This window comes from Humulus lupulus, chromosome 2 (genome assembly GCF_963169125.1).
Source record: "Humulus lupulus chromosome 2, drHumLupu1.1, whole genome shotgun sequence".
NCBI lineage: Eukaryota > Viridiplantae > Streptophyta > Magnoliopsida > Rosales > Cannabaceae > Humulus > Humulus lupulus.
This window is the reverse complement of record NC_084794.1, coordinates 32,033,329-32,105,417: the sequence shown is the minus strand read 5'-3', so window position 1 is coordinate 32,105,417 and position 72,089 is coordinate 32,033,329. Positions and strand designations below refer to the sequence as shown.

The following is a 72,089-nucleotide window of genomic DNA, read 5'->3' as shown; positions in this document are numbered from 1 at the left end:
ATTAGACACTTGAGAAGTAAAGTTCATAGAGTGTATTTCGGTTTCGAGGTGTAGTTCGGTCATAGCAATTTCAAATGTATTCCTATTCTTAGTTCCTTTTCTGTATTGTTAGTTCTTACAGTTTTTCTCTACTCAATTCCTAACCCAATCTTCTCTATTCTTGGTTAGGCATCTAAATTCTTCGAAATTGAGATTTCTTGTTGGTAAGTATCTTCTCGATGGTTTAGTTCATTCCTCTTCATCTCTTTCTTTTAGAAAACTCACCTCTCTATTAATGGTTTTTAGGAGTGTTCCAAAATCCCGACTTTGTTCTCATCATCCCGGTTTTTGGTAAGGAAAATAGGATAGATCTTGTATGTTTGTATGATATGTTATGTTTATGTTATGACATGTTTATGCTATAATATGTATATGTATAATTTGTTTTGTAGTCCTTGGGAATATGACTTGTTTAGATAACAAGCCCCGAGATTATGTTTTTAGTCGCTTGGGCATATGACTTGCTTAGATAGCAAGCCCCAAGATTAGTTTATCATTTTCATGGTTTAGAGTTATGGTTTACCCTACCTCAGATATTAGACAGGGGACCTAGATGAGTTATCATATACTACCATGTGATCTAACCTACCTCAGATATTAGACAAGGGACCTAGATGGTTTATCGCATGCCATGTTAATGAGTTAATGACCATTAATATTGTAGTCCTATATGGTATATGTTTTATAGTGTATGCTTATGATATATGGTATATGTTTTATAGTTTATGTTTATGATGAAGTTTTATGCTTATGATATATGATGTATGTTTTTAGTAGGTTTTCCTTGCTGGGTATTAGGCTCATTCCTTTATTTTTAGTGTGATGTAGGAAAATGAATATGGAAGGCGGAAGGATTCTTGGTAGCTTGGCATATGTGTTGAGGATGGATGGAATGTGTGGACTGCGTGTCGATCGAGGATGAAGTTGTTTATTTTTAATCTTTTAAATCATGTTTTTTCCGCATTTAGTTTTGTAAATAATTTTCTTTAGTTTAAAATTATGTTATATGTTTTAAACAATGAGTACCCATGCCATATTTTCTACTATTATGTATTTGATACAATATTTCAAGATTTAATAAAGTTAGTTATATTATTTCTTATGTATCTTTCCCAAAATAGTAGTTATGTATAGTAGATCTAATGGTCCAAGGTCTTAGAAATAGTTGGGTCATTACAAAAGTAGGCCTAGAATTCGGCCCAAAGACTTAGGCCCACTGAATCTCCCTTCCCCCAACGCGCCACCTGTACGCATGCTTCAGCAAGCCCATCCGAAGCTCCAACGTGACCAGCTGAAGCTCCAACGTGACCATCTTAAGCTGCCCTCCACGGCTCCAGCAGCCCACTTCCCAGCAGGCCCAACGCAAAAGCTTCAGCAGCCCAGTCCAAATCTGAACGCCCAACACTCCAAACGAAGGCCCAACACCCCAGCAGCCATTTTCCTTCAGCTCCACCTGTCCACATGGCGCCTCCCCATTGGTTGGAAATGGGTCAAAACCCATTTTTGCCACCAGCCACCTTCAACCCATATTTTGTGGGTATTGGGCCTTGCAAAATTGACACTTTGAGCTTTAAAGCTCACCTTTTTTGGTGTTTTAGAAAAATGACATTTTGACCATACACCAAAATAACTAGGTTAATATTTATAATAAGATTTGATTTTTCAAAATCATATTTTATTATTAATATTTCAGATTTATTTTGTAAACCCCAAATTGTTGTTTAATTTCTTTTTAGTCATTTTCTCCCTCTATAAATAGGGACTCTTCTTTCACATTTTCTATGTAATTTTTAGGTAGCAAAACTCTACCAAATTTTAGTCTCATTTATCATATTTTCTCTCTAGAATTTCATGGGAATGTCTAGCATAGTAGGCTAACATTCTTAGGAAGGTTAGGATGATCCCATATGCACTATGACTTTATTTGGTATTTTTGATTCACCATGTGCTTAAAGTTTATATATTTGAGTGATTTATTTTATTTCATCTCTATTTTTGCATCTTGTTATCTATATATATGTTTACTAATAGTATATAGATTTTGTCAAGCACTTTCTATGTATTATCAAATTAGTGAAAATAATATAGATAATATCTTTATCATTTTCTCCATCTCATTCATACATATTTACTTTTGCTAAAATCTATATAAAATTAATCATGCTCTTTCTATGTATTTTATAAATAGTAAAAGTAATATTTGTGTTAGGTTTTATGTCCAATCTTTTATTGCATTATTGCCAATGGTATAATGTCATTTTTAGATTTCTCATAAGATTTATCTCATTTTTCCATGGTAAAGAATAATAATCACTTGAATACATTTTTGTAAAATATATGTGTGCATCAATGTTAAATCTTTCAAATGAATAGTTGGGATGTGAACTATCAATTTGTGTAATTTTGTGAATCAAAGATCCAAATAAATAAGTATGCATATTGGTGACTCTTGATCATTCCTACTTGTTACCTATTGTTACATCACACTTTAATCTATCTTTATTTCTAATATTTAAATCTAAAAAACAACAAAAATATCACTTGTTCTATTTTCCTCAAATTATTTATCTCTAAACTTTATTTATTGATTAACTTTATTTCTCTGTCTCCTTGTAGAATCAACCGCCCGATGTATACTACAACTACTGCTTAGTGGATGCACGTTTTAGGCGTTAAACAAATTTTGGCACCGTTGTTGGGGAGTTAATAGAAAAAAAAAGTTTTTCAATACATTTTGTAAAAGAGGTAAGTAATTCTATCATTTTCTTTTTGTGTATCTTTCTCTAGGATTTTTTTTTAGATTTATTTTATTTACTCTTTAAAAAAAAGTTTAAAAAAATCACTATCATTATTTTTTTTATTGTTTCTTTTTAGTTAGTTTTTCATTTTTTTTTTACATTGTTGTGCTATAAGAAAAAAAAACATAAAAAAATATTATCATCCTTTCTTTTATAGGATTTGTTAGTTTTATTCTTAGTTTATTTTGTTGTTATTTTTCTTTTGTTAGTTTTCTTTTTCTCTCTTTTTATTTATTATTGTTGTAAAATAAATTAAAAAAATAAAAATAAAAAGCTTGTTGTGTGAGTATTTAATTTTTTTTTTCTTGTTAATTTATTTTTGATAGCTTGTTTTATTTTATTTCTTTTTTTATTAAATTTTTTTTTTAAAATAAATTGGTTGTTTATCTTTTGCTAGTTTAGTTTTTTTTTTTAATTATTTGTATTTAGGATTTGTTATTTTGTTTTTCTATCTTACTTTCGTGTTTTTTTATGTGTTTGTAGGACTACTTTAACTTTCTTTTTTTTTACTTAGCTAGTCTTTCCTCATCTTTGAAAAAAAAAAGTTACTTTCTTAGAATTTATTAGTGTTTTTCTTTTCCTAAAATTTCTTTTTTTTTCAGTTTTGTGAGCATCTTATTCCTTTTGTTTAAATATTTTTTTTTTGTTATTTTCTATTGTTAAATTTGTATCTTTATTTATTTTTTAATTATTTATCTTTTATTTTTTGTTATTAGTTTTTTTATTTTTAGGTTTTAAATCTTAAAAAAAATCATAAAATACAAACAAAAAAATAATAATAAAAACAAAGCTTGTTTTGTCAACATAAGCAATTTTTGCTTAAAGGCCAATTTGAGTAACGTTCCATCCATGCTTACTTAGTAACCTCGGGGAGTTCTAGTAAGTATTGGTTGTAAGAGGATCGTTTTTATGAATTGTGACTCATCCACAATTATCAATGAACCTCGGAGAGTTTTAGATAAAGTGTGGGTCTTAAGTGGGACCGTTCTAAAAACCTCAAATCGACATGGAAACAAGTAAAACAATAGAAATAAAAAATAAAAAAATCACAAAAGCAAAATAAAAAAAATAAAAAAAGAGAAAATGAATGAAGAAGAAAAGAAACGTTTTGAGATGTATTTTCCAATGTATTATTCTTCATTCGAAAAAAATCATAATTCTAATGCTACTGAGGGTACTAGACGTTTTAGGAGTGCATACAAACTTAGTGTAAGAGAATACCGAGAACTTAAGGCCTTAGAAACTAAGTTTGACAGAGAGAGTTACGAGGTTCCCGAGGTAGATTATGATGACCGTTATTGTGACTTTGCAAGAGTCGACCATAGGAATCATAATTCTAGTTGGACCAACCCCTAGCTTTTTGTTGGAAGCTTGAGTACAATTACCATGCACTGCCTCACATGAATTTTGAGCAACATTTTCCTAACTTCCCACATGAACCTCTATATAATGTCTACACTAATACGAATTCTTTAAATGACACTTTACACACATTTATAGAGGAGCAAAGAGAGTTCAATTAATATTTTTTGGAAGATTTTAGGGAAACTAGTACTCAACTTTCAGAATTGACCAACACTATTATTTCACATAATTTAAGTCAATTCCCCTCCCCACCTGAGGCCATAACACCATCCCATACTCCCAGTTCTAAACCTGATGAGGATAATGTTATTACCATTTGGAGTGAAACTCTTTCCCATACCGAAATTCTTCCAACCACTCCAAAGAAAAATGAGAGTTATCATACTGATGTGATAGACTTAATCGTTGAGGAAATCATACACATTTTTGCAATGACACATTCACCCAATTTCCTCATCGATTTTGAACTCAAACATTTTCTTTATCCTGAAAATGTTACTAACACTTCTATTTTTGAGACGCAGGATAAAAGAAAATTCATTTTTGATACAGGATAGCACGCAAATATGCAGTTGGTAGACTTACCTGAGAGCGATGCTTTTATCTACCAAAGACTAATCGGGTTTTATCTTTCTTTTTAGTGTGCTTTATTTTAATTTGTGTCTTTATTTTATGTTACGAATTTTACTTTTTGGGGTTCTATTGGTTATCATATTCTTTTTTTCTCGCACAATGGGATTAGCGTTAGCATCGAGGACAATGTCTCATTTAAAGTTGGGGATAGTAGGCATATTCATGCTTTGACATATATTTTGATTACTATTTTGAAATTTTGAGTTAAATGTTTGCAAAACTTATGACAACATAATTTTTGTGAGATAGTTTTTGCTATTTTTACTATTAGGAAGTAATTTTTTAGAGTAATTTTATGCACAACCAAACATTGAAAAAAATTTACACATTCAATTGAGAAAAATCATAAAGTTTAAAGCTTTTAATTTTTTTTTTGTGAGTTGTGAGAATGAGAAAACAACTTTGAACACCTCTATTGATCATTTGAGTCGGTAAAATTAATTTTTGGGATTTTAAAACGTGACATTTATGTAGCGACCCAAATTTGTTAATAAGGCTTGGAGCCTTGATTAGTGTGCCTGGAGGGCAATAATTGTTATACTGTATTAATTTATGTGAATTTAATGAATATGTGATTAGAGTGCATGTTTAGGTAAAATAAATATGCATGTAGGCCCCGTTTGGTTGTTAGGGGCATACTTGTAATTTTAGCCCGTTGGGGGCATAAATGCGATATATGTGATATAAATGTGATATATTTGTGATGCACGTTCCTAGACGGTCCTAGGGAGATGATTAGCTAGAAAGTCACAACAAGGTTAATACCCGACTCGGGAGGAGCCTAGGGGTATTTTGGGAATCTTGAGTAACGGGTAATGACACTTTGGTAACTTGGGTAACTATAGGTAACCATTGAGGATAGTTACTTTAAGTGAGGAAATTGTATTTTTGTAAGAAGATAGGAAAGGTCTAGGTTGCCCTTGAGGATTAGCTAGGATAAGAGTTAGATGGGAGGGCAAATGGGTCTTTTGGCTTAGATATAGATAACTTTGGCTGCGGGAATTTTAGAATGATTTAGAAAACAAAGGAAGAAAAAAAAACATAACTTCTTAGCCCTCTCTCTCCCCCATGCGATTTTCTTCTCCTTCTTTTTGGTGAATGAGAACTTGCTAAGTTTTGAGGATTTTGGGCTAGCAACAGAAGGAATTTGGCTGTTGTGCTAAGGTCAGAGGTAAGGTGTTCATCTTTGCTTTGTTTGAGTTTCTAAGCTTGATTTTGAGAGATTGATGTTGAAAGATGAAAGTTGGTTTGTGGCTAGTTTGTGTGGGAATTCATTTTGGGAACAAGAGGAATTAGCTTGGAGTTGAAATTGGAGGAAGCTCAAGGAAGAATCTCTACTTGAGGTAAGGGCTTCATGCATCTCTGTTTGGTTGATTACTGGTGTGGTTTAAGAATTTTGAGGGATGGTTTAAGTTTTACAAGCTCTGGTTTAAGTTTTTTGAAGTTTTAAACTAAATTGTGAATTGTAGGTTTGATTGTGTGTTTAAGCTTGTTGTTGATGTTTTTGAGTTGTTAGATGGTTTATATGGGGTTTTGGATGGAATTTGAGACTTAGGTATGCATTGGTATTGATTTGGGAGTGTTTTGGCTCGGGAAAATGTTGGGGAAAAACCCATAAATCTGGGTTCGCAAAGGGGCGTCGCGACCCTGTTCTTCTGCACCGCGGCGCTAGGCTGCATCAATGGACGGGGGCCCTTCTGGGCGCCTCGGCCCTCATAGGGTGGTACCACGGCGCTAGGCCATTTCTGGGCAGGGGAGAATCGTGGATTTTAGGCTTTTGCCCAGGGAGCTCGGGGGACGCTTCCACCACTTTGTGTGGGGTTCTGGGAGGTCCCGAGGGCTCGGGTTTGGTTCCAGGAGATGCTTTTGAAATACTTAGTAATGGGGATGCTATTTGTGTGTTGTGACTAGGTTCTCGGAGAGGCTCAGATTAGAGGACCGTGCTCGAGGGTTCAGTGCTCAAGAAGCTCGGGACACAGGTAAGAAAATTGTTGTACCCATAGAGCAGGGCGAGGCCCCATAGTTGTGCTGCAGGGCACGGCCCTATATGATTATGTATTGGGTATAGCCCATTGAATATGTTAGTATATGTTTAAGTTATGCTGTGTATGCATATATGTGAATGATCGGCTAGAGCCGGGAACGGCGAAGGCCGGGAACGGCGAAGGCCGAGAACGGCAAGGGGCCGGGAGCAACGTTTAGCACGCGGAGTGCGAGTTGCCAGGGTAAGACCCTAAAGGATACCTGGGATATCCTTACGGTGTAGACCGCAACTTAGGTCCTGGTAAAGCGCTTGAGACGACATGGCCGTATGTGTCTAGTTTATGGACAAATTGGTTATATGCTAAATGGTTTATATGCGTATGTTATCTGTTTATGTGGAGTTTTCTTGCTGGGCTTCGGCTCACGGGGGCTCTGTGGTGCAGGTAAGGGCAAGGAGAAAGTCAACAGACCATGAGTATGGAGAGCGTGACGCGACGCGTACATGTCAGGTCTGCCTAGCTGCCACGGCCAGGGGTATTTTTGGAAGTTGTTTGTAAAGAAACCTATTTTGTCGTTTAGTCGACTTGGAATATATTTTGAGTTGTAAATATTTATACGCAGTGTTTTGGGATCCCAAATGTCAAACGTTAAGCGTTTTATAATTTTCTGTAAATGGAATTGTTTTCAAAGTTTATGTCTCTGTTTATGATTTTAATTACACATTTACCTTAAAACCTCGATTAGCGAGTTAAATGCACGTTTTAAACTCACTTAGTAACGGCTCTAAGGAGGTAGGGCATTACAATTTACTAGAGGGGTAATTTTTGTTTTAAAAAGCCTATGTTGTATTTAATTGTAATTTCCTTTTAAATTTCTTGTATTTTTATGTTGTCTCTTATAAAAAATATATATATAAAAAAAAGAAAAAGAAAAGAAGAAATATATTAATAAAAAAAAATTGTATGAAAAAAAAGAGAACAAGAGCAACATTTTTCATCTTCATCTTTTGTAGTTTTGTTGAAAAAAATTGTAATAAAAATTCAACACTACTACATTTGTTTTAAAAAAAAATAGAAAGAAATAAAAAGTTCGTGTATTGTTTATTTTTATCTAATTTTGGTTTGTTCTTTATTTTGACTCTTGATATCATTTTAAAAAATCCTGAAATTTTTTATGTCATTTAGATTCCAATTAATTGATTAACCTATTTTTTTTATCAATATTCGTTAACATTGTTTGTCCTAAAACGATAACATCCATTTTTGAGTGTTAATTGATAAATTTCAAACTCCAAGAATGTGAACCATCTCCCATAAAAATACTTTCAATACCTTTGTGAGGATTTGAAGTTGAGACTTTATTCTTTGGTTATTTTTCAATATTGTTTGTGTTGTAAATTTTGGAAAGAACGATATGATTTGGTGCACACACACAAAGCTCTTGAATTACAACTTTGACAGTTCTAAATAGCATTCTCAAAATTCTCACTAAACATTTTGTTAAATGATTTTGCATAATTTAGCTCACTAATTCATTTTGGTAATAATTTTCATCCACTTGAATTGCTAAAGACTAGCAATAAGCTAGTTGGGGGTTGTGATTAGAGGTGAAAAATGTACTTTTATTGATCTTAAATGTCAAAATAAATTAAGTTTTGATTATTATTTTCATTTAATTAATATGATATATTTTATGAATGAAAATATTTGATTATAATTTAATTTATTGTTATTTTGTAAGAATTAAAGTACATTTTGGCATAGAGAAAAGAAAGAAGAAATAAGATATAAATCTGAAAATAAATTGAAAAGTGGCATTCTTGAAGCCCAAAAATAGGCCTAGAATTCGGCCCAAAGACACAGGCCCACTGAATCTCCCTTCCCCCAGCGCGCCACCTGTCTGCATGCTTCAGCAAGCCCATCCGAAGCTCCAACGTGACCAGCTGAAGCTCCAACGTGACCATCTGAAGCTTCCCTCCACGGCTCCAGCGTCCCAACTTCCCAGCAGGCCCAACGCATGAGCTTCAGCAGCCCAGTCCAAATCCGAACGCCCAACACTCCAAACGAAGGCCCAGCAGCCATTTTCCTTCAGCTCCACCTGTCCACGTGGCACCTCCTCATTGGCTGGAAATGGATCGAAACCCATTTCTGCCACCAGCCACCTTCAACCCATATTTTGTGGGTATTGGGCCTTGCAAAATTGCCATTTTGAGCTTTAAAGCTCATCTTTTTTGGTGTTTTAGAAAAATGGCATTTTGATCATACACCAAAATAACTAGGTTAATATTTATAATAAGATTTGATTTTTCAAAATCATATTTTATTATTAATATTTCAGATTTATTTTGTAAACCCCAAATTGTTGTTTAATTTCTTTTTATTCATTTTCTCCCTCTATAGATAGGGATCCTTCTTTCACATTTTCTATATAATTTTTAGGTAGCAAAACTCTACCAAATTTTAGTCTCATTTCTCATATTTTCTCTCTAGAATTTCATGAGAATGTCTAGCATAATAGGCTAACCTTCTTAGGAAGGTTAGGATGATCCTATATGCACTATGACTTTGTTTGGTATTTTTGATTCATGATGTGCTTAAAGTTTATATATTTGAGTGATTTATTTTATTTCATCTCTATTTCTTCATCTTGTTATCTATATTTATGTTTACTAATAGTATATAGATTCTGTCCAGCTCTTTCTATGTATTATCAAATTAGTGAAAATAATATAGATAATATCTTTATCATTTTCTCCATCTCATTCATACATATTTACTTTTTCTAAAATCTATATAGAATTAATCATGCTCTTTCTATGTATTTTATAAATAGTAAAAGTAATTTTTGTGTTAGGTTTTATGTCCAATCTTTTATTGCATTATTGCTAATGATATAATGTCATTTTTAGATTTCTCATAAGATTTATCTCATCTTTCCATAGTAAAGAATAATAATCACTTGAATACATTTTTGTAAAATATATTTGTGCATCAATGTTAAATCTTCCAAATGAATAGTTGCGATGTGAACTATCCATTAATGTAATTTTTGTGAATCAAAGATCCAAATAAATAAGTATGCATATTGGTGACTCTTGATCCTTCCTGCTTGTTACCTGTTATCCAAAGAACAGGCGTGGATGACGTGGCAAACATTTTTAACACGTAGCTGACACCTGGCAGAGGTGTTGTTCGACTATCGACCAAGGAGATTCCCCTGGCATAACATTTGGGTTTTATATACGAACAGCTTGGTCGTATACTCCGTATATTTTGAGAAGGTCTTATGCATTTATAATCATATCCGAGATTATCTCCCATAATTCCTGAGTATCCGATTATTTAGGAAAGAAGATCTGTAACAAATTTATGTAATCCTCCTTGAGCCTATAAATAGAGGAGAAATAGCTCAAGGAAGGGACTTTTGGCTAATTTTGAGTTTATGCTTTACAAGAGAATTATAGCTATTATCTTTCGATTGTATTATTCATCCCTCTAAAGCTTGTGAAACTCGGAGAACCCTAGTTCTTTGATCACTCCTTTTAGAATCAATATCAATAATAGTTTAAGTGGACGTATGTCATTACCAATTCGTGGGGCTGAACCACTATAATTTGTTGTGTCGTTTACTATTCTTTCCATTAGATCTATTTCAATACCTTTTATCACATCAAGCATTTGACTCCATGTCAGTTGACCAAAACAAGGGTCAACATTCTGATGCTTTCATTGAGAGTTTGAGACGAAGTTGTTGAAGCACTAATGACAAAGACAACAAGGAAGACTGGGCAGGCGGCTGGCGCTGCACCATCTCAACCTCCTCCTCCGAATATGGCTGAGAATGAGCCACACTTGGAGTTTGATGAGGAGGAACTGGACTCCGAAACGCTGAGAAATACTCTAGGAGTATTGCAAGATGAATTGGCCAATCTGAGGGCCAGTCAAGAAAGTGCTGCAGAGACCATGGCGCGACAGAAGCAAGAAATAGAGCGTCAGCGCCAAGAACTGAGTGAAAGGCAGGCAGAGATGGACCATCGTCAGAGGGAGGCCATGGCAGCCCTTGAAGCAGCCCTCCAATTGGCTAGGAATCAGGTTGCACCTGCCTCGCAGCCTGATCAACCCTCAAATGGGCCACCTCAAAGAGGTCCCAATCCTAGCCCTCCAATCCAGCCAACAAGCCCCCAAAGGTCGGAGCACCCGCCAATGCCTCGGGATGATGTCCCACCTAGGGACCCTGAGACGCAGCCTCCATCCCAGGCTGGTCGAGGCAATCCCCCACTTCCAAGGCAGAATAGGGTTGGGCAGCATCCCCGCAACCCTAGACGCCAGGGGGGTGAAGAGTCGCACCCACTGAGCAAGGGACGATGTCCTTCTGGCAACAGAAGGAACTCAGAGACAGGCTCTGCGGTCAGGGGCCCCCACGGCATGATAATGCACGAGGACCTACCGACCAGCGCAGGCCTCCCCCTAATGCTCGGGAAGTTCCAGCCCGAGGAGGCAATCGAGGAGATAATCAGTCCCACCATAGCCAATCGAGGTTCAAAGATGGCCATGGCTACAATGAGGCCGACTCAGGTAGAGGGAATGCTGGTCGGAGGAACGAGGAGAGAGGTGGAGGCAGAAGCCCACCACCTAGAGAAGACCAACAAGCGAGACGTAATGCTGGGGGGCAGCCCAGACAAAACAATGTCTTTAGCCGGCTCGAAGCCAGCGAGCAACGGTGAAGAGATGATGACTTAAGGGATGTACTCAATGACCGCCGAAAACGGCACGACGAGTACATTCCCCTGGCACCAGAGGCCCCGACAATTTGATGGACTCAAAACGGGTATGTTTTAAATATTTATAAATCGCAAGCGCACGAATCGTTCATATAGAATAGTGATCGTGTAAGCAAGGATGTCGAACCCAAAGGAGTTGTCTAAAATCGAAAAGAAAACTATTTTAAACCAAAATTAATAAATTCCAACCTAGCTCCAAAGATTAATGAGAATTTGTAACAATAAAAATAAAAGAAAAGATAATAATAAAGAAATTAAAGACAATATATAAACATAAATTAATAGAAATCAAGATGGTAAAAGAAAGATTATTAAGATAATAGAATCCTCAAAATATAAGTTCAATAATATTTAAAAGTACATTAATTCCCAAGTTTTAGTGATAGTTAAAATAAATCAAACTATAATTTTCCAAATAGATTTATAATTTTAAGCACAAATTACTTCTAAAAAGATATGATTTTTCTTCACTTTTCAAAATTATAATTTCAAAACATTTAGTGTAAATCAATCTAATGAAATAACAAATAAATCAATGAACATTATTTATAAGACAAAGCATAATATTTTTGTTCTAAGCATGGATGTGTACAATTTAATGACACATCTTACACAAAGAATATTATGTTTTTGCACTAATGAAGAACAAAGTGTAAATATGTGCTAACAATCCAAAATACATGATATTTAAGATGAAAGAAGATATTTGAAGAAGAAAATTCCATAAACTTTGTTGCATAAAATGGGAAATCAACATACAAAATAAATACTATCTAGTTACATATTGTTTGATCATCACCTTAATAATCTTAAAAAGATTAGAAACTCATAACTAGAATAGCAAATACAAACTAAAAATTACAAACATAAATAGGAAAGTTTGGAGGATGAACCCCCAAATTTTTCCTCTAAAAATACATAGAAAATAACCAAAAAGAAGATGAAGATGAAGAGAATAGAGAGGTTTTGAAATGTGTAGAATTTTTGGTATGGTAACCTCCTCTTCCCCCAAAATATGCACCTAAACTCCCTTATTTATAGCCAAAAAATGGGCATTAAAATAATCAATTTAAAATAATTAAATTGATTAAATTAATTATAATGTGGCAAATAATGGTAAATTATAGGGTGTAATAATGATGTTTTGGGGTAAAATGTGTAGAAAGTAGGGTAAAAAGTGGTATTTTGAGACAAATGGACAAGGGTACATTGTTGGGCTCAAAATGGGGAAATGACAGCCATTTTGGTGGCTGGTGGCTGGTGGCTGTTTTGGCAGATGGGCCCAGGCGTGGCTGCAAGGAGCTGGCCCGAGTGGAGCAGTGGGCCTAGCTGTTGGTTCAGCCCAAGTGGAGGGCACGGCTGTTTGGAGCAGGGGGCAGCATTGGAGGCAACGTGGTGCTTTAGCTAAAGAGAGCAGCAGGTAGGCGTGAGGTGGCAGTGCATTGGCTGGGCGTGATTGCTTCGGAAGGTTGCTGCTTGTTGAGGTGCACGGCTTCAGGAGGAGCTGGGCCCAAAGGCTGGGCTGCTGGCAGTTTTTGTGGGCCTGGGCAGATGGAAAATGGCTGTCTTGATGTTGGGCCTTTGAGAAAATGCCACATTTTTACTCTCTTTTCCTTGAAATGCCATTTTTTTCCTTCATTATTCTTGCTTTTCAAGATAAAAAATACACCAAAATCCCTAATAAAAAATAAACATAAATTAAATCAAAATTAAATATTTTCAATTATCCAATAAATCATATTAATTCATTGAAAATATTCATTAAAATTTAATTTAATATAACATTTAGTTTCAATAAAACACACATTTTTTTTTACTTCTAACTAGACACAATAATTTAAATAATTAACTACAATATTTTACAACAAAATAACTATAAAAATACACAAAAAAAATATAAAATCAAAATAAACCCAATAAATTCAAAATTACTTTAAAACTTAATAAATCAATTAAAAACTCAAGAATTAAGCAACAATTAGCACATAAAAAGTGGTAAAATAACTCTATTTTGTAGAGTTATCTCAATTCCTGAAGTTGTTCAGGCCCAGATAGATGCCCTGAACCAAGCAGTGCAACAGCTGGTCGGGGGAAGAACGTCTCACATCGAGTACGACAGGAGAAGTGGCACTCCTTTCGTCCAGAGGATTGCTGTGGCAGAGACTCCCAGTAAGTTTAAAATGCCCACACTTCCAAACTTTGACGGGTATGGTGACCCGGTATCTCATGTCAACAAATTTGAAATACAAATGGACATTCAGAAGGTCCGAAGACGCTCGGTGCAGGATCTTTCCTGCAACACTTTCTGATGCCGCACATGAGTGGTTCTTTAAGTTCCCTCCTGTAAGTATTGTATCTTGGGAGATGTTCGTAAAGGAGTTTTACGGACAATTCTATGTGGGTCGTGTGCACCCAACTGAGGCAAACCAGCTGGTCGAGATACGCCAGCAAGAACGAGAACCACTGAAGGACTACGTCCAGCGTTTTATGCGAGTCGCGGGTGGAGCCAAAACAGTGGAAGACGAAGGCAAAATGATGGCCCTAACTGCAGGAGTTAGGCGTCGTACGCCTCTTTGGAGTAGCCTTAGGAAGCATGGGGTTAAAACTACCCAAGAATTTTTGGATCGAGCTGATCGATACATCAAGCTCGAGGATGCAATTACCAGTGAGGGAAAGACCCCAAATAAAGATAAGGGGACTGAAGACCCCGCCAAAGCCGCCAATGGGTGAAAGCCCAACGGCAACGGTAAAGGCAATGTGAATGGCAACGACAAGAATGGGGGGAAGAGGCCCCATAACGAACCCTCTACCTCCGAGAGTAAGCGTGCTAAGGGCAATCGTTATGAGCCAAGGTTCACCAACTACACTGACCTTGTCGAGTCTCGGGCAGAGGTGTATCAGGCCACAAGTTCCAGTGTGCCTTACAAAAGACCCGCTGCCATTCGGAAGGATATTTTGAAAAGGGATACCACAAAGTTCTGTCGTTTTCACAACGACTACGGACAAGATACGAATGAGTGTAACCAGCTGAAGGATGAAATCGAGTTCCTTATTAGACAAGAACACTTGAGGAGATATGTGTGGGCCTCGGGAGCTTCCCAATGAGAAGCTCCAGGTGGCAACGAGCATGCACCTACACGCCAACGCTCGCCACCTCTACAGCCTGACCCCGTGGCTGACACCTTACTCACCATCACCGGAGGCCCGCATCTTGCAAGAAACAGCGAAAAGGCAAGGGAACAATATGCTCGGACCCTACACATAGGACATCGAGATGATGACTGTGGAGGATCGGGCATCAAAGAAAGCTCGGACAGAGGACGGTGAAATAACCTTCTCTGATTGCGATGCCCAGCATGTCCGGTTCCCACATTCTGATCCGCTGGTCGTGGATGTTCAAATTTCCAACATGATGGTGAAAAGAGTGCTGGTCGATACAGGAAGTTCAGTTAACATCCTGTATAAATCTTCGCTAGAATGAATGAAGTTGTCCGTCAAGGACTTGGAGCCCTGCAACCAAACAATTTATGGTTTCTCTGGTGAAGGACTCGATCCAACAGGGTCAATCAGGCTTCCAGTAACAGCAGGTACAGCGCCCGCTACCAGGACATTACTCACTACTTTCATAGTAGTTGATTGTCCTTCGTCCTACAATGCTGTAATTAGAAGACCCATACTGGTTGACCTTTGGGCCGTCACCTCTATATGGCACCTGGCCATGAAATTCCTAACAGATGCAGGGGTAGGACGCGTATTGGGAAACCAGAGGGAAGCAAGGGATTGCTACAATGCCTCAATCACTAAGGCCAAGAAGGGTATGTTGAGGAGCGCTCCCCCAGAAAAGTTGCAGATGGCCATTGATGTACAAGCCCAATCAGGTGATGAAGTCACCAAATAGGGTGTTGCCCAAAGTGAGGATAGAGACTTAGATCCTCGCTTTGGGGATTTTGACGAAGATGGAGGACCTGTCGAGGACCTTGAGGAGGTCCAGCTTGACGAAGAGTTTTCGACTAGAGTTGTAAAGGTCGGCAAAAATTTAGAAGCAACAACCAAACATGCACTGGTGGAATTTTTGAGGAAGAACCAGGAAGTTTTTGCCTGGTCACATTAAGACATGGCTGAGATAGATCCTGCAGTAATCAGCCATGTCCTGAACGTCGACAAAAGCTTTCCACCCGTGCAGCAGAAAAGAAGGTTGCTCGATAAAGACAGATCGAAAGCCTTGAAAGAAGAAGTTTAAAAACTAAAGGAGAATGGGTTCATCAGGGTGGCGTTTTATCCATCGTGGGTCTCTTATCCAGTACTGGTTCCCAAGCTGAATGGCAAATGGCAAACCTGTGTGGATTTCACAGACCTTAATAAAGCCTGCCCTAAAGATTGCTTTCCACTCCTATTGATCGACCAGCTGGTTGATGCAACTGCAGGCCATGAGATCCTCTCTTTCATGGATGCATACTCAGGATACAATTAGATTAGTATGCATCCACCTGACGAGGATCACACTAGCTTTCGGACCGATACAGGTCTATACTGTTACAAAGTAATGCCCTTCGGATTGAAAAACGCTGGTCCGACTTACCAGCGACTAGTTAACCACATGTTTAAGGAGTTGATTGGAGTAAACATGGAGGTGTACGTTGATGACATGCTGGTAAAGTCAAAAAAGGCAGAAGGACATGTGAAGGATTTACAAGAGTGTTTCAACGTTCTGAATAAATATCAAATGAAGCTAAATCCTCTCAAGTGTTCCTTCGGAGTAGGATCAGGGAAGTTCTTGGGGTTCATCGTTAATTCGAGATGAATCGAGGCTAATCCTGAAAAGATCAAGGCCCTGATCGATATGAAATCGCCAGTAAAGATCAAAGATGTGCAAAGTTTGACTGGAAGAATTTTCGCGCTCAGTAGATTTATTTCAAAATCGACAGATAAGTGCGTCCCTTTCTTTAATCTACTTAGGGGCAACAAGAAGTTCGAGTGGACTGAAGACTGCAAACAGGCTTTCCAAGCCTTAAAAGCCCACATGGCGCAGCCTCCCGTCTTATAAAAGCCTATAGATGGGGAAACTTTGTTCATATACTTGGCGATCACCGAATACGCTGCTAGTGCGGTGTTAGTAAGGGAAGAAGAAGTCGTACAAAAGGCGGTGTATTATGTGAGCAAGAGGTTAATCGGGGTTGAATTGAGATATCCTCCCATTGAAAGATTAGCCTATTGCCTAATTTTGGCTTCAAGAAAGTTACGTCCTTATTTCCAAGCCCATCCAATCACAATCTTGACTGACCAGCCCCTTCGGCAAGTTTTGCAAAAGCCAGAGGTTGCTGGTCATTTGTTGAAATGGGCAGTCAAACTCGGGCAGTTCGATATAACATACTCACCGCGAGCAGCGATAAAAGGACAAGTCTTGGCTGATTTCATTGCTGAATTCACTGAACTCCCAGATGGCGAGCAAAGTGAAAAGCCTAGTGCGCCTGAGCCCCAAGTTGAAGCTCCTTCGTGGAAGCTATTCACAGACGGATCGTCCAACGAATCTCACGCAGGAGTAGGAGCGATATTGATAACGCTGGAAGGGCATCGATTTCACTGCGCAATTAGGTTTGATTTCACAGCTTCGAACAACAAAGCTGAGTATGAAGCCCTACTCGCTGGGTTAAGGTTGGCCAAAGACATGAGCATAAATGTGCTGGATATTTACAGTGATTTACAGTTGGTAGTGAATCAGGTCTTAGGGGAGTATCAAGCACGAGGTCTGAAAATGGTGGCCTATCTGAACAAAACCAAAGATCTGTTGGCGCAATTTGAAAAATATACCCTCCAGCAAATACCTCGATATCAGAATTCAAACGCAGATGACTTATCCAAACTCGCGAGTGCAAAGGATGCTGACATTTTAAATATAGTGCGAGTTGAACGGCTGCGCGAGCCAAGCTCACGAGCAGACGGAACCAATATGGAGGTCCGGTTAGCAGATACGTGGATGGCACCATACTTGGAGTATCTCACGAGCGGTATACTACCAGTAGATAGAAACAAAGCCAGGACCCTTCAGAGACAGGCTGCTAGGTATATACTAGTCGATGGTGTTATTTACCGAAGAGGATACTCAATGCCACTGCTCAGGTGTGCTACACCAGAAAAGGCTAAAGAATAGATGAAGGAAGTACATGAAGGCTTCTATGGAGACCACGCTGGGGGGCAGAGCTTATCAAAGAAGATTCTAAGGCAAGGTTATTTCTGGCCAACAATGAACGAAGACTCGATGGAGTTTGTGCGAAAATGCGATAAGTGTCAGAGATTTTCCAAAATCCCACGGGCACCTCCTAATGAGTTAAAGCAAATGCAAAGTCCATGGCCCTTCGCAGTATGAGGTATTGATTTGATCGGGTCCTTGCCGACAGGAAAAGGTGGGGTGAAATACGCAGTTGTGGCGGTCAACTACTTCACCAAATGGGCCGAGGCCGAGCCACTCGCAACCATAATGACAAAGAAAGTACTTGATTTTGTCATCAAGAACATTGTTTGCCGATATGGATTGCCAAGAAAGATTGTCTCGGACAATGACACCTAGTTTGATAGTGACATGTTCACAGACTTCTGCGAAAGGCATGGCATCATCAAGAGCTTTTCTTCAGTTGCTCATCCACAAGAAAATGGGCAAGTCGAAGCAGTAAATAAGACATTGAAGGATTCCCTGAAGAAAAGGCTCAAGGAAGCTAAAGGAGCATGGCCAGAACAGCTGCCTGAAGTACTCTGGTCGTATAGAACTTCTCACCGAACAGCAACAAGTCATACCCCATTTTCCTTGGCATATGGGTATGAAGCCATGTTGCCTGTCGAGTTAGATCCGCCCTCACATCACAGAATCACATACGACCAAGACCAAAATAGCCAACTGTTGATGGAGTCCCTAGAGCTGATCGAGGAAAAATGAGAAAAAGCCCAACTCCGAGTAGCTGCGTACCAGCAAAAAGTCACTTGGTATTTTAACTCCAAAGTAAAAGAAAGAAAGTTCAACGTCGGAGACTTAGTGCTTCGAAGAGTTTTCTTAAACACCTGCGACCCAGCTGCTGGAGTACTCGAACCAAACTGAGAAGGACCTTACCAGATTGAAGAAGTCCTTCATCCGGGCACCTATAAACTTGCACACTTAAATGGAGATCTCGTTCCACTTTATTGGAATGGAGAACACCTGTGCAAGTATTATCAGTAAACAGTCCTTCTTAAAGGACTGGCTTGTATTAATTTTTACTTTTTACAAGTTTTGAAAAGGGGTTAGTCATGTTATATGGCTAATCGCTTATAAGTGTAAGATCTTTCAAAGATCACTTGTAAAGACATGTTTAGTCCATTTAAATACGAGAATTATAAGGGACTATGCGCAGCCAGTCATTCTTGCCAAACTTTGCAATTTTTTACAAGTATTTGTTCATTACGTGTGTTGTTTTGCTGTATTATAAGTTTTGCATTTTATACCGAGCAGTAATGTTCGTACAGGTTGTGGTCAAGGCAAGTGACCAAGGACCTAAAGCTCCTCGATCACTTGGGGGGCATATAAGGTACAAGTAAGCAAAGCATATCGATACAAGGTATGTAAACACATGAGCAAAATAAGTGAAAGCATGCTACGATACTTAGAGTATTTTTCAAAATTTATATTTTGTTAAATCAAGCCAAAGTACTATGCTAGGTTCGGTCATGCGAACAGATATTATAATAAAGCAGAAATATTATAATGTCAAAGGAATCCTTTTACACCGCGAGCAGTACTGCTCGGATGTAACTGTTCAAGTAAAAGTAAAATAGCTGCCCTTGCAGCAATAAAAAATATTGTCTTTACATCACGACCCGTGGGTCGTGTAGTTGAGATAACAAAAAAAAAGAGGTTTAAGGAGCTGGAGGGTCTTGAGGAACGTCTTGGTCGACGGCTGTGCCAGCTTCAGTGTCTGCACCATCTATCCCTGCGGCCAGGGAAATCTCTGGGGAAGCAGGCACTTCAACCCTCTGTTCTTCTTCCAGGCGAATAGCACACTGCGACATTAAAGTCCTCCTCAAGCGTTCTGACAGATAATTGAAGTTAGCCTCCCGGTTGTGCTTCCAGAACTCGTAGAAGCAAAGATGAGTGGGTTCCTTGTATTTCTCCAATTTCTTAGCTCCAGCTTCCTCAAGCTCTGTCACTTGTTTTTCGAGTTCCTCCGCCTCCTGCCTGCTCGCGATCAGGTCAAGCTTCGAGATGTATAGCTTGTTGATAGTTGAGTGTGGCGCTTTCCCTGAATTTTTCCCTGGCTTCGTTGGATTTCTTCAAGGCGTTCCGGGTTTCCAGCAGCTCCTCGGTCAGAGTAGCTTTTTGCTCGAGCAGTTCTTCAATCTACTTAGACAGCTCTGTCTTTTCCTCAAGCAATTCGCCATTCTGTTTAGCAAGCTCGTTCTTTTTAGCTTCGAGCGCTTTCTTAGCCTCAGCGAGCCTGGTATCGAAGTTCCTGCCCCGAGACACCAACGCCCCAGCACGGCGCCAGCCAGCGGTTATGGTCAGTAGTCCCTGAAGTCAGATAGAAAAAGATAAAGTAAAGGCAGGGAATCGAAAATAAATGTTACATCATTAGGAGTTGACTTACGCTAACTATCTCGTTCAGTCCTCTATTGAGAACTTGCTCAGCCTCCATAGAGGTAGTTTCAGTAATAGTGGCCTGACTGCGTTTATGCTTGGAGAGCTTGTATATTCTCTCCCTAGCGGAGCTGACCACGAGGCTGGGCAGGGAGCCTTCGGGCGGAGTGCGCAAAGTTTGGCTGCTAGGGGCCTTAGGAGAAGGCTGCTAGTCGGCGGGTGTTGCAGGATTGAAGGTTTGCTCAACCGAAGGAGTTGAGGCCGGCTGCTCGAGTGGCGATGGAGGTGGTGAGTTCTCCTTCAAAGGGGCGGTAGCCGGAGGGTCGTCAGTTTGGGCCTTCTTTGAGGCAGATTTACTGCTCTCCCCCCGAGCCCTCTTGCTGCTCTTCTTCTGGCCAGAAGAGGCGGTAGCAGCCCTATAGTGCTCGAACATGTCCTCAGAGTCCATATCTACACAAAGGAAACAACGCAAGTAGTAAGACAAGATGGTCACACAGGGCCAAAAAATGAAAGTGAAGAGATCACAAGTAAAGTACCCGCGCTACAACTATTGGTCGCTACAAAAATGGGCAAAAAGGACTTATGTGATAAGTAAAATATTTTTCTATGTATCAAACATAATTATTGATTAATTATGTGTAAATAATTAATTAAGAATTAATTAATTATTTGATTTAACAAAAAATATAATTAATTTTGAATTAATTTATTTTTTGGGATTTTTGGTATTTAAATAATAATAAAATTGGGAAAAATCACATGCCTGCACATGCATGTGGTACACGTGTGGCACAGTGCACAGGCACTGTGCTACACGCATAAGAGAGAGACTTGGTCTCTTGATTCCATAATTTTAGTTATTTAAATATTAAATAAATAATGAGATATTTTGATTTGATTTAAATATTATTATTTAAACAAAAATCTGATAACTGATCAGTTATTTTGAATTTGTTTAAAATAACAAATATTTTAATATATTGGATATTATTAAATATTGGATATCAGTTTTCACAGAACGTAAGTTTTCAGGGATAGAAAAATATCTAGGATTCTCTCGGAGAAAGAGAACAGTGACAAAAATAAAGGTCATTGTTCTTCACAAATTCTAGGTCCAAACTTTATCAGATCTCATGTGTTGAGAATATTTGATAAATAGTTATTGCCTATTATTTGTATAGCGAGGCCACACTCGTTCTTTGGGTGACTGAGAACATTTTGGAAGATCTTGGTGTGAGATCTCAAGGATTCAGCCATACGAAAAGATAGCAGCAAGGAAGGACCTGAGGTAATGTTTCTATTCTTGTCCTTGATTCAATATATATATATGAGTGTGAAGAAGTAGATCTCGAAATCTTATGGGATTAATCTGACAATTTGATTGTTGTTCCGCTGCGCATAATCTCTTATTTGATCAATAAAAACCAACAAATGGTACCAGAGACATCTTCACATATATATATTGAATCTGTGTGGGTTTAATTTTATGCATTTATTTATGAATGGATGGCTTAATGTGATTGAATGCGTGAGAATATTGAATCGTTAATTGTATGGTGTTTTTGGGTTATGATTTGTTTATGATTAGATAATTGTGTAAGCCATTAAAGGGCATAGGATTTATGTAATTTTATTTGGTTTTCGATACCATAAAATTGTAATTCCGATCACACAAAAGTCAGAACGGAGCCCGAAATTCAGAAATCAGGCACCGCACCTCCGAGGCCAACCTCCGAGCCACTGCCCGACGTCGTACGGACGTCGTACGGACTCCGTACGGACGCCGTACGGACGGCTGTACGGACATGTCCGTACGGTCTGGCCCCGCGTGGCCCCGTTTTGACGTCGTGTGGCCCCACCTGACAGTCCATAATTTTTTTTTTCTTTTCTGAAATTAAATCTGTTATTTTTTTAAATTTTAAAATGTTTAAATATCCTATTTTTGAAATTTGATATTTAAACAATGAGATATTTTTGTTGTCTTAACAAATATTTTTTTTGAATATCTTATTTAAAATTTATTTTTTCAAAATAACAGATTTAAATTCATTTCAGTTTTTAATTAGAAGTTGTTTTAATTAAAAAGAAAAATAAAAAGAATGATTATTTAAAAGTTTGTTTTAATTAATCAAAAATAATTTGAAAATTGTTTTTTTATTATTGTTCTGGACCAACAATGCCACAAATCCTACCAACAGTAAAGTAAAGAAGCCCGATGGAGATCAAGACATTTTATTTTATTTATTTTAATTTTATAAAGTGGTTGTAAAATTAGAAATACCCAAAAAGCACCCGGTTCAACATCTATTGTTTATTTATTTATTTAAATAATTATATTCATGTGATTAATGTGATTGATAACATGTTCATGCATTGTTTGCCATACATAAAAACTCACACAGTTATAATCATGCATCTCATTAATAGAAACATGATTATTAGGATTGTCCTATATGTTTATATGAATTGTTTTGTAAAATCAATTGCATGTAAATTACTTAGTTTTATTTTGAAAACTTGGTAAAATATCACACCAATTTTTTTTAAGTCTTTATGACTTAATTTCTTTAAACCAACTTTATTTTAAAAAGTGTTTTTTAGTAAAGTTTAGATGAACATGATTGGTAATTTAAAATTGGACATGGACCTAGAAACTCGCTTTCTTTCCAATTTTAATTGTGTTCATAAAGTTTAAAGAAACTATAATTAATTTGGAATTAATTAGGTTAAAAACACTTATTTCAAAATAGTGAGTGGGAGATGGTTGATATCTCAAACATAACCCATGGTCTCCATTATTAATATAACACCGTGAGATATGAATAACGCCTCGCGACGGCTTTGTTTTCATCCCCCTAAGGAAGGTGTCTGGACATATCAATAGCAAGGTTATATTTCTTACATAGATAGGAACTAATGATGTATTTTAGGCTTGACCGACCCTAAGGCGGCATGTCCTAAGTTAAGTCATGAACTCTGAAATAATGGGTTACACTCACAAAGTTATGATTAAGCTTGAGAGTGGATAATCATAACTTGACCAAACTAAGCGGTACTTTAATGTTTAAAAGAGAAAATAAAGAGTTATTTTAATATTAAACAATAAAGATAAGAATGTCTTATAAATTCTCTAAAATTAATTTGACCGACCCTAAGGCGGCACTTTAATTGTTAGAAAATTTTATCGTGGAAATTAATCTTTATTTTATGTGTTTTAATTGTGCTCATGCATCACGTTTAATTTCCGAAACTTTGATATTTATTTTTCTAAATATAATAATAATATATTTGTATTTTTTATTTTATTTAGAATATGTCTATCTCTGGAAATCCCATCACTGCTTTGATTGCATAAGAAAAATTGACTGGTGATAACTTCGTAAAATGGAAATCAAATATGAATCTGTTGTTGGTTAGTGAAAACCACAAGTTTGTCCTAAATGAGGAATGTCCTGAAGAACCTGGCGTAAATGCCCCGAAACATGTTCGGGACAAATTTGATGCATGGATTCAATCCAATAACAAAGCCAAGTGCTATATGCTTGTAAGCATGAGTGATGTCTTACGAACAAAGCATGAATCCATGGAAACTGCTTTTGAGATACTAGAATCTCTTAAGGAAATGTTTGGGCGCCCATCTGAGCAAAGCCGTCATGAGGCTACTAGAACCTACATGAATGCTAAGATGAAGAAAGGTCAATCTGTGCGTGAGCATGTTTTGAACATGATCAGTGTACTTCATGAAGCTGAGACGCATGGAGCAGTCATGGATGAAAAGACACAAGTAAGCATTATACTTGAGTCTTTAACTCCTGCTTTTTCTGCATTCACAACAAATTATGTCATGAAAAAATTAGATTTTAACATGACACAATTGCTGAATGAATTACAAACTTTTGAGTCTTTGAATAAGACCATCTCAAGTCAGGCTGAAGCAAATGTTGCTGAAGCAAAACCATCTTCTTCAAAGAAGAAAAGAAAAGGCAATAACAATGACAGCAAACCTAAAAAGGACAATCCGAAAAAGGCAAAGAAGTCATCCAAAGCGCCCGAGAACAAAAAGAACAATGACCCCAAACAAAAGACACCCAAAGGAAAATGTTTCCATTGTAATGTCGATGGTCATTGGAAGAGAAACTGCCCAAAGTATCTCGTCGAGCTAAAAGAGAAAAAGAAAGGTAAATCAGATTTACTTGTACTCGAAGCTTGTATGGTGGAACAAGATAAATTATCATGGATAGTCGATTCTAGTTCCACTAACCATGTTTGTTCTTGTTTGTAGATGCTTGAGTCCGCAAGGCAGTTGGAGGAAGGAGAGATGACTATAAGAGTGGGATGTGGAGCGCTTGTTTCAGCCAAAGCATGTGGAACAGTCCGTTTGAATTTTAAGAACAATTTTTTAGTTTTGAATAATGTGCTATTTATTCCTGAAATTACTAGAAACATTATTTCTTTATCTTTGTTACATGAACAAAATTTTAACATTTCTTTTAATAATAATATGATTTTTATTTCAAGGAATGGGAACAATATTTGTCATGCAAAACAAAAGGACGGACTGTACATGCTTGATCCAATTGAAAAATCGCTCAATAATTCTGAATTATTTAAAGTAGCCATTCCACAAAGTAACAAAAGACAAAAGGTTTCTAAAGAAAATGACACGTATCTATGGCACTTAAGATTAGGTCATATCAGTCTAGATAGGATAAACCGGCTAACTAAAGAAGGACCTCTAAGGGAACTAACAGTTGGAACCCTACCGGTTTGTGAATCTTGTTTAGAAGGTAAATTGACTAAATGACCTTTCACTTCGAAGGGAAATAGAGCCAAAGAACCACTAGAGCTAATACATAGTGATGTATGTGGTCCAATTAACATTCAAGCTCGAGGTGGTTATGAATATTTTGTCACATTTACTGACGACTATTCTAGATACGGTCATGTATACCTAATGCTTAAGAAGTCAGAAACTTTTGAAAGGTTTAAAGACTTCAAAGCTTTAGCTGAGAAGCAATTAGGTAAATCTTTAAAAACACTTCGATCTGATCGTGGTGGTGAATATTTGGATTCTGAATTCAAAGATTTCTTGCTGGAGCATGGAATTCTATCCCAACTCACAGCACCTGGAACGCCACAACAAAACGGAGTTTCAGAGAGAAGAAATCGGACTCTGTTAGACATGGTCAGGTCTATGTTAAGCTACTCTTCACTTCCCTTATCGTTTTGGGGATATGCACTACAAACGGCTAACTACATTTTGAATGTAGTCCCGTCCAAATTTGTGACAAAGACACCTCTGGAACTATGGAATGGAAGTAAACCTAGTTTACGACATTTCCGTATTTGGGGTTGTCCTGCTCATGTGCTAAGACCTAAATCTGGAAAACTGGATTCTAGGTTTGAAGTGTGTATATTCGTGGGCTATGCTCCATAAACAAGAGGTGGATATTTCTATAGCCCAAGTGATCAAAAAGTATTTGTTTCGACAAATGCAACCTTTTTAGAACAGGACTATATGAATGATTTTAAACCTCGGAGCAAAGTAGTTTTACAAGAACTAATGACAGATAATATTTCATATCCATACTCTTCATCAGTTAATGATAAAACAACCAAAGAAACCACAATTTCTGAAAAGGAAAAACCAGTGCAACGTCGTAGTGGGAGGATTGTGAGACAACCTATTCGCTATGAACATGAGGCACACGTTCTTGTATCAGATACTGAAAAGGACGATCCATTGACTTTTAAAGAAGCAATGGAAGACCCTGATGTTGATAAGTGGCAAGAAGCCATGAATCAAGAAATGGAATCAATGTATTCCAATTCAGTCTGGGAACTTGTAGATCTGCCTGACAATGTTAATGCCATTGGATGTAAAAGGACGATCCATTGACTTTTAAAGAAGCAATGGAAGACCCTGATGTTGATAAGTGGCAAGAAGCCATGAATCAAGAAATGGAATCAATGTATTCCAATTCAGTCTGGGAACTTGTAGATCTGCCTGACAATGTTAATGCCATTGGATGCAAATGGATCTACAAGAAGAAAATGGGTGCAGATGGAAAGGTAGAAACCTATAAAGCAAGGCTTGTGGCCAAAGGCTACACACAAAGAGAGGGTGTGCACTATGAAGAAACATTTTCTCCTGTGGCCATGCTTAAGTCCATTCGCATACTCTTATCCATAGTTGCCATTTATAATTATGAGATATGTCAAATGGACGTCAAGACAGCTTTTCTGAATGGCCACCTTGATGAAACCATTTATATGGAACAACCAGAAGGGTTCATAAAGAAGGATCAAGATAAAAAGGTATGCAAATTTTTGAAATCCATATATGGATTGAAATAAGCATCAAGATCTTGGAACTTAACATTTGATGAAACTATTAAAACATATGGTTTCGAACAAAATGTTGACGAAGCATGTGTTTATAAATACATCAAAGGAAAAATTGTGGTTTCCTTAGTTCTTTACGTTGATGATATCCTACTCATTGGGAATGATGTAGAGACATTATCAAATGTAAAGAAATGATTGGTTGACAAATTCCAAATGAAAGATTTGGGAGAAGCGAGCTATGTTCTAGGCATTAAAATTCTAAGAGATAGAAAGAACAAGCTCCTAGCACTTTCACAAGCAAATTATATAGATAAAGTGCTTGAAAGATTCTCTATGGAGAATTCCAAAAAGGATCAATTACCAACCAGACATGGAATTTCTCTTTGCAAAGATCAGTGTCCAAAGACACTACAAGAGCAAGAGGACATGAGAAAGTATCCCTATGCATCAGCTGTAGGGAGCCTAATGTATGCAATGTTATGTACTAGACCTGACATATGTTATGCAGTAGGAATTGTCAGTCGTTATCAATCAAATCCAGGTTTGGAACACTGGATTGCGGTGAAACATATTCTCAAGTATCTCAGGAGAACGAGAGACTATATGCTAGTATATTCGGGTAGTGACCTCGAACCTACTGGATACACTGACTCAGATTTTCAATCTAACAAGGATAGTAGAAAATCTACTTCTGGGTCAGTATTCACTCTTGGTGGTGGAGCAGTTGTCTGGAGAAGCATTAAGCAATCCAGTATAGCTGATTCAACCATGGAAGCTGAATACATAGCAGCTTGTGAAGCAGCTAAGGAAGCAGTTTGGCTGAAAAAGTTCTACACAAATTTGGAAGTAGTTCCAGAAGTGGAGAAACCACTTGTTCTATACTGTGACAACAGTGGAGCAGTGGCCAATTCTAAAGAACCAAGAAGCCACAAGAGGGGAAAGCATATAGAGCGCAAATACCACTTAGTCAGAGAAATCGTACATAGAGGAGATGTGACCATTCTGAAAATCGCATCAGAACACAACCTGGCGGACCCATTCACGAAGACGCTTCCAGCAAAGCAATTCGAGGGTCATGTACGTAATATGGGATTGAGAGAAATGCCTCACTTGCTTTAAGTACAAGTGGGAGATTGTTAGGAGTGTGTCCTAAAAGCATGTAAAGACATTTGTTTTTTCTGTGAATAAATAAATACAATGGTTTATTATTATTGTCATATTTAGATTGTTAAATTATTGTTTGAATAATTTTGTAAATATCATAAAAATTCCATATTCATTATTGAGGCTGTGATCTTGTATTAGTACGAGAGAATTAAGATCACATGAATGAATAAAAATAGTCAACAACAACAAATTAAAGTTATGGAATTCTTTAATTGGAGTTGTAAGTACGGTTTACTGAGTATCATAATGATACAAATAATCTAGATTCGGATTATTGATGTGGAAAGACATCTCGGTAAAGGTGCTTTATATAATATGATTATATATGACATGGACCGATGTAGATTAAAGTTTTTATCCAAAAACCATTTAACAATAAAGACTTGTAATTCATATTAAAACTGATGATCATTTATAGATCAACCTAAATCCTGAGTGTTCATGAACTCCTGTTCATATTTATTAAATCTTTTGATTCATTCGTTAAGGTCTCTTCAAAGAATGAGGTTAATGACTTCTGTTTTGGAGATTTAATATCATGGATGGCTGGGAACATGTATCAACAATAAGGAATCTAATATTTCCTAACGGATCGTATATTAGTTCCCTTAAGGGTTAATTCTGGAACTGAATGATTTTGAGCTCAAATCTATAATTAGATTATAGATTAATTATTCACTAGTGAATTAATGGTACTTAAGGAATAAGAAGTAAATTAGAAAGGTTAAATGATAATTCTTCCATTCTAATTTACGAACTAATTAATTAGAGGGTTGAACTATTGTAAGATGGTTATATCAATGGACGACTTAAGAAAAAGATTTCTGTAAAAGTATATCTATAACATAAAGAGTGCAATTCTGAATTTATAGTGGAGTAATATCAGAATTAATAAATTAACTATTATAATTAAAGAGTTTAATTATTTAGTTTCAATTTATTGGAGCTTAATGTTATAGGTCCATGGTCCCCGAAATGGCTCAAACAATCACTGTCAAAGGCAAATACAAAAATGAGCAAAAAGGACTTATGTGATAAGTAAAATATTTTTCTATGTATCAAACATAATTATTGATTAATTATGTATAATTAATTAATTAAGAATTAATTAATTATTTGATTTAACAAAAATATAATTAATTTTGAATTAATTTATTTTTTGGGATTTTTGGTATTTAAATAATAATAAAATTGGGAAAAATCACATGCCTGCACATGCATGTGGTACACGTGTGGCACAGTGCACAGGCACTGTGCTACACGCATAAGAGAGAGACTTGGTCTCTTGATTCCATAATTTTAGTTATTTAAATATTAAATAAATAATGAGATATTTTGATTTGATTTAAATATTATTATTTAAACAAAAATCTGATAACTGATCAGTTATTTTGAATTTGTTTAAAATAACAAATATTTTAATATATTGGATATTATTAAATATTGGATATCAGTTTTCACAGAACGTAAGTTTTCAGGGATAGAAAAATATCTAGGATTCTCTCAGAGAAAGAGAACAGTGACAAAAATAAATGTCATTGTTCTTCACAAAACCTAGGTCCAAACTTTATCAGATCTCATGTGTTGAGAATATTTGATTAATAGTTATTGCCTATTATTTGTATAGCGAGCCCACACTCGTTCTTTGGGTGACTGAGAACATTTTGGAAGATCTTGGTGTGAGATCTCAAGGATTCAGCCATACGAAAAGATAGCAGCAAGGAAGGACCTGAGGTAATGTTTCTATTCTTGTCCTTGATTCAATATATATATGAGTGTGAAGAAGTAGATCTAGAAATCTTATGGAATTAATCTGACAATTTGATTGTTGTTCCACTGCGCATAATCTCTGATTTGATCAATAAAAACCAACAGAAATAGCTCAAGGAATGGACTTTTGGCTAATTCTGAGTTTATGCTTTATAAGAGAATTATAGCTATTATCTTTCAACTGTATTATTCATCCCTCTAAGGCTTGTGAAACTTGGAGAACCCTAATTCTTTGATCACTCCTTTGAGAATCAATATCAATAATAGTTTAAGTGGATGTAGGTCATTACCAATTCGTGGGGCCGAATCACTATAATTTGTTGTGTCGTTTACTGTTCTTTCCATTAGATCTATTTCAATACATTTTATCACATCAAGCATTTGACTCCGTGTCAGTTGACCAAAACAAGGGTCAACATTACCTATTGTTACATCACACTTTAATCTATCTTTATTTCTAATATTTAAATCTAAAAAACAACAAAAATATCACTTGTTTTATTTTTCTCGTATTATTTATCTCTAAATTTTATTTATTGATTAACTTTATTTATTTGCCTCCTTGTGGAATCGACCGCCCGATCTATACTACAACCACCGCTTAGTGGATACACGTTTTGGGCGTTAAACAAGTTGTATGTATAAATGAGAGTTATATTTACACCCAAATGATATAATGATACTCTTTTTTAAAATATTCTTTATTCTTAAATAAAATGACTAAAATATACTATTTAAAATTTTTAATTCTATTTATAACATTTTAGACCTAATAAATAGACCCTAATTCTAATAAAATTAAATATCTATTTTTTCCTTTAAAATAAATGTTTCTAATCTTTTAAATTATATTCATTATTAATAACACAATAATAAAATTTTATTATTGAAAAATAACCAATATAAAAGTAATTTATTGTATTTTTAATTACTTTTTCATAAATTTGTTTTGAGATTGTACTAAACATTTATATTATAAAAAAATTAATTTAACATTTAAAAAACTCTATTTCAAATTTTTTAATAAATCAAGTACATTTTTTTTTCTCCAAGAGGGGTGTACAATTAAAAACCTATGAAATATATCAGGTGTAATAATAAATAAATACATTGTTTAATTTTAAAATAAATGTATATATAAATTTATGATGTGTTATATATAATTTTATAACGCATGTATACAACTATTCTTATACACATAAGCTTTAATTAAATACTAAGTATATAATAATATATATTTTATAATTCCATAGTACGATATCTAGGGATGAAATTTTTTCCCACAGGTACGCGCACCTATTAAGGCAAGAATTCTTTGTCTAAATGAGAAACGGGATGGGGGCGATGCCATTTTCTAACCCTGGCTATTTTCTCATGTTTCTTTATATAATTTTGTTGCATATTAGTAACTTTTTAAATATTTTAAATTTTATTTTGGGCATATTTAATACTTTGAGGGATTAAAATAGTATAATATATATTAATCTTAGGTAACTAAACTTTGTTTATTTTATTTTTAAATAAATGGGTACCCGTGGGATTCCCCACCTCACCCCTGATGCGGAATATGCGGGAATGAATGCGAAGATAATGATTAAAATAGTTAACAGAGATAGGGGCGAGGGAGCATCCGTGCCAATTGCCCATCCTATTTCCATCCCTAACGATATCTAAAACTAAACATACATGGCCTTAATACTAATATTTTTCATAAAAATCTCGTTATACTATTCTTTAAATTATAATTAAATGAAATCATATATTTATATATATAATTTATTTGTCTATTTTAAATAATATTTTTATGCTTATTTTAAATTTGTTTCATTTGTATTTTAAATCATAAATAATTGATGGATGTAATATTTTAATTAAAATTTATGCAATAAAATTGACCTGAATTAAGATAAAAGGTAGTTTTTTTTTTTTACAATTATAGAATTTATCATAAAACTTTTCGAACAAACTTGAGTACTTAAGTGCAATTTTCAGACTTTCAATACAATTTAAGTATTTTTGTAGTAAATATTTATTTTTTTGATGTTTAGAAAAATAACATTTTTTTAGTCGCTTTACGTAGTTGCATTTTTTTTATATCATTATTTATAAAATGATATTCTAGACACACTAAATATCTTGATTGGAGATATTTTTGCAAAAAATTATAAAAAGAAAGCTATTTTTAAAATGATATTAAAACAATGTCTTTTTTCACCTATTATTTTGCGAGATATAAACCATATTATAATAGCTTCATAATTTTGAATAGAGTTTTCAGTTAAAATTTTGTGACACATATAAATTTTATCATTGAAAGAAATTCTATTATAATTATGAATCGAGTTTGTCAATTATAATTTTGTAACATGTGGATAAATTTTACCATTATAATAAATTATTTCCAAAAGTTAGGTAATTTATAAATAACCTTGCGATAAATTCTATCCAATAACTATGTAGCTTATCATACAATGAATTCTTCTCACTACCCACGTAATTTGTAATCATGATAATAAAATTCTTCCCACTAACTACTTAGATTGTAGTTTGGAAAATTTTATAATTGTAATGAATACTTTCCAACAATTCAGATATATTTTTCTCACCAAGGAAAATACTTATTTTATATTTTGTGTTTTATCCAAATACAAACTTGGTACATTATATTTTTAATAATACTTATATGGTACCAAATATAAAATATTTATATTAATCAAATTTGAGTACAAAGTACAAAATATGTACCATTTCAAATTACATAATACCAAATGAATATTATTAAAAATATAAAATATCAAATTTGTATTTCGATGAAACAACTCTACAAACTACGTAGTTTGTAACTTGAACAAATTTGATCATTATGAAAAATTATTCCCAAATCAATGTATCTCGTAGCTTGGATGACATTAATGTGAACAAATCATTGAGATGAAATTATTTTGAACAATTTTTTTAATATTTATAACACATCCTAATTGTTATTGATTGAGATTGATGGTCGATATAATTTAAATAAAAATACTTTATAATTTTTATTAAAATCTATGCAATAAATTTGACTCAAATTAAGAAAAGAGTTAGATTTTTTTTTTCAATCATAGATTTTATTATAAAACTTTTTAGAATATAATATATATGATATTTATCTAAAACTATAGATATAAAATGGTATAAATTTTATTGTATTTTTTTGTGTTCGACAAAATAATATTTTTTCAGACACTTTATACAATTGCTTTTTATTATATATAATTTTTTATAAAATGGAATTCCATATACATTTGAAATCCTTTAACGTTGAATGTCATTTTGCAAAAAATTATAAAAAAATAACTATTTTGCAAATTGATACTAAAACAATGTATTTTTTCATCCAATATTTCAAGAGATATAAACCATATTATAATAACTTTATAATTTTGAATAGAGTTTCGAGTTAAAATTTTGTGACTCATACAAATTTTATCACGTAAAGAAATTCTATTATAATTATGAATAGAGTTTGTCAATTATAATTTTGTAACACATGGATAAATTTTATCATTATAATAAATTCTTTTAGAAAATTATGTAATTTATAAATATGATCTCATATTCTTAACACTGTAATAAATTCTTTCCAATAGTTACGTATCTTATACCATCTTTAACGAGAGATGTAAATATTATATTATATTTAACATAAAAAAATCAAATGTGATATATTTATCACAACTTTTAGTGCTATGCTCTAATGCACAATTTTAAAATGTGATGCAAAAATTAATCTTTTATTAATAATGTTCATTTGATATTTCATTGAAAATATAAAAAAAGTAATAATTTTCATTTATATTTTAGCGCTATAGTTAAAAATAATAATAAAATAATAAGGTAAAAAGTATAACATTTAATGCTGATATATAAAAATAATACTAAAATAACAAAAAAAAAAAAAAAAGTATAACATTTATGGTGATGAAAATATGCATCATGCTATATTGTGTATCAAATTTGGCACAAATTTTAGCATGTGCCAAATTTGACACAACTTTTGGTACATCATTGGAACAATTTTTTTATAAAATGTGTTATATTTTAACACTACATCATTAATTTGACACTCCGTTGGAGATGTTCTTATAACTCGAATAAATTTATCATTACGATGAATTCTCCCCATGGCCACATAGTTTGTATCTTAGATAAATTTTATCATTACAATAAAATTATTCCCACTAACTACATATCTTCTAGTTTGTATATTATTATAATAAATTATTCCCAACAACTATATATTTTTCTCACTATCTATGTAGTTTGTAGTTTCAATAAATTGTATCATTATGAAAAATTATTCCCAAATCTATGTATCTCGTAGTTCAGTCTGAGATGACATTAATGTAAACAAATGATCGAGTTGAAAATATTTTGAATAAATCATAAGAATATTTACATCCGTCAAATCATTTTAATATTTATAACATATTTTAAGCGTCATCGAGAGATCATTTTATTATTTACAACACATTTTAACCATTATCGACACAAATCATTTTAATATTTATAACACATTGATTATTTTATTATTTATAACATATTCTAACCGTCATCGACATAGATCATTTTAATATTTATAACACATTTTATCCTCTATGGACACAAAGATCTAAAATGGAGAATCAATCTGTATTTATTTTTCCAAATATAGTTCTTAGAATACAATCAACATAAAAATTTGTGTAACCTAATAGTTTTCATGTAAAATGTAGCAAAAACATGATTCTTCTCCATTCACTAAATTGAAAGTGAGAAGAGCAAAGTCAACGCTGAGAAACTTTTGTGTTGACTCAAGTGAATCTTTCCCTTGTGGCACCCTAAACACATCATCTTACAAGCTTTCTTCCACGGAGACTCACTCGCAATGATAAGGGTAGTTTAGAACTTTCACACTTTCACAAAGCATTTTACCACAAGACTAGTTGTTCCTGATTGGTAACACAGACCCCAGAGGGCAAATTTAGGAAACATTTATTTTTATATAAAAATAAATAAATAAAATCGAAGGTTTCGACTTCCAGACCGGGAACAGAACGAGAGAGCGAAACCAAAAAAAAAAAAAGAAAAGATATTAGAGCAGAGTGCGTGAGAGAGAAAGAGGAAAAGTTGAGAGAGTTGGAGAGAGAGATTATATATCTGGAAAGGGAAAATCTTGATTTCCCACCATTAATTTCTTGAGGTTTCTTGATCTGTTTACGCGAAATCTATTTCTTTCGCATGTTTTTGGGTTCGCAGCTGGATTTGCACGCCGATCTCTTCGTTTAGTTCTTCAATTTTTCTCAGTAATTTCCTCTGTCTAGGGTTTTTGTCGATTTTGTATTTTTATGGGGACGTGACTTTGATTTGCTGAGCTTCTCGCTTCTGAAGTTTTGTGTTTGTTCGTGTATGAAATAGTATGTTGTGTGCGTTTGTGTGTATTTTTCGCTGAAACCCTACATTGGGCTTGTGTTGATGTTTTCTCTGTTGAATTTGTGGAAACTAGGGTTTTGAATTGGAGCGGAGGATTCAAGAGGGATAGAGTGTCAAGCGATTCGCAGCATGAGCATCGATAGCCCCGGCGAAGAAGAGAATTAGGGTTTTCAAATTCGCGAAGAGTTGGGTTGTGATTTCCATGGGCGATGGAGGCGTGGCATGCATGTCTTTGCAGCAAAACAACATCATGGATAGGTTTGCGATTCCGGAGAAGACTGTGCTTTGCGGAAGCAAGAACGCTAATAACAATGGCTTCAGTTCCAAGTCGCTCAAAAAGAAGAGAATGAAGGCAAAAAAAGAGGATATTGCTCGGAACGGGGAGTCTGAGAAAGGTGAAGTGGTATTGAATAAAGGTGGTAAGAGTAGTTTTGTCAAGGAAGTTGAGAATGGTGACAGTGAGGATAAGAAAGATGAGGTAGAGGAGGGTGAATTGGGTACTTTAAAGTGGCCCAAGGGGGAAGCGGAAAATGGGGAATTTGTGCCAGAAAAGTTTCGTAGAAGTGAAATTGAGAAGGGGGAGATAGTTGATGAGAAGTGGAGGAAAAGTGAGTTGGAGACTGGGGAGTTCATCCCAGGGAAGTGGCGAAGAGGGGATGTGGAGAAGGGAGAGATAGTTCCAGATAAGAACAGGAAAGTTGACGTTGAATTTTCGTCGTGGAGGGCACCAAGGGATGAAATTGAGAAAGGAGAGTTCATTCCGGATAGATGGCACAAAGGTGAATTGCCCAGAGATGACTACGGTTATGGTAAAATGCGCAGGTACGATCCAGGTAAGGACAAAGTATGGAAATTTGAACGTGAGCGCACCCCGCCTTCTGGGAAGCATTTAAATTTTGGTGATGATTCTTTTAGAAGGAAGGACTTTAATAGAAGCGGGAATCAGCATGGCAAGAGTACCACTCCCAGGTGGGAATGTGGCCAGGACAGGAATATAAGGATCAGCTCAAAAATTGTTGACGATGAAAGTTATAAAAAAGAATGCAGCAATGGTAAGAATTATGGGAGAGACTACTCTTCTGGGAATCGGTTGAAGCGTTATGGTGTTGAACCAGATATTTGTGAACGTAAACATTACGGAGATTATGGGGATTATGCTGGTTCAAAAAGTCGGAGACTTGGTGATGACAGCACTCGTGCTGTCCCTGCAGAACATTATTCACGTCATTCTGTGGAAAGGTCATATAGAAATTCTTCTTCTTCTTCCAGAATCTCAACTGACAAGTACTCCGCTAGGCATTATGATTCTACATTGCCGGCCAGAGCTGTCCCTGTTTTTGACAGGCATGGACGAAGTCCAGGTCATTTGGAGCGCTCCCCACGTGACCGGAGCCGTTATTATGATCACCGGGACAGGAGTCCTGCTCGTCGAGAGAGGTCACCGTATGGTCGGGAGCGGTCTCCATATGGTCGTGAGAGATCCCCTTATGATCGGAATCGTCAGTATGATTACAAAAATCAGAGTCTTTCCCCACAAGATCGATCTCGACACCATGACCGCAGGGATCGAACTCCAAACTTTATGGAGAGGTCCCCGCATGATCGGAGCAGGCAGAATAACCATAGAGAAATGGTTAGAAAAAGTGGACCAAGTGACAAGCGCAACTCTCAGTATGGTAATAAAGGGCAAGAAGATAAACCAGTCCAGAAAGAACCTGTTGTGAAAGACTCCCATTCCTCAGTTAAGGAATCTCAAGATAAAAGTAACAATGCGCTCAATATTAGTGGTAGTGCGTCTACGGAGGCAAATGCCAAATGCGAAGCTCATAAAGAGGAGTCACAAAGTCCAATTATAAATTGCCAAGAAAGTTCTCATATAGTTGGAGTTTCTCAGGAAGAGATGCCTTCGATGGAAGAAGATATGGATATCTGTGATACACCGCCACATGTCTCAGTCGTTTCTGACGTATCTACTGGGAAATGGTTTTACCTTGATTATAATGGTGTTGAACATGGACCTTCAAAATTACGTGACCTTAAGGCACTTGTGGAAGAAGGGGCTCTGCTGTCCGATCACATGGTAAAGCATATAGATGGTGATAGGTGGGTAACAGTTGAAAATGCTGTCTCACCGTTGGTTACTGTGAATTTCACATCCATTATGTCGGATTCTATAACTCAGTTGGTGAGCCCTCCTGAAGCCCCGGGTAATTTATTAGTTGATACTGGAGATGCTGGGCAATATGGTTGTCAGAATACTGAAGAAGGAACAGATGATAATGAAGCACTATCTGAGCTTCTTCAAGATCTCCGCATAGATGAAAGGGTTGGGGCTCTATTTGATGGCTTTGCAGTTATTCCTGGAAAAGAATTGGAAGCTGTCGGAGGTAATTTTTTAAAAAAAAATTATTTCAATTTTTTTCTTTCCTTTTCTGGTAACTTATTTTTGTATTCGTTTATTTTTTTTATCTCACTTTGTCCATGTGTTTATTTATTTTTTGGTAATTTATCATCTTGCAGAAGTTCTGCAAATGACTTTTGAGCATGCGCTGTGGGAGGATTGGGGAAAATCTGAAGGTAAAAGTTTATTAGACTGTTCATATAATTCACATATAAGCTTTTATATACACTCACGCACGCACGCACGCACACACAAACAAACATTTATAATTTTATAGATCTCCTTTCATTATCACTAGATGATCCTTAAGATGTATATGTATTTATATATATTTGTTGGGATAAAAAAACGATGTTGGAGATAATTAATACTTTTTTTGATAACCTGTTTTTATTTTTAAAATACTATCCTGTCTGATAAATACATGTTTGCTGTATAATTATTATTTTTCTGTATTGGCATACTTTTATTTATACTCTGTTTTTATTTCTACAATTCTTGCTTCCGCAATTGGGTCTAGATAGTTGTCCTAGCTAACAAGTGATATGATTTACAATATCATATTGCAATTTTGGTAGTTGCAGGTAAAGAGCTGTAGATATTGATTACTTAAGCTTTTCATACTTACCTTAATGAATATATATATATATATATATACATATTAATAATATCACTTTTATAACATTTTGAGCAAAAAAGGAAGGGTTTAGATTATAGGCACATTCATATTGCATATTTCCTATGCATAACTAGGGTGTACAGTTTTACAGTTAAAATCTTGTACGAATAAGTTATAAATTTTCTAACATGGCAAAATGTATCAGTCATTCAACATAGTACTAAGTAATATGCAAATTTTCAATTTTTTATTCAACTATCTATAATTTGTTTTCTTTATTCTGCACCTATACTAATAATTTCCTTGCATTTTACGTTCCTGGATATATGCAGGTTTCTTTTTGCATGCTGGTCAGATCAGTGAACGGGATGAACAGAGAAACGATGTACCATCAATACATTCTGATATCCAATTACTAGAAGGTCCAGAACCTAGGTGCATTGTACCCTTAGACAAGGAATATGGTTTTGATTGTGGTGACTCTGGTGATTGGTTTTCTGGTAGATGGTCATGCAAGGGTGGTGATTGGAAGAGGAATGATGAAGCTGCCCAAGATAGATCTAATAGGAAGAAACTCGTTCTTAATGATGGTTTCCCACTATGCCTTATGGCCAAGTCTGGGTATGAGGACCCTCGATGGCATCGGAAAGATGACCTGTATTATCCTTCCCAGGGAAGAAGGCTTGATTTACCACTTTGGGCCTTTTCAACCCCAGATGAGAGCAGGACCACACAAAGTAAGCCTCCTATAATTAGAGGAGTAAAAGGAACTATGCTACCGGTCATTAGGATAAATACATGCGTGGTTAAAGACCATGGTTCTTTTGTTTCTGAGCCTCGCAATAAAGTTCGAGTTAAGGATCGATATCCTTCAAGGTCTGCTCGGTCATCTGTAAGTAGTGATGGCAAAAGATCTTCGGCAGAAGGTGATATTCAATCAAAAAGTGCTAGTGATCAAGGTTTTCAGGGCTCTTGGAGAAGCATTTCATCAATTAATACTCCACAGGATCGTATTTGCACAGTTGATGACTTACAGTTGCATTTGGGTGAATGGTACTATCTTGATGGTGCTGGGCATCAGCGAGGACCTTCATCATTTTCAGAGCTTCAGGCTTTGGCAGATCAAGGAAGTATCCAAAAACATAGCAGTGTTTTCCGTAAGTTTGATAGAATCTGGGTTCCAGTTACCCATTCTTCTGAGACTTCTGAACAGATAGTCAAGGGTCAACTGGGGAACACTACAACATCTGGTGATTCTCTAGAACCTTCTTCACAATTTCCGGGTACTCCACATGGCGAACCTAATGCAAAGCCTGATATGTTTCACAACCTGCATCCTCAATTTATTGGTTATACCCGTGGAAAGCTACATGAATTAGTGATGAAATCATACAAGAGCCGGGAGTTTGCTGCAGCTATTAATGAAGTTCTAGACCCATGGATTAATGCAAAACAGCCCAAAAAAGAGATGGAGAAGCATGTTAATTGGAAAGCAGGTACAGTGGTTTCCTTAATTGTGGAATCACTGCATTCATTACAAATATTTTGAGTTAATTTAGTTCTCATTTTCATCTTGATTTTGTTTTACTTCTGCTGTGTGTTATTTTGTACTCACCCTCACTCGGAGCTCTTTTGTTTTCTCTAAAATAGTTTTCTCAGGTCTTGTATTTTGCATCTAACATTCTTCTTCTAGTTTTATTTATGTCTTGTACTGTGATCAGACATCTCATCAGTCTATGTTTTGTTTTTCTTGTCTACTTTCGTTTCTACTTGCAAACCCTATAACCATTACTGACATGGATTTTTGCCTTCCATGTGGTTAGCAGTGATATCTTTTTCTCTTGGATCTTTTTTTGTTAAAATATCTTCTTGTACATTCTTTCTTGTTTGTATGTGCATTCAGTTTTAGCATAGAAGTCATTGTGAAGTTGCAATTTATTGATTTATTCATCTCTCATCTGAAGTAGGCGATGCACGTGCCATCAAAAGAGCCCGTCTTTTGGTTGATGACAGTGAGGGAGACAATGAAATGGAAGACGATGAACAGACTCTTTTAAAAACTGAATCTACATTCGAGGATCTGTGTGGTGATGCTTCTTTCTGCAGGGAGGAGAGCGTAGGTTCTGACTCTCAAACGGGAGATTGGGGTTCACTGGATGGTCATGTGCTGGCAAGGGTCTTTCATTTTCTGAGAGCTGACCTGAAATCCCTTGTATTTGCTTCTTTGAGTTGTAAGCACTGGAGAGCTGCTGCCAGGTTTTACAGGGATATTTCAAGACATATTGACTTGTCATCATTAGGTCCCAACTGCACTGACTCCATCTTCCTTAACATCATGGTAGGTTTTTTGTATAATTGGAATTGCAGGATAGCGGGAGATTATTGCTTCATCCCAAGTTGACTCTTTTTTTTTCCTTTCTTCAGAGTAATTATAGCAAAGATAAGGTCAATTCTATGGTTTTGGTTGGTTGCATCAACATCACCTCCAGTACGCTTGAAGAGATTCTTTGTTCATTTTCTTGTTTGTCTACAATAGACACCAGAGGCTGCAATCAGTTTAGTGATCTAACTCTAAAATTTAATAATGTTAATTGGATCAAGAGCCGGAACTTGCGTGGTACATTGAACTTTGAGGATTCACATTCTAAAGTTAGGAGTTTGAAACAGCTAACTGAGAAATCTTCATCAGTTTCTAAAGTGAAGGGTCTGTATGGTAATATGGATGATTTTGGTGAACTTAAAGAGTATTTTGATAGTGTCAATAAGAGAGACTCAGCAAATCAAGCTTTCCGACGGAGTTTATATAAACGTTCAAAACTCTTTGATGCTAGGAGATCTTCATCTATTTTGTCAAGGGATGCTCGTACAAGGCGATGGGCTATTAAGAAGTCTGAAAATGGGTATAAGAGGATGGAGGAATTTCTTGCTTCAAGTCTGAAGGACATAATGAAGGAGAATACCTATGATTTCTTTGTACCCAAGGTAGTGATCATTGATTTAATTTTATTTATTTTAATACTTATATACATATATATATATCTATAAATATATAAACTGTTCCATTTGTGCTCCTTAAAATTCTCTTTTGATTCCAGGTTGCTGAAATTCAGGAGAAAATGAGAAAGGGCTATTACATTGGCCGCGGATTGAGCTCTGTTAAAGAAGATATCAGCCGAATATGTCGTGATGCAATAAAGTATGAAATTCTTAGTCTTTGCACATGCCTATAGTTTAAGAAAGATGATGAAGTCAGCCTTTTCTTTTAAGGGATTTAGTCCTTTTTTCTTAAAGTGTTCTGGTAATTTTTTCAATGCAGAGCAAAGAATCGGGTTGATGCTGGAAACATGAATTACATCATCACATTATTTATTCAACTCGCCACACGTTTGGATGGGGGCTCCAAGTCTTCTAATGAAAGAGATGATGGGTTCAAGCTGTCTGAAGATGATTCATTTTCATCACTCTCTTCAACTTCCAAGTACAAAAAGAAGCTTAATAAAGTAAGTGAAAGGAAGTACTTCAATAGGAGCAATGGCTTCTTCTCATTGAATGGGGGTTTGGATTGTGGAGAGGATGCGTCCGATCGGGAAATCAGAAGGAGACTATCCAAACTGAATAAAAAATCGTTGGATTCAGAAAGTGAAACTTCTGATGATCCTGACAGGTCTTCTGAATATAGCAAGAGTGGGAGTGAGAGTTCCATCTCTGATACTGAAAGTGACAGATCAGGAAGTCGTACTTGGCAGTCAAGATCTGATGGATATTTTACACCTGATGAGGGTCTGGATACTACTACTGAAGATCGTGAATGGGGTGCTCGCATGACAAAAGCAAGTTTGGTCCCTCCTGTTACTAGGAAATATGAAGTCATTGAACAGTATGTAATAGTAGCAGATGAAGATGATGTGAAGAGGAAGATGCAGGTATCTTTGCCGGATGATTATGTCGAGAAGCTTAGTGCACAGAAGAATGGAACCGAGGAGTCAGATATGGAGCTTCCTGAAGTCAAAGACTACAAGCCAAGAAAACAGCTTGGGGGTGAGGTTTTAGAACAAGAAGTTTATGGAATTGACCCCTACACCCACAATCTTTTACTTGATTCTATGCCAGACGAGTTGGATTGGCCTCTTCTGGATAAACATTTGTTCATTGAGGAAGTTCTCCTTTGCACTCTGAATAAGCAAGTTAGGCACTTTACTGGGACAGGAAATACTCCTATGATATATCCGCTGCAGCCAGTTATAAAGGAAATTCAGGCATCGGCTGAGGAGGATGGAGATTTTCGAACTGTGAGAATGTGTCAAGGTGTCTTAAAGGCCATAAGTAGTCGCGTTGATGACAAATATGTTGCTTATAGAAAGGTAGATCCTGTTGTGTACATTTGGGCCCGTTTTAAGTAGTTCTTTTTCTGTGTTCTGATGTACAATTTCTGCAACAATGCAACTTTATGATGCTTGACTCCATTTGTTCTGATTTTGTTTTCTGTTTACCTTGATCAGGGGCTTGGAGTTGTTTGCAACAAAGAAGACGGCTTTGGGGAAGATGATTTTGTTGTGGAGTTTCTGGGAGAGGTAATAGCTTATCGTTCTACTTCTAGGAGCCCTTTCATTTGTTGAGAGTATTTATTCTTGAAGTTTGCCAGTTGGGTTGACAAAATCTATGGTGCTATATTCTGAAGTCCTTTTTTCTTCCTCATAATTTCATTGTCATCTTGTTGTGTTTTGTGCTTTAGAATCTAGTTTCTTGAGACTTCATGGGACAATTGTTTTCCTTACGCTGTCTTTACATCTTTTAATAGGTCTATCCTGTTTGGAAATGGTTCGAAAAGCAAGATGGGATTCGATCCCTGCAGAAAAATAATCAGGAGGCTCCAGAATTTTACAACATATATCTTGAGAGGCCTAAGGTGCTTTTAACTTGTACAAACAATTTACATTTTTGAGTACTCTGCAGAACATTTCTTTGATCATTCATTATTTTCTTGCAGGGGGATGCAGATGGGTATGATTTAGTTGTTGTTGATGCCATGCATAAGGCTAACTATGCCAGCCGAATTTGTCATTCCTGTCGGCCAAACTGTGAGGCAAAGTAAGCTTTGCTATAATATTTATGTTAGCATTTGGCACATACTTTTTTCTATCGCAAAGGTCTGCTCTTAGGTCATGTTTGGAGAGTAGGATAAGATTGGTTTTTAATAGACAATTTTTCTCTTGTGATTTTGTTATGAAATTAGATAACACATTAGAAAGTTAAATCCACTTGTCAAATTTATCCATCTAGAATTGGATAATTTAGTTTAATACTACAATCTCTCTTCAGATATATCATTAGTGAGACAAAAGTCTGGACTCTTGTATCCATCTTTTTTTCCCTTATAATTTTTTATTTGCTAATGATCGACTATCCTATCTTTTTTTTTTCCTATTACTTTTCATTATCTAACCCGATCCACCCACTAAACAAGGCCATGACCTTGCTAATTGCTGTCCTGCCTTGGATACAGATTTGGTTTTTCATTATCTGATGTATTGTTGCATCGTCATCTGATTATCATCTTTTACCACTTATAATTTATTTTTTCTGTATAAACTATAATCCTCTGTAGATTTAGTTTCCTTACTAATAATGTCTTGTTTTATTTTATTATGTATATTTATATATATGTTTTTATTGATGTTATGAATCATGGGAAAGTTATTTTCATTTCTGTCATACGTGTACAATGAGATACTTTATGGAAGATATTATTATTACTATTCTTATCAGTGTCAATTGTAGTTTTCTTGTGGATAGTCCTCCCTTTAAATTGGGTGTGCCACGGTAGTTGGTTTTTTGGCATCCTGTAGATGTAATATCTTCAATCTGTTAAAATGCAGGGTCACTGCAGTAGATGGTCATTATCAGATAGGAATATATACTGTTCGTAAAATAGGCCATGGTGAGGAGATCACATTCGATTATAACTCTGTTACTGAGGTATGCCTCTTTTTCCTGCCACTTCACGTACTATCTAAATAACTTTTGACTTAGTTTTCCATTTAACGGTTTATTCATGATCATTTTTGTGACAGAGCAAGGAAGAGTATGAAGCATCTGTTTGCTTATGTGGCAGCCAAGTTTGCCGAGGCAGCTATTTGAATTTGACTGGTGAAGGGGCATTTCAAAAGGTATTGAACAGAGCAACAACTGCACTTTATGTGAAATTTTGTGGAGAGCCCAACCATTCCTTTACTCTCAGTCTTGGTTTTCTAAGGGTGGCTGTTGCTACAAGTTGATTTATGTTTGAATCTTTTGTTCTCCCTTGAGCTATAGCTCTTTTAATCTCTTTTATCTGTGTGATATTTATTTTTTAGGTCCTCAAGGATTGGCATGGAGTTCTAGATCGTCATCAGTTGATGTTAGAAGCTTGCGAAGCTAATTCCGTCTCTGAAGAGGATTATCTTGACCTGGGAAGGGCTGGTTTGGGCAGTTGTTTGCTTGGTGGGTTGCCAGATTGGCTGATTGCATATTCAGCTCGCCTGGTATGTCTAAATGTTGCTACTTCATTTGACTTTTAGAATGATTTTTTTTAATACTGTCGTAAGCCTTTGTCAGTTGTCATTTACCAAAAATTCCAATCTGTTTGAAGGTGAGATTTATAAACTTTGAAAGAACGAAGCTCCCAGAAGAGATTCTAAAGCATAATTTGGAGGAAAAAAGGAAATACTTTTCAGAGATTTGTCTGGAGGTCGAGAAAAGTGATGCTGAAGTTCAGGTGAATGCTTGTGTATTACTCATGCGTGCAATTTAACTTATTGTGTTTCTATGGCTGTCCTTGGGTGTGATATTAAATTCTCAACCCATGTCCTTGACAGGCTGAGGGTGTGTACAACCAAAGGCTTCAAAATTTGGCAGTTACTCTCGACAAGGTGATTGCCTTTTTATTTGTAGAAAGTCATTATCACCATAAGTCTCTTTTCTTGGCTTCTTTTGTTGTTATTATTATCACTGAAATTTTTATTATTGTTATATTATATAATTGTAAAATGAATGCATATTTTAGACCAAGTAGAGTCCAAGTACAAAGACAAGACTGGGTATTTTGCTCATGATACATATTATGCAGGGCAGGGTTTTGTGAATTGACATTACAATGATTATTTTATACTTTGTAGTTTGCATGTGATCCTGGCATTTGGCTTATTATTCTGTTGAATGCTGTATACTCAGGTGAGGTATGTTATGAGATGTGTTTTTGGTGACCCAAAGAAAGCTCCACCTCCACTAGAGAGGTTGAGTCCAGAAGCAGCTGTTTCCTTCCTCTGGAAGGGGGAAGGTTCACTTGTTGAAGAACTCCTTGAAGGTTTGGCTCCTCACATGGATGGAGAAAAGCTTGATGATCTGAAGTCTAAGGTTCATGTTCATGATCCATTAGGTTCGGAAGACATCGAGAGAGATCTTAAAAGGTCTTTGTTATGGTAAGTAGAACATATATTTGTTAAGGCTATGCATTTTTTCCCTTTTTTTGTAGAAAAAAGTAGTTTCTGTTATTGTGTTGAAGGTTATGCTTTTGTACCTTCTTGCAAAGCATGCAAAATTTATATTGGACTATTTATTTTGAAGGTTGAGAGATGAGGTCAGGAATCTTCCATGTACATACAAGTCTCGGCATGATGCTGCCGCTGACTTGATCCATATATATGCTTATACAAAGTGCTTTTTCAGAATACGGGTAAGTCTCATTACTTGGAAGGAAGCAAGGGTTTGAGAATATCTCTTACGACTCACAAGATTTTCTTTTCATAATTATTTATTTTCAGGAATACAAAACTGTAACTTCTCCACCAGTATATATTAGTCCGCTTGACTTGGGTCCCAAGTACAAAGATAAACTGGGAACAGGTTTTCAGGAGTATTGCAAGACATATGGGGAGAATTATTGTTTAGGGCAGCTGATTTTTTGGTACAACCAGACTAATGCCGATCCAGATTGTACCCTTGCTAGAGTGAGTAGGGGTTGCTTGTCCTTACCCGACGTTGGTTCTTTCTATGCCAAGATTCAGAAGCCTTCTCGGCAGCGTGTTTATGGCCCTAGGACTCTGCGATTTATGCTGTCAAGGATGGTGGGTTAAGTTTTCCTTTTGGTTTGTGTTAAAAGTGCATATTGGATTCCACTTTATTCGATTCATTTGCTAAACTTGTTTGCTTGATACTCCAGGAGAAGCAGCCGCAGAGACCTTGGCCCAAGGACAGAATATGGTCGTTCAAGAGCACCCCGAAGATTCTCGGCAGCCCTATGCTAGATGCTGTTTTAAGTAATTCTCAATTGGATAGGGATATGGTTCAATGGTTAAAACACAGACCTGCCATATTTCAGGCGATGTGGGATCGATGAACTTTTGCAGGCAGTAGTAGGAACAGGAAGCAGTGTCACTGGTGAAAACCAGGTTAATTGTTTTGGAATGATCTCTTAGATTTTTTAGTTAACAGCGGCCCCTTTTGATGGTGGGCAAATATCATTCCGAAGCGCCATTCGTTGTGCTACTTACTCATTATTCTGTACAGTTTTCATTTTTGTAATTTGTAATTTGTAATTGGTTATCTAGTAGTTAGAGCATTTGTTTTCCCAATTCTAATTTAAGAAAATGTGAAAGGAAATGAGGAAATATCTTTGGCCTTTCTTCAATTCTGCTGCTCTCTACTCCAAATATATGCTTAGCTTAATCATCTGTGTATATAACGTGTGATTAATTTAGCAGCAGTAACATTTTTTTTGTCTCTCTTTTTTTTGGGCAAAATGAAGCCTATGCATATAATTTGGGGATATTTAATCTTGTAACACAATTAACATATTAATCAAATGGGCTACCGATGCCTTTGCTACTGTACGCTTGAAGCGATTATCAATGGATGCTGAAATAGTTGAGCTCTTCCCTCTTTGCTTTTTAGTCTTTTTGATGATAAGAGCTAATAATTGATATCTAATATTAAGCTGTGGATGATTCTGTTTCTTCTAATTAAAGGTTTGGGAGATTAAATAGGGCATTTGAGTGAGATCAAAGCTCATTCTTCAATTTTATAAGGCACCTATTTTTGTTGAATTTTATGAGGCAGCTTGTGATGAATATGGGATGACATTCACACGTGGGAGATTTTGTTTTGCTAAACACGTGGGAGAAATTCTAAGAGTATTGTTTATGAATATGATGTTTACTCGTGTGGGTTTAGAAAAAAATAATAAAAAATTGCTCGTGTGGGACTTTCCATCGTCGCTCTTTTGAAATCAGGTGATGATTTAAACAGAAATCGTGGTCCCCACATTATTTTTAAAACCACAATTTTGATAAAAGAAAATTAAAATTTACATTTTATTATAATTATAATTATAATTATAATATAATATAACCTCCTCAAATTAATGTGAAAGGGAAAGAATCTTCTTCTTTTGCTGTATTGATAACCACCTTTTAAACTGGACTCTTTCCTCTCTTGTTTTGTGTTTCTCAATTTTCACCCCCTCTAGGAGTTTGTATTCATATATACATCAGCATACTTAACTATATCATCCACCCAAAAAAAGTAAAACTATGTAAATTGCAGTCCAGTAGTTAAACTCTTGTTACCATAGGTTGATCTGTAATTTTTTTTTTGTCGATAAAAATAAATGACAGATAACATATGATGAAGTTCACAAGCTATAATCTCAACCGTCAGTAATATCAATATTTTATTGAATACTCCTGTAAACGTTTCAAAAAAATACCATCACTGATTCTTCTTGTTTGTTATGAAGTGTATAACAATGTAAAAAAATAAAAATAACAAAATAACATGGTATTTATTGTTATAATATTTTGGTTCATGATGGAGTGCGGTAGTGGTACGACATGTTGAGGTCGAAAGGGAACGTAAGCGGCCGTGCGGTGCGGCGGCAGGCACAGGCAGCCAGCCCAAAAAAAAACACATCAGATTCAGAATCACAGCCAGAGATGTCCCAAAACCCTACCAAAATTGTACAAACATGTTTCAGCACCACCACCATTTCTCTACCACCCTAACCCTTCTCTCTTTTTTTTGTCTTTTGTCAGATCCATAACAACACAACGCAAAATTAAATAAAATAAAATTTCAGCAGATAAAAATAAAAATAATGATTTCTCTTTTCACTACCATACTCACTCTCTTCCGTCCGATCAGACTTTGTCTGTAGCTCTACTCATCCAACGGTTCACTTTCAATCTCCAAATCCATTTCGAAGAAAGAGCACCGACCCACTTGTCCCCAATCCGTTACAATATGGTCCCTCCTTCATGTTGTACGGAACCAATCATCTTCCTTAGAGCCGCCTTTATTCATCTCCACCAATATTCACTCTCCACGTGTCCCCTCCCTTTAACGCCTATGAGAGAGAAACTCTAAGACAGAAAGAACTTGTATATCTATATAATTTCATTGCAGCATGCCTCTTAGTATTCTCATTGAGGCGGAGACGAAAAACATGGAGAGAGATTATCAGTACGCGAGTTTTCTGGAAGGTTCCGGTGCCGGAGCTGAATCATATGAAGATGCTAATACCTTCAACTCCATGTTCTCCGGCGTTAGTCTTCTCTCTCTTCTCGGAGGTGACCAACAATCTGTACTCACCTCAATGCCTCTCTTCGGAGACTTTCCTATTCCTTCTCTTGAATCTCTGCCTCCGCCGATGACTGATTTCCCGGTCACTTTCGGCTTCTTCCATGGCCATTCTGGCTGTCTCCCCGTTCCTAAACTCGAGCCATTGGCTCTCGAAGAATCAGGCTCCGCAGTCGTCGATTGTGGTGCTCTGCCTTTCAACTTCATGTTCGCCGATCATGACGACTCCTCCTTATCCGCACGCTTCGATCCGCACGTACTAACCCCTCACTACTTGCCTGATCTTCTCTCGCTCGAGCGAGTCACCGGAGACTCGTCTTCGTCTCCCTCGTTCGGCTCACTGAGTCAGAAACGAGCCCGAGTCGACTCAGCGAATCAGTACAGCACTCATCTCGCTCACGGAGGCCAGGCCCTCACTTCATCGGATCTAACTCAGCTAGGTCGGTTCCTCCCTTTGAACTCACACTACAATCAGCCTGCGAGGCCCTCGCTGGAACCGGCTTCTTTTTCTTCGTCGCCGAAGATGATCCCTCGTGCCAGCGTCCTGGCAAGGAAGCGGCGCCAGAAGCTGAGCGATAAGACTAGGTGCTTACAGAAGCTGTTGCCGTGGGACAAGAAGATGGACATGGCCACCATGCTCGAAGAGACTTACAAGTACGTGAAGTTCCTCCAGGCTCAAATGAGTGCACTCAAAACAATGCCCGCCTTTTCCTGTGTGATGCCAAGGATCAATGACTCTGATGGCGGTGACCTTGATGATGACGAGTTCGCTGGGTTGGAGAAGCTGACGAGGAACCAGCTTTTGCAGATCCTGGTGAACTCGCCGGCGGTCCAAACCATTCTCTACTCTCAAGGCTGCTGTGTTTTCTCGATGGAGCAACTGGGTCTGTTGGAGAAGGTTGCAGCTGTGAGGAGGAGGAGGGGTGGTAATCCTCTGCACGAAGCTCCTTTTCGATCTTCCTGAGCTCACTATATCAACTTTTTGATGGATATGAAACTACATCGTTTTGGTCACGCTTATCGGCCGTAATGGTTTTTTTGGTTATATTTTAATAGATATTTTTGATTTTGTGATGTGTAATGTGGAATGAAGCATAGGACTAACTTTGATACAAACTAAGAAATAGATCATATGATGATGAAAGGGGAAATCACACTTTTGAAATCAAGTACTTACTGCAACATATATATGAATATGATATCATCAAATTAATCACATTTTGGCTGAAAAAATTTGAGTGCTGTTTTCCTTATTTGTTTGTTTTTTTCTTTCTTGACATTTGGTTTGGTTTTGATGGGCTTTGATTCAAATGGATGACTCTTTCTTTCATCTTATTCAAAAGCACAAGGGTTGAACTAATTTTGAGCAGGTTGATAGAGAGTGTTCTATTTATGAAACCCAATTTTGGGATGTGCTTTCTTTCAAGTTTTAATAATTTTTTCTTGCTGGACTTACCAAAACATGTTCATTTGGATTTAATTGTTGCAATCATCAATGGGCCCAAGTAATGTAACCCACTCTATAGTTTGGTTGTGCTCTTCTAAAATTGAAAAGGAGTGTAGTTCAGTGACAAGGTTTGGGCTAGTCCAAAGAAGTGGATTTATTGGGCTAGTGAGAATGTTAGTGGGCTTTCTTGTGTGGGTGCAAGTTGAAATTTTTCATGTAAAACCAAGTAGAGCACAAGGCACTTGAGAATATGAGATTTTATTCCCGCGCCCGGTCACACAAGTAAAGCCAAAAATGATGATTCGAGTTTTATATCTCTATATTTTGGACATGGTCCTCTTCTCATTATTACATTTTTGTCTCTTTATATAACTTGAATATTCATGTTTATGAGTACATACCTAGCTAGATTGCACTACTTTTCTACGAACATTTGGAATCGAGCCGAAGAAAATAGTCAAGTGCCTAATTTCGTTTTCTTACTTGAACCTCTAGGCTCAATGTGTCGACCTCACATGATCTCCCTCTTTTTTTTTTTTTTTTGGATCAAACTGCTTTTCATATTATGTCGATCTTATGATAACGGTGCTTCTTTTACTAAGCTGGCCCATTGGTTTGGTAGGCCCCAGCTGGTTGTAGCAAAATATATGCATGTTTTTTCTATTTAATAATTGGAAAAAGCTTACTTTTTACCATATAAATCATCTTTTCTAGTTTTCTTCAAGTAACTCAGTTGAAGCCACCCTTAACCTCTTTTGTTATATTTCAATACTATAAGCCCAATAACATCCTCTTATCATCACTTTTATTAGTGACTATTAATAATATTCTTTCATATTAAGATAGTCTTTTATAAGTGGAAAATGCCACATCAATCACTAAATATAGAGAAAACTAAGAGTACCCAAAACGACAAATATATCAAAAAAACAGAAGCAATGATGAACAAAGCTTAAACACTGGAAAAGAAAGACTTTTCTGCTAAGTAATGAGTTGATATTTAATTTTGAGCTAGGTAAGAAATCTCACTAAATCAATAATGATCTCTCTCTACATTCATATATTAAACTTAATGTTCACTCGAGTACTGTATATATATATATATATATATTTATAGAATTGGCCACAATGAATATTTTTTCTAAATCAGGACTAAAAAGTCAAAAGTAAAAACATTGCCCCAGACCAGGACTCATCTATCTGATGAGCCACCGGTGATAGATGCCTAGGCACGCTCCTCTATGAGCTGGTTTATACCCTACTTTTCTTGTTCCTATATCAAAGGAATCCAAGACTGAAGAAAAAGAAACCCAAAATGCAATAAAGCTAAATAAAGTCCTCAAAACCGTGTAGACAAAAGAAGCTTTTTTCACTCCCAGACCACTTCTCTTCTCTCACTCTACTCCTCATTCCCTTCTACTATTCCTTACTTTACTCTTCTTTAAAATCTCTTCTTTCTCACATTATCTCCAAGTTAGCTAATAAGATCATTAACCAAAATGGTTAAATTGGTAGGTGTTCTTGTTTGCTTCTTGATTGTGACCATCGATGTTGTAGCTGGGATTCTAGGCATCCAAGCAGAAGTTGAACAAAACAAGGTATGTTATAGTACTTAATCATGATATGTATGTATATCTATGAGGTGATCACCAGCCATAGCCATATATATGCATATGTTTTTTGTTGGTTCAAAATGGTTTTTAACTTTTTTTTTTCTATAATCTTGTAAAAGGTGAAGCATTTGAGGCTGTGGATATTCGAGTGTAGAGACCCAAGTGAAGCAGCTTTCAAGCTTGGGTTAGCTGCAGGAGCTCTTTTGGTTCTAGCTCATGTATTGGCTAACTTGCTTGGTGGCTGTCAAAATTGCATTTGTTCTCAAGATGAACTTCAAAAGGCATCTCCTAATAGACAACTCTCTGTGGCATGCCTCATATTCACCTGGTATATATATATATATATTTATTTATACATATATATATAGTTCTAATAATTACTACTAGACTATACTTGAAAGATGAAAAAATCTACCTAGTGTAAGGGTCTTTTTTTGGGGTCAAACATTTTGTTTTATTGAACTCACATCATTATTATCATCAAGGCTTAAGTCTAATGAAGTGATAATATATAAGGTATTAAAGACTAATAGATAGGGTCTTATTATTATTACTATTAATATTAATTATTGTTTGTGGTTGATCAGGATTATATTAGCCGTGGGATTGTCGATGTTGGTGATAGGGACTTTGTCGAACAACAAGGCAAGGGCATCCTGTGGTTTCACACACCATCATTTCCTGTCCATTGGAGGCATTTTGTGTTTTGTTCATGCCCTGTTTTCTGTTGCATATTACATAACTGCCACTGCCTCTGTTGATTAAGACACAATCTACCCTTTACCCATTTTTAATGTCCTTTCTAACTTTAATTCACCACCATCTTCTTCTTCTTCATTATTATTATATTATTAATGTTGTTCATCTTGATTAATTAGAAGTTATGTACTAATTTCATCTCCCAAGTTGTGAGGTGTAACAATAGCTACATATTATGTGCTATAAAGCCCATTTGGTATTTATTTTTTAGAGCTTGCTTAAGATGTCACATATTTTCAATTCAATAATATTAGAGTTTTTTTTTTCAGTCCTCATTCTTCCTTTACTTTTTGTAACACTTAGTCCGAAAGTTGATGTTGTATTAGTTAGGTTCCCAATCCTTTCAAATCATATTATTTAAATCTATTTTTATTTTTTTTTCTTTCAAAATACATAAATAAAATATAAAAAATGGTGAATAAATCGTAAAAAAAATTGAACTACTTAATTTATGACAATATCAAACATGACATTGAAAAAAATATATTTTAATGACATTTTAAATAATATTTAATAATTTTACAAATTAAATTAATTTTTCATTAAAAAAAATTCTTACCTAATTTTTAAATATTAATAACTAAACTATCATGATATTATCAATATTTATCATGTACATATTTATTTTTATTTTTGTAATTTTTTTTATAATGCAACTTATAACTATCATATATATATATATATGCAAATAAATAACTTTATATACACCATTACATTTTTTTTTAAAAATGTATGAATAAACAAAATAAAAATTGATAATATCAAGATAATTGTTGCGAAAATTAAGCTACGTAAGTATACGTAATCGCAATTGTAGTAATATTCGGTAAATTCGAGTATATCGTCCTACGAAGACTGAATTATCAATTATCAAACAATTAATCTTTAGTTTCTATTTGACTAACAAAAGTTGGTTTTATAAAATTTAGAAATAAAAAAAACATAAACAAATGTAAAACTCAAAAGTAAACACAAAGAAATAACACAAGAATTTAATCAAGATTAAGAGCAATTAGGGATTTCTTCTCTCTTAACATAGCAAGTTTACCAAAGTATTTTGTATTCAGATTATGAAAAATATAAAATTCGACCTAAATGAGAATTTTCTATATCTTTATGATAAATTCACACAAAGGAAGCATTAAGATTACAAACTCAAAAACTACACAAAAAACCGTGATACTCTCGTTCAAGGTTTAATTTATGTCTGATCAAATATAGCATATTCAAATCTCACTTTTCAGATTTTGATTCAAACTCATATAAATTATGTAAAAAGATGGTCAATCAATCACATATTATAACCACAAATTGAACAAATCTTGATGGAGAAACAAATCATAAACTGTGCATTAATTCATAACAGAGATTCAATTAAAAATCCTAATACTAAAATTAGTTCATTAACATGACCATAGAATCCATAAAACCAGAATTCAACATGAAATAAAGATTAAGAAGAAGAAAAGAACTCTAGATCCGATCTAATCTTCACCGAAATGGCTCCAAAGCATTCTCCCCTTGTCTCCTTGCTCAAAAACTATATTTTCTCCTCTCCAAACATGATTAAGTACTAACCCTTCTTAATAATCTGTCAAATAATAAAAAATTCCCTTACTCCTACATGCGCGTATGGACAGACTCAAGCACCGCGACTCTGGCTTTAGGCGCTGCGACGCCCATGGGATAGGCTCCAACCCTCGTAGTCTTTGTATTCGTTAGAGCCGCGTCTCTACACTCAAGCGCCGCGGCTCCACTGTCTCAATCAAAATAGTCTCTCTGTTTGACCTTGAGCTACGACTCAGGTATGAGCGCCGCGACTCAAAATAGCTTGTTTTACTAAAATCACCATTTTCCAGCTCCAAAGTACGTTCAACCATTTTACGAACTTCCCGTGACTTCCCAGAATCGTAACTAAAAAACAACTGGTATATTTGTCCTTAATTGCGCATATTCTCGCCACATCCACTCCAATCCCTTTATGTATCGCCTTACCCTGAAAACACACACAACACAAGCATAACACTGTACAAAACAACCTAAAAGACTAAAAGCACACCCAAAAACACACTCTAAACAGTACTAAAAATAGACTTAACAATAATCGATAAAATATAGTGATTAATATTAATTATAAAACAACAATGTAAGTAATAATATTTTTTTAATAAATCATTAATTTAATTTATAAAAAAATTAAATATTTTTTTAAAATGCCTTGAAAATATTTTTTTCTCATGTCATGTTTTTTATTATCATAATTTAGATGTCCAAATATTTTAAGAATGATTCACCATTTATTTTGCATTTTTATTTATTTTAAAAGAAAAAAGAAATAAAAATAGCATTTAGGGACTTAAAAGATACAATTTGGAAAATTTGGGGACCCAACTGATACAAAATCAACTTTTGAGACCTAAGTGTTACAAAATGTAAAAGATAAGGACTGCAACTGAAAAAAATCCATATTATTGATAAGGGCATTTTGGATATTATATTTGTTATCCTTTCGCATTTAGATAATGTTAATTTCAAGTGTTTTTAGATGTTCTTAACTTTGTTTTACGAGTCTTTGATTTTTAAGCCATAAAATATTTTATAAGGTATTATTTATGAATTTGATGTATTTTTGTGGTTAGGAATTGATGTGCAATGATAGGACTCGAGAAAATGAATTTTGGGACGAGCTTGAAGTGTTTTAGAAATCCCTAATGTTATATCATTTCATATAATATAATGTTAGATTAAATAATGTGACAAAATGTGATTTGTCACACAAATGTGATTTTTCACACCTTGTAACATATTATTGAGAGTCACAAAAATTAGACACATGTGTGTGCCCAAATGTGACATATTTTGGAGTTACAAAATCAGTTACAAATTTGTAACTCCCAAATATTACCCAATAATGTGTATATTATATGTTACACATTTGAGATTGGATTTCACAAAGCCATGATGAATATGGCTGTTGGAGACATGTTTCTAACTCCCAATAGGTGTTTGGATGTTACAAAATCATGTGGGAAAGGATTTGGGACGTTTTGGAACGTTTTGGAAAAATGACTTTTTTGTGCTGAAAATGGCCTGTGGCCGCGGCCACTAAAAAGTCCTGGCCGTGGCTAGTGAGGCTGACAGCCTATGTGAATTTTTAGTTTTTTCCAAATTGAACGGTTCTAACATCCCAAATAACTCCCAAATCTCCATTTTAATTCCATAAACATCCAATTAAACATTGGTAACAGCCATGGGGGTTGGTGGAATTTGAAATTCAAAGGGGTATCTCAAACTCTATAAATAGGAGCCTAATGCTCACTTGTATGACACACCGTTTTTCATCCACAAAGCACTTGGCTGAAAAATACACCTTGAGGCTTGATTATTCCAAAGAGCTATTTCCTTAAGAGATCCCTTAGTGCTTAGAGAATAGGGGGAAATAAGCTTTTGGACAAAGGTCTTGAACCTTGTTCAAGTTGGTGATCCCCACTACTCTACACTTTGGTTGTGTGAGAGTTTGTTTGTGTTTTCATTCTTTTGATCTTGTTGATCTTATTTACTTGTATTATTATTGTTTTGAGTTTGTAATCTTCTTCTCCTACATCTTTCTAGTTACTTGTATTTTGGGCAATTGAGTTTTAATATTTATTTAATCAATTACCTTGTCTATTATATTTTTGCATAGAGTTGTATATTGGTTTTTCCATATTTCCATTGAGCAATAATATATATTCTCTAACAATCAAAAGCTTAACCCTCTTTGTTTCAATGGAAAGGGAGACCATCAAGATCATGAACCAAAACCTAGTGAGGTTGGATAGGTTTGATGGATCCAATTTCACTAGGTGGCAAGACAAGGTGAAATTTCTTTTGACAACACTCAAGATAGCCTACATCCTTGAGTCATCCTTGGCACCCCTAGCCGAGCCATCCGACAAAGACACTCCCGAGGAGGTGGAGAAAAGAAGGAAGAGAGAAGAGGACAACCTTCTTTGTAGGGGTCATATCCTTAATGCCCTATCCGATAGGCTATATGACCTCTATACCAATACCAAATCCGCGAAGGAGATTTGGGATGCCTTGGAGAGTAAGTACAAGGCTGAGGAAGAAGGTACAAGAAAGTTCTTAATTTCTCAATATTTTGAATTTTCTTTCATTGATGGGAAGACTCTTTTACCTCAAATTCATGAGTTACAAGTGATTGTGAACAAGTTGAAAGTTCTCAAGATTGAGCTTCTCGAGGCCTTCCAAGTTGGTGCAATAGTGGAAAAATTACCACCAACTTGGAGGAGCTATAGGAAAAGAATCCTCCATAAGAATGAGGATTACACTTTGGAAGAGATCCAAAAACACATTAGAATTGAAGAGGAATCGAGAATAAGAGACAAGGGTGTGAATGAGTCTAAAGATGAGACTTCCAAGGCCAATGCGGTTTCACACAAGCATCCAAAGGGCAACAACAAAAAGGGTAGTGGGAACCCTTTAGGTCCAAAGAAAGATCATGGACAATTCAAAGACGTGAGAGGTCATTGTTTTGTTTGTGGAAAACCCGGGCACTATGCTGGAGTATGTAGGTACCGAAAGGACCCACATGAGAATGAGGTAAATGCTATAGAAAAGGAAGAAGAGAACCTAGCATGATTACCATGTTTATGTGCCTTGTTGGGAAAATCGTTATTTTGTAATAAAGCTTGTACTCTTGAAAGCTATCAATAAAATTAAAGTATTATTCTATGATAATTCTTTATTTTGCTATGAGACATTTGTGTGAGACATTAACAAAGTGAACTTGTTAAAATAATAGGTAAGTGTGTAGACCTATTATTTCATAATGTGATTATTTGTCTGAGAAATTCTCACATTACACTTGTGTTCACATTTTATTTTGTAAAATATATAAAAGAAAGCAACCAAGTGAATGTTACTTTCAAATAAGTGTGCCTTGCTTTACCAAGTAAATGAATCAAGATAAACATTGAGGTTTTTTATCTTGATCTATTGAGTGTTTATCATGAAGCTTAAGGACTCATGATGAACTTTGAGAATCATAGGTCTAGATTTATCTTGGAGGATAAATGACTTATTAGAAATGAAGAGATTTCTATTTTAAAGTGATATTTTATTATCATTATGTGAGAAATGTGGGGGTGATGCTCCAAAGTTAATCAATTGATTAATTTGGTCATCCTATCAAATAGATAATTTGGAATTCCACATTCTAAATCACATTGGCTATATGTGTATAGAATGAACAAATCTAGACATGCTTGGTGTCTAAAGTTGTTGTTTTGTAATATTTTGATTCAAGAAGGAATCAATTTAAAACATAAATGAGAATTCTAGAAACAAAATAGGTTTCTAGAATTAATATTCAAGGAAAATGTTTATCTTGGATATAAAACTATAAAATAGTGGGGGTGTTGACTATGGTCAAAATCACTATTTTAAAGGGGTAACTATTTTAATCAAACTATGGATAGCAACAAAGTTTGAATAAAATAATGAGAGTTTCTAAGTATGCATACATGAGAAAAGAAATGATTCAAATGGAATCATTTCTACAACTCAAGGGGTGGGACTTAGACTCCCAAAAGAGATTCACGGTTGATGGTAACCTATCTTAATACTAGTAACCAAACTAGTATTAGGTTCAATAGGTAATAACAAGTCAATCAAGTGAATAGATAGTAGTACTCAAATTTTGTCCCATTTGAGATATGAGTACTAGTGTGTTACTAAAATGAGGGTTAAAACCGAAATATTTTTTAATAGAACTCAGTCTTGAAAAGACAAGTATTTTAGGGTAACAAAATACTGTAAGAGTTCTACCTATATAGACCTAGGGGTGGTGCCGCCCCTCATGAGAATTGGGAGTCATTCTCAAGAAAAGTCTATGAATGGAATGTTCACATGGCCATTAACGGTGCAAAAGCGAGACATTGAGGTCTCAAGTGAACATAGGAAAGGTGTGTGTGTTATCACTGGTTTGTTATCAAGGGATAGTGGTTCAATGCTTCGGCAACCAAAATTTCAACAAACTTTGTGATAATTACACTAAGGTAAAATTCAAGTCAAAAGACATTTTACTTTATGCACCAATACAAAGGTTTCTATAGAGAGTGATTATTTAATCAAGTGGGGGAATATTATATTTTAATATAATGTTTGATTGATTAAATAAGTGTTACAAAAAGTGATTATTTAATCTAGTGGGGGAATGTTATATTATTTCATATAATATAATGTTAGATTAAATAATGTGACAAAATGTGATTTGTCACACCTTGTAACATATTATTAAGAGTCTTAATTAGACACATGTGTGTGCCCAAATGTGACATATTTTGGAGTTCCAAAATCAGTTACAAATTTGTAACTCCCAAATATTACCCAGTAATGTGTATATTATATGTTACACATTTGAGATTGGATTTCACAAAGCCATGATGAATATGGCTGTTGGAGACATGTTTCTAACTCCCAATAGGTGTTTGGATGTTACAAAATCAAGTGGGAAAGGATTTGGGACGTTTTGGAAAAATGACTTTTTTGTGCTGAAAATGGCCTGTGGTCGCGGCTTGGGGGACAGAAGCCAGTGGCCGCGGCCACTGAAAAGTCCTGGCCACGGCCAGTGAGGCTGACAGCCTATGTGAATTTTTAGTTTTTTCCAAATTGAACAGTTCTAACATCCCAAATAACTCCCAAATCTCCATTTTAATTCCATAAACACCCAATTAAACATTGGTAACAGCCATGGGGGTTGGTAGAATTTGAAATTCAAAGGGGTATCTCAAACTCTATAAATAGGAGCCTAATGCTCACTTGTATGACACACCATTTTTCATCCACAAAGCACTTGGCTGAAAAATACACCTTGAGGCTTGATTATTCTAGAGAGCTATTTCCTTGAGAGATCCCTTAGTGCTTAGAGAATAGGGGGAAATAAGCTTTTGGACAAAGGTCTTGAACCTTGTTCAAGTTGGTGATCCCCACTACTCTACACTTTGGTTGTGTGAGAGTTTGTTTGTGTTTTCATTCTTTTGATCTTGTTGATCTTATTTACTTGTATTATTATTGTTTTGAGTTTGTAATCTTCTTCTCCTACATCTTTCTAGTTACTTGTATTTTGAGCAATTGAGTTGTTATATTTATTTAATCAATTACCTTGTCTATTGAATTTTTGCATAGAGTTGTATATTGGTTTTTCCATATTTCCATTGAGCAATAATATATATTCTCTAACACCTAAACCCGAGGTCCGAGCTTAAAGTTGAAGATTACGAAGAAAAAGTACGCGAGCTGATTTTGGGCTGTGGCCTCGACCACCAGGATTCACTGGCCGCAACCTGGGAGTCAGAGACTAGCGGCTGCAACCACCATAATGCCCTGTCCGTCTCTGCCACGCGTAGTTGGCCTAGAAAATGTCCCATGGTCGCGACCACTAGTAATCAGTGGCCGCGACCACTAGGAATCAGTGGCCGCGACCTGCGATAGTATTTTTTTTTTTAAATTTTAATTTTTAAATGTAATTTTTAATGGGCTATAAAAGGGATTATGGTTAACTTTTAATACAACTTTGGATTGCAAATTTTAGAGGCTAGAGCAGCAAATGAGGATAAAAGACATCAACATATACATTCTTCATTCTAGTTTTTCTTTGTTCTCCAAACTCTATTATTTTCATTGAATATTTATGTTTGTGAATATGAATATGATTATGGAGTAGTTTTCTTTATAGTTGAGGATTATTTCAAAACCGTAGACATGAGATATTGAATGCATTGATGAATTTTATTCTTTTTATTCCCTTATATTAAATTGCTTCTATTTTTCTACTTGAATGTCATGGATCTTGTAAAATCTTGTTTAGACAGCCGCTAATTAGGGTTTTGCATTATTCTACTATCATCTTAGGATTTCTATTCACCTAATAGTTTAGGATTCTAAGTAGAGTGATAAATTACAATTAGGATATTGTGACGAGTATCTTGATTGTGATGAAAAATAGAACCTAGGTTAAATGAATTGCATGCTTAATGAATTTGTTGCCTAGATTAACTTGTTTCAATAAAGTGTAATGCTTTTACTAAGTTAAATAGATCACATGCTTAATGGGTTTATTGCTGGGTAAAAATGATTAATTAAGAGCACTTAGCCTTAATTAATTATAATAGGGAAACTGAGATAATTGATTGCTTAAGTGTTATCTGCGAGGTTAATAGTTTAATTGGGAATAAGGAATATTATTTGTCATTGTTGATAGATTGATTGTCGAAGGTAGAGAATAATTCTTGACTATTTCTTTAATATCATTTTATCCTTAGTTATATAATCTTTGATCATTATTTTATTTTATGTTTTCAGTTTTTAAAATTAAACCGCTATCTAATTTATGTGTAGTTCCTATTTTGAATAATAATTTGATCATAGTCCTCGTGGGTTCGACCCTTATTTACTGCTATATTGAAGTAGCTGGTATAAGTGATTGATAAAATATATTAAATTTGATACCACATATGACACCCATCAAATTTTTGGCGCTGTTTCTGGGGACTATTGTAAGTCTTTTTATTATTAAATTTAATGAACTACATGGTAACTAGTTTAAATTTTTTATTGCAGGTGTATATGTCTGGCGACAATACTCAAGAAAGACTACAAGCCATAAAGCAATATCTCGAGACATCGTCGTCCCGCTCTTCAAGGACTATCACTGACAATCCACTCTTTCAACCTTCAAAGAAAGTCAATCCAGTACAAAGGCCATTACCATCTGACGACGATTTTGACTATGAAACATCATTTAAGTCTCAAATGGCTCAGGAAAAGACGTTGAAAGAGTTGGCGACGTCAAATCTAGACCATCAACCTCTGTGTATTCAATATCCGGTGTTGGACGTTAACTTTGAACTCAAGTCGAGCCTCATACATTTACTACCATATTTCCATGGGCTACCAGGAGAGGACCCGAATAAGCATCTAACAGAGTTTCACATAGTCTTCTCTAGTATGAAGCCAACGTTAGTGTAGCGCACCAATTTTTTTTTTTATTTTAATTAATTTTGTGCTTTATTTTTTTTTAAAAATAATTGTTAAGTGTTAGAATTTTTTTTATTTGTTCAAATTGTTTGGTAGAAAATATGTGAATTTAATTTGTTAATTGTTTTTATATTTTAATTTAATTTGAAAGTTCATGAGTTTTGGTTGTATACACCAAGGTGCATGGTTAGTAGAGATGCACTTGAGCAATTGTGTGTGTGCATGTTCATGGTTGCATCTTAGCACCTTAATCTTTTTATTGAGTTGATTTTCAACTTCTAATTTATAAACTTTAAAAGCATAAAAAGTCTCATCTTTATGCTGTAAAAGAAACACATAGGTATATCTACTAAAATCATATATAAAAGTAAGAAAATACCTTTTACCACATTTAGTTAAAACACCATTTAAATCACAAAGATCACTATGGATTAAATCTAGTAAATTAAATGATCTTTCTACACTAGGAAATGGTTTCTTAATCATTTTTGCATTAACACATGTTTCACATTTTCCATAGTTTTTAATATTGCATGCAATCATACCACATTTTACTACTCTTTTCATGGTTGAAAACCTATATGAGATAGTGTAAGATGCCACAAAAAAAATAAAGAATCATACTTAAAAATACAGGCGGAATTAACATCTTTATTGATAACATTGAAAGTTACATCATTGGTGCACAAATTAACCATACCTGTAACGACCCAACTATCTATGAGACTTAGGTCATTAAACCTACTAGACATAACTATAACTTTGAAAAGAACATACATAAGAAAATTCATAACTTTATTGAAACTTTTAAAAAAATAATATTTGCAATACATAAATGAGCTCATTGTTTTAAAATAAAACATAACTTTAAATAAAATTATTTACAAAGCTAAATGCGGAAAAATACATAAAAACGTAATTTAAAGCGACTAAAAAACGTTGTCCTCGAATCGACACTCAGCGCATCCACTCCATTCACCTACATACACACACCAATCTTCCAAGAATTCTTCCGCTGCTGCATCTATTTTCCCGCATCATACTAAAAGAAAAGGAGTGAGCCTAATGCCCAGCAAGGAAAAACTAATAACAACATAAATCATATACATAAAATTATATCATAACATATGCTATAAACTTATCATAAACATATACTATAAGCATATCATAAACATATGTCATATACTACTACAATGACCATTATACTACTTGGGGCTTGTAAACTAAACAAGTCATATGCCCAATAGATTGGTGGGGCTTGCTAGTCAAGCAAGTCATATTCCCATAAATTATTGGGGCTTGCTAGCTAGACAAGCCATATGCCCAAGGTCTAATATCATACTATAATTAATGTTAACATATCATAACACAACATAAGATATCATAATATATAACTTAAGCATAACATATCATACAAACATATAAGATTTATCCTATTTTCCTTACCAAAACTGGGATATGAGAACAAATGCGGGGCTTGGAACACTCCTAAAACCAGCAATAGAACAGTGAGTACTTCTAAAGGAAAGATATGAAAAGAATAGAACTAAACCACCAAGAGAAAACTTACCGAAAAACACCTTAAGTTCAAAGAACTTGAAAACCTAACCACAACCATAACAAAAGTTAGAGCCTGAATGAAAACTAAAGAAACTAAGGAATCAAACAAAATTGAACTTAAGAATAAGGGTACCTTTGTTGACCTTAGAGATTGGCCTAATTCCAATACCGAAATACTTTAATCCTTACTTCTCAAGTGTTTGATAAAGCTTAAGAATGATAAAGCTTTTTCTTTCCCAACCCAAGTGTTTAACACTCCTATAGTCTCACTAGCACATTGGAGTCTGATCACAGCTGAAGAGTATGTGAAAGGGCTGAGTACTAGGTCCTATTTATAGAGGTAATGAGTGAAACTAACCCTATTTTGATTTGAATAAAAATAATGAATTTAATTGAAGATAATTGATTTTTTTGTCAATTAGAGGTTGAAGACTCGGTCAAAACTAACAGAGGTAGGTCTAAGGAGTTGTTGACGGTAAGAGCTCGTCAACGATTAAAGGTTAGAAAACTAAGATTTTTATACTAAGGTTAGCTTAGAACCAGATAGAAAGAACTTGAATCCACAGAAAAAACAGAACTCCCATGGAATCAAAATCATATATCTCTTAAGTGTCTCTCCTACAATCAGTTTTCAAACCCCCCAACCTGAGGGGTCGAAACCTATTTATAGGTGGGTGCTATTGGCCTCCTGATACAAGTAGATCCCAGGGGACGTGTACGTCTGCAGGTACAGGGCCAGGGTAGTGGCTCAAGACATATTGGTGTCTACCCTGACAATGCCCAAGTAGTGGTGCAGGACATCGTACTGTGGACTCTGGAATATTGTCGGGGGTGCTCAGGTAGTGTCTCCACTCTCTATACAGGTTCGTACCGCCACTACTCCTCAGATGCAGATGGCAGAGCCACGCCTCTATCCTCTCCACAACCGTACATCTCATGTCAGTACACGTGCCTTGCACCCAACCGTCCTCATCAATTCATGCTTGGCGCCTAATGTTCATTTGACATACCCATTTGGTGTTTCCAAGTGTTCCTCATGCATATATCATGGAGGCTCCAAACTATACGTGTCATGAGAAGCCAAGGCGCTGGGAGGCTTGTGGCGGAACAAGGTTCACACACGAGAGGTAGCGAGGCTGGCCTATTGTGGTCACATGGAGGTGAGGCGAGGGACACGGGTGATGCTGTAAGGCTACACCCTCGCATAGTGAGGCTGGCCTACTTCGATCGCATGGAGGCAAGGCTCGGGACACGGGTGCCTCACATAACGAGGTTGGCCTACTTCGATCGCATGGAGGCAAGGCGAGGGGACGCGAGATACGCAGTGGGCTGCACCATGTCGTAGCACGGTTACCTCGCACGACGAGGCTTGCAGAGCACGAGACATGTGAGATGCACCAAGGCATGGGACGGGCAAGATGCAACAAGGCCGCACCCTCGCATAGCGAGGCTGGCCTGTTGCGGTCACATGGAGGCGAGGCACGATGCTTGAGTAGACGCGGCGCACGCGAGTGGCCAGCCGAGGACCCACGCACAGGGAGGGCCACGCGGCGCGCATGGGAGGCCTGCCAAATACCCTCGCATAGCGAGGATGGCGTTTGGGTTGGTCAACGGCCGAGGACCCTCGCATAGTGAGGGTGACTCTCTTAGCCCAACACCTCTGATGCCATGTGACGGCCTTATTCCTTTGTGCATGTGGTAAGTACCCAAGTGAGGCTCTCGCCCCTTCATCCCACTGGCATGTGTCTCGTAGTCTTCAGGGTGCCTCGTAATGCCGAGGTTCACTTGAATGGAATTCACAAGGGAAGAATTCCCACATTTACACTTGCCCCCGAGTCTATAAGTACACTTTTAAGTGTGTTTGTAGACTCTTTCTTTTTCTCTTGCTTGATATGTACGGCCAGCTCTAGTGGACTCAACCTTGGAGCGCTACCCAATGTCGCTTGAAGAAACACAAAGTGAATTTTGAAGTTGTGTTTCTTTATAGTGTCCAAAGAAACACAAAAACCATCTAACTCTTGAGGGATCCATGAATATCCCTAAGATTGCATAAGAACCAATCATTCTCAATCGCAGATCCCAAGGCTACCCATACTCTTGATCTCCACCATTCATATGGATTTGAATCCAATGGCTAGGGGGCTTTGACTTTCCTTATAAATACCCCAAGGCTTGGTGCCATTTCTCCACACCAAAACTTTCCTAGCCTAGTGGTATTACCTCCAAACCACTTTCAAGAGTTCAAAGGTTCCATCCTCCACAAAAGCATTCTTGAGGTAATTTTCCTTCCATTTCAATTATTCATCCTCTTTTTTTTATTTTATTATTTTTCCTGATTCTTTTGCTCTTTTTTTTACTAGCAGTGTGGTGACGCTAGGCATTCCTTCGCTCCAACGGTCTTGCCCTTGCTTATCGCTCAACTGACCCTACGCCTCCACAAGTCTATCCTTGCACACCTTCAGATTCATACATATACCTCCAGGTATGCCTCCTTCCTCTTTTTTTTATATTGACTATGCGGGGGTAGAATTAATGGTTGCACGACACTCATTCTTTAGAGATTGTCATTCTTTTCGTATGGCCTTTCCAGTACATGTGCATAGGCCCTTTTCTTATACCCCTCACACTCATGTTGTAGATATAGGGTCACCTTTATGCATATACGCCCTCGAGTCTTAGCTGGTCCATGGCGTCTAGGCGATGTTCCGAAGGTCCGTCCAATGTAGAATTCATTGAGTTATCATCCTCTGACTCGGAGGCCGACGTACGTGGATCCTCTAACCGTGGGGGTGTGCGGACGCTCTACCTCCGGAGACTGTCTCACCTCAGACAAAAAGCATGCAACCTTGAGAGGGAACTAAAATCCAACACCAGGGACACGGGTTTAGGTTTCTCCCCCCAGCATGCGACATACATTTCCCAACTACAATCAATCCTCCAGGATTGCCTTTCTGAAATTGCTTGCCTAGAAGAAAACTTGCCCCCTGAACCTTTTTTCTTTCATCGTGATGAGTCTCCCAGTCATAGGGATCCCTCCTTTGAAAGCGGTAGACGCGAATTGGTTGAACCGGAGTTCCTTTCCATGATCCCACCCACCCTTCCTCCCTTGCCCCCGGTCTTACGCCCTAGGGTCAAGTAGAGTGCCGGTAGATATAGGACACGTGGGGGGTCCTCTAGGACCCTTGGAAAGTCTGTGGCTCATAAACTCCCTATCTCTGCCCAGGTACCTGAGATGCCGAAGAGAACCTCTGACTCTTGCGAAGAGACGGGCAGGTCCAGCATCACCATGAATAAATTGTCCAACATGCTAAAGGCTCATAAGTTACCATTAAACCTCAAGTTCGTCATACCAGAACGTGATGAGCGCGCAACTGAGCTGCCAGAAGGGTTCATGGCCTTCAGCGACTCCATAATCCAATCCGGTGGGGCTCATCCGCTTCATCCTTTTTTTTTGTCAAAGTGCTTAACTACTTTGAACTGGCGCCTCTATAATTGTCCCCCAACTCCTGGGTGACACTGAGCAGCCTATATGTGTTATACCATCAGGTGCATTCCAGAGGACCTTCTATGAGCGAGGTTCATTACTTCTATACCCTTAGGGCGAATGCATCTGCCCCTAGGTTCTACTAGCTCTAGAAAGTTGTGGCCCACAAAGGGAATGCCCTCGTGGAGGGCTCCATTTCAAACAGAGGCTCGTGGAAGTTAGACTATTTCTTCACTTTTAGTGGGTCCACCCGACATACTAGCTTCAACACCCAAGTAAGACTATTCTCACTTTGATCTTACACATGAGAGGTTCCTCTCTTTACTCGGCTTTTCTTCTATGTTACTTCTAACTGTAACTATTTCTTTTCTTTTGATGGCAGGTCTCTTAGGGGTCCCTGGCACTCACTTGAAACCGAAGGCTCGTGACTGAGTGAGGACAATCCTGGCCTTGTCGAGTGATTATAAACAAGCCAGCGCCCTTTTTACAGAGAGCAACCTTCTCTTGTACAGGCTGCTCACCCCGAATCAGATCGTCTCCTTATGTTCCATTTCCTTCGAACCTGCGAGCCAACGCCCCGCCTCATCTGAATCAGCGGGTCCACGCCCTGCATCACCCAAACTTGTGGATCTGTGCCCTGTGCCCCCCGAGCTTGTAGATCCATGCCCTGCACCCCCTGAACCTACAGATCCATGCCCCCCCTCACCTGAACCTGCGGGTCCGTGGCTATACGGCCACGATGAAGGTAATTATAGCGAGGTAGTCGATATGGACTATGTCTACCCTTCGGGCGGTCATATGGACGTTGAGGAGATAGTGGTATCTGAGAACTACTCGTGCTTGCACTCTGCTGCCGCATGGCTAGGGGCGTGGCCGATGACGGTCATACTGGCGGTGTTAGCTCTTGGACGCCACCGTCGATACTTGGCGGTGAGTTTGCCTTTGATGCCTCTGGCTCTCGCCCCTCCATGCCTAAAAGGAATTTTGTTATTCCTTCTTTTGCTGGGGCTCCTCTACCCCCGAGGAGGCATTCTAGGCGGGTGCCTTCAGGCGCCTCTTTACCCAAGGAGATGACTCTGCACTCTTCTGCTCCCCACACAACTACAGATGGATCAGGACCTTCTCAGTCCCCATCCCTGACAAAGCGTGCCTCGGCAAGCACACACGCCTCCCCCGGCCAAGCTTATGTTTCTGCTTTCGAAGATCATCCTCTGGCGAGCCAGTATGGGGAAGCCATGAGCCATCATTTGGGAAACTTTCCCAAATGTGAGTGGGGGACCTTGCACAATGTCCCCGAGGCTGAGCTTGAAGACGCCTATATGTGAGCCTCCTTGCAGGTACTTGTCGAGATACTCGGTTCATTCATTTATGATAGATATATATATACATATTTTTTTATCACCTGACCCTTGAGGCTCTATTCCATGTCATCGCCCTTACCTAGGCTTCCATCTTGAGTCATCGGCTGATCGCCTCCAACTCGTCATCGACCCAACGGTTACAACACGAGCTTGAGGCGGCATTGGGGAACCTATCGATGGCCGAGGCGGCAAAGGATGCCTTGTCAAGTCAACTGACCGAGGCGGTTTTCTAGAGGGACGCCGCCTTAGCCCGGGCTGCATCAACCTCTCACACCAACACTCAGCTGGAGGCTACCATCCAAACTTTAAACGAGAGGATCACTGCGCTCGAGGCTGAGCTTATGAATGCTGAGAATCGCATAGTCGAGCGCACGTTGCATGCTGTCTGGAGGACCAACCCCATCGTTAACCTGTCTCCCTTTGGAGACTATGCCGTCGAGAAGATTTCTGAGTGGAAGGGTCAAGATGGAGATTTGTAGGTTCCTTTGTATTCGGCCTATGTATGTTATTGCTATGTAATCCCTCACATTATTTCTCCTTTCTCTCCTTTTTTCCTTTGTGTTCATCAAACTTAAGGGACTTTGGTAAGTCCCTCTTATTATTATTGTTTGTGGATTACATATCTCTTCCTTGATCTGATGGCGATAATCTTCCTGGTGCACCTTGATTATACTTGTAAGGACACGTTAACCCATTGGGCTCTTGGGGTCCTTTTACAGTGCGCTTGTCACTTTTTGCGAGAAGCGTCCTTCTCGTCGTTATACATAATACTATTTCTTCAAGTGTCTCTTGTAGGACCCTTTTTGGCTAACCGGCTTAATGGCCGTTCTAGACTTATTAGGAGATTCCCTCCTTACGGCCTCACCTCTTGGGGTGTTGGCTTTTAGTTGGAGGTCATCCTTTTAAACTGTTCCCTTGATGTTCATAAGGGTAGCTAATCCTTTTGAATATGAGAGATTTTTTTTTTACTCGTGCCTCCTGTCCTACCCCCCAAGTGCTAGGTGAGATTTATTTCAGCAGGCACTTTGGTTGATGCTCGCATAAAGAAGAAAAATAACATGTGAAGTTGTGATCATTTTCATTCATAGTAGTCAGATTACAACGATATATATATATATAAAAGGCTTACATCTACTTTGGAGGTTATCTAGGTAACCTCTTTGATTCTCGTCTACTAAGATAACATAACCTGCAACAAACTCAACACAGCTACTGCTTGCATTGGATGTGGAAGTATTACTGGTAGTACTTCCTGAGGTGTTCTACATTCCACGCTCGAGGTATGGCGGTATCGTCCATGAGCGCCAGCTTGTAGGTGTTTGGTGGTATGTACAGAGCGACTTGGTAGGGCCCTTCCCAGTTCGCCCCAAGCACCCCCGCCCCCGGGTCTCGCGTGTTGGGGAGTACTTTCCTTAATACCAGGTCACCTATTCTGAACGTTCTCTCTCGCATCCTCGAGTTGTAATATCATGCTGCCCGCTGCTGGTATACCGCCACCCTCATTTGCGCCTTTTCCCTTCTTTCTTCTAGCATGTCCAAACTTTCGGCCATTGCCGCATGGTTGACCTGGCCCTCGTATGCCTGTATCCTGTACGAGTTAACCTTCATCTTAATCAGGAGGACAGCCTCACATCCATATGCTAAGGATAAAGGGGTCTCTCTAGTGGTAGTGCGTGGAGTGGTTCTATAGGCCCAAAGCACATTAGGTAACTCCTCGACCCAAGCACCTTTCATCTTCTCTAGCTTTGTTTTTAAGTTCCTCTTTAGGACTTTGTTAATTGCCTCCACCTGCCCATTGGCATGTGGATGCACAACAATCGAGAAGCTTCTCCTTATGCCTCTTTCCCTACAGTACTCCTCGAACGTTTCCCCTTCAAGCTGAGTACCATTGTTAGAGATAATCTTGTAGGGCACTCCGTATCTACAGACAATGAATTTATTCACAAAGGTGGTGATATGCTTGGACGTTATCTTCACTAGAGGTTCTGCTTCGACCCACTTGGTGAAGTAATCTACGGCTACCACCGCGTACTTCGCACCACCTCTTCCTGGGGGAAGGGCGCCAATCAGGTCTATTCCCCAGACAGAAAAGGGCCAAGGGCTGGTCATGCTGGTCAATCCATTCGGGGGTTTTCGGGAGTAGTTCGCATGCCTTTTGGCATTTGTCACATTTCCTTGTGAAATCATTTGCATCTCTCTCCACGGAAGGCCAGTAGTACCCTTGCCTCATGGCTTTTCGAGCCGTGGATGGTCCACTCGCATGGTTGCCACATTTGCCCTCATGTATTTCATATAGTACCTTCACAGCTTCTTCCTCATCAACACATCGCAAGAGTGGCACAGAAAACCCCATCTTGTATAAGATCCCATCTACCAAGGTGTATAGGGCTGCCTTATAAACTAGCATCCGAGCATCCCTCTTGTCTGTTGGCACCACTCCTTCCTTCAGGTAATCTATAATCGGGCTGGCCCATGAATCCTTTGGGACACTGGCCATGTGAACGTCTGGATTGACAATGCTTGGCCTTGGTAAGTATTCTACAGGCACTGATTTGAGGGTATCCCCATCTTTAGTGGAAGCTAGCTTTGCGAGGGCATCAACATGGGTATTCCTCTCTCTCGTGATTCGCTCTAGGCTATATTCCACCAACTGCTCCAAATAGCCTCTTACCCTTTCCAAGTATGCAGCCATCTTGGGTCCCCTCGCTTGGTACTCCCCTTTCACCTGGAATACCACCAACTGTGAGTCACTAAAGATGTGTAGATGCGTTACCTTAGCCCCTGGGCCAACTGCAGTCCTGCTAGAAGCATTTCGTATTCTGCCTCATTGTTCGAGGCTTTGAACCCAAACCGTATCGCGCAGTACATCCTGTGTCCTTCGGGTCCAGTCATCACGATGCCTGCTCCAGATCCTCCTCCATTGGATGCTCCATCCACGTGCAGGCTCCATTCCTCAGAACTCCTTGGCTCTCTTTCTGCGACCGATTGTCCCTCTTCTTCACTTCTTCCTTCATTCAGTAGACTAGTGAACTCCACTATGAAGTCTGCAAGCACTTGTCCATTGATGGAAGTTCTCAGGGTATAAACGATATCGAATTGACTCAACTCGATCGACCATTTCATTAGTCTTCCTGAGGTATCAAGTTTATGCAAGACCTGTCTCAGAGGACTATCAGTGAGAACTTTGATTGCATGGGCATGGAAGTAGGGTCTCAACTTCCTTGAAGCCACCACTAATGCATATGCCAAATTTTCAATCTTAGGGTATCGATTCTCCACGTCCACCAACCGCTTGCTGATATAGTACACGGGTTGTTGACGCTTCTTCTCCCTTTTAACCAAAGCCGCGCTTACGGCATGTTCGGACACTGCCAGGTATAAGTATAGCTTTTCACCTTTTTCAGGTTTTACGAACAGGGGTGGCTTCCCCAAGTGCTCCTTTAGCTTGATAAATGCCTCTTCACACTCTTCATCCTAAGCGAACTTTTTGCTCCCTTTTAGGATGTTGAAGAAGGGGAGGCACTTGTCAGTTGACCTCGAAATAAATCTATTAAGGGCCGCTACCCTTCCCGTTAGGCATTGCACCTCCTTCTTATTCTTGGGTGGGCTCATATCTATTAGGGCCTTTATCTTATAAGGATTATCCTCGATGCCTCTGGAGTTGACCATGAAACCCAAGAACTTCCCCGAGGATACACCGAAAGTGCACTTGATTGGATTCAGCTTCATTCGATATTTCCTGAGTGTGTCAAACATCTCATCTAGGTCCTTGTTGAGCTCTGTGGCATTCTTGGTCTTCACCAGAATATTGTCAACATATACCTCCATTTTCCTCCCTATCTGGTTAGCAAATATCTTGTTGACCAACCTTTGGTAGGTAGCACCTGCGTTCTTTAACCTGAAGGGCATCACCTTGTAATAGTAGAGTCCTCTATCCGTTATAAATGTGTATGCTCTTCGTCACCTGGGTTCATAGGAATCTGGTTGTACCCGGAGTAGGCATCCATGAAGCTAAGTAATTCATGCCCAGCTGTCGCATCCACCAGCTGATCTATTCTCGGGTGCGGGAAACTCTCCTTAGGACAAGCCTTATTCAGGTTTGAGAAGTCAACGCAAGTCCTCCATTTTCCATTTGGTTTTAGGACTAGTGCTGGATTTGATACCCATACAGGGTAAAATGACTCACGGATGAACCCATTGGCCTTCAACTTGTCAACCTCCTCCTTCAAGGCCGCGTACCTCTCTGGGTCCAGCGCTCGTCT

General features: G+C 37.0%; 4 protein-coding genes across 6 annotated transcripts in view; 3 read left to right on the top strand and 1 right to left on the bottom strand.

Annotated features, from left to right (window-relative positions):
* Positions 1-34,531: 34,531 nt before the first annotated feature.
* Positions 34,532-46,816, top strand: LOC133817629 (histone-lysine N-methyltransferase ATXR3). Of its 3 annotated transcripts, none has more exons than XM_062250200.1 (20): positions 34,532-34,806; positions 35,007-37,320; positions 37,454-37,510; positions 38,286-39,449; positions 39,918-40,291; positions 40,378-40,935; positions 41,049-41,149; positions 41,270-42,314; positions 42,453-42,524; positions 42,752-42,859; positions 42,941-43,041; positions 43,830-43,929; positions 44,025-44,120; positions 44,307-44,474; positions 44,582-44,707; positions 44,808-44,861; positions 45,163-45,410; positions 45,556-45,664; positions 45,753-46,055; positions 46,151-46,816. In XM_062250200.1, the coding sequence occupies exons 2-20, from the start codon at positions 35,136-35,138 to the stop codon at positions 46,325-46,327; spliced, it is 7,146 nt and encodes a 2,381-aa protein (XP_062106184.1). In that variant the 5' UTR covers positions 34,532-34,806; positions 35,007-35,135; the 3' UTR covers positions 46,328-46,816. The 3 variants fall into 3 exon arrangements, with proteins under 3 accessions (XP_062106184.1, XP_062106185.1, XP_062106183.1); XM_062250201.1 differs by having other exon boundaries at positions 34,532-34,917; positions 39,921-40,291; XM_062250199.1 differs by having other exon boundaries at positions 34,532-34,917.
* Positions 46,817-48,073: 1,257 nt separating this feature from the next.
* LOC133817630 (transcription factor bHLH117) lies at positions 48,074-49,818 on the top strand. The gene has a single exon (XM_062250202.1). It carries the CDS (start codon positions 48,392-48,394, stop codon positions 49,526-49,528), a length of 1,137 nt encoding a protein of 378 aa, XP_062106186.1. The 5' UTR covers positions 48,074-48,391; the 3' UTR covers positions 49,529-49,818.
* Positions 49,819-51,373: 1,555 nt separating this feature from the next.
* On the top strand, positions 51,374-52,586 carry LOC133817628 (protein VASCULATURE COMPLEXITY AND CONNECTIVITY). Its single transcript, XM_062250197.1, has 3 exons — positions 51,374-51,609; positions 51,744-51,952; positions 52,212-52,586. The coding sequence occupies exons 1-3, from the start codon at positions 51,511-51,513 to the stop codon at positions 52,387-52,389; spliced, it is 486 nt and encodes a 161-aa protein (XP_062106181.1). The 5' UTR covers positions 51,374-51,510; the 3' UTR covers positions 52,390-52,586.
* Positions 52,587-69,763: 17,177 nt separating this feature from the next.
* LOC133814110 (uncharacterized) overlaps positions 69,764-72,089 on the bottom strand; it is a 2,510-nt gene continuing 184 nt past the window's right edge. Inside the window, exons 2-3 of the mRNA XM_062247110.1 lie at positions 70,765-71,301; positions 69,764-70,552 (exon numbers count right to left, since the gene is read on the bottom strand). Coding sequence (XP_062103094.1) covers positions 69,764-70,552; positions 70,765-71,301 — 1,326 coding nt within the window. The remainder of the gene's footprint in view (positions 70,553-70,764; positions 71,302-72,089) is intronic.

What these genes read in the sequence shown, in the direction of transcription:
- LOC133817630 (XM_062250202.1), top strand. Translation starts at nt 48,392, where the DNA reads ATGCCTCTTAGTATTCTCATTGAGGCGGAGACGAAAAACATGGAGAGA.
- LOC133817628 (XM_062250197.1), top strand. Translation starts at nt 51,511, where the DNA reads ATGGTTAAATTGGTAGGTGTTCTTGTTTGCTTCTTGATTGTGACCATC. An exon ending in CAGAAGTTGAACAAAACAAG is followed by an intron (nt 51,610 to 51,743) that starts GTATGTTATAGT and finishes ATCTTGTAAAAG; the next exon opens with GTGAAGCATTTGAGGCTGTG. An exon ending in GCATGCCTCATATTCACCTG is followed by an intron (nt 51,953 to 52,211) that starts GTATATATATAT and finishes GTGGTTGATCAG; the next exon opens with GATTATATTAGCCGTGGGAT.
- LOC133817629 (XM_062250200.1), top strand. Translation starts at nt 35,136, where the DNA reads ATGGGCGATGGAGGCGTGGCATGCATGTCTTTGCAGCAAAACAACATC. An exon ending in ATGATTTCTTTGTACCCAAG is followed by an intron (nt 40,936 to 41,048) that starts GTAGTGATCATT and finishes TTTTGATTCCAG; the next exon opens with GTTGCTGAAATTCAGGAGAA. An exon ending in ATTATAACTCTGTTACTGAG is followed by an intron (nt 43,930 to 44,024) that starts GTATGCCTCTTT and finishes TTTTTGTGACAG; the next exon opens with AGCAAGGAAGAGTATGAAGC.